Below are 72,089 nucleotides of genomic sequence, written 5' to 3'. Positions count from 1 at the left end.
GAATACCATCTGATCTAAAAATGAAACTACTTGTATTTATTTTTCAAGATATTCATTTCCATTAAATTATATGTGCCAACTGTTACTCATGTCTTGCAATTGAAATAAAGTGTTTTTGGTATATTTCTGGCTCTTATGTGTGAAGGAGTATTATTTCATTTTACTGTTTAGCATATTAAATCTGAAAAACACAGCAATATAAAATCACATAATATAACACAGTAGCTGACGAGGTAGTTCACCCCTCTTGGACTACATCTGTCCGGTCCAAGGCCCCCAAATGGGCATGTCCTTGCTCTTATTAGATGCTAAAATTGGATATACAGTGATAAGAAAGCCTAAACAGGTAAAATAAGCTATGGAAATGAGTTCAAAACACAAAAAACTGTAAATATTTGGTTTTGTTTCACCTCAAATGGTTAACCATATCCCAATACAGCTCCAACACTCCCTAGGCCCTGATGGCTCTCCAAGCTTCTCTGCTGAAAAAGCACCTAAAGATCAGGTTTGTTGACTCCAAAACCTATACCATTGGCTTTGGAATGCTCAAAATACTTGAAATAAAAAAAAATTCGCTCCAAAAGGTTCTGTCTACTGAAAGTTATGACCAACTGAAGTTTTGTCCAAGTTGGCCTAAGGAAACTCCACCAAAAGTGGATTAACTGGAGTTAACTGGCCGTTAAAATTGGCAAAAGTGCCAAATTTGGTAGTCTGCTAGACTTGACCATCGGGCTGACCGTAACCATCGGCGGAGTCTGCGTGCATGTGACCACGTGGACTGGGCGGCGGATAAGGTTGGTGGTTGCGGGTTTGTTAGCGTAATTGTTGGCGGAGACGATGACATGTGACCAGGTTGCGGGACTGCTGGTGGGTAACCGCTGTAGTCTACCCCAAAACTGAAACTGTTAACATTCAAATAACATTTTTGCCCGTTAGTTGTTAAGAACTAACACATAGCCGAGACGGTTAAGACCTTGCGCTTGCCCGCGGGAGGTCATGGGTTCGATCCCGCTCGACCTCATAAAAAATTTTGACATGCCAATTTAGGGCCATGTGGTGGCCTCTGGGCTTGCCACATGGTGGCCTCTGGTCGGTCCAACCAAACATAATATTTTGGAGAATATTCCAAGGAATATTCCTTTTTTTTTCAATTTTTCCGAAATTCAAAAATTTGCAGTTTACTGGGCATTTTTAAATGCGATAACTCCTCCATACGGTGTCACTTTTTCAAACCATTCATGGGGCTAGAATCAGGATGACGAGATCTATCCGCTCGTTCTAGTTTCAATCAATTCCGAGCAGTTCAAATTTTGAGCATTTTCTTCACTTAGAACATGATCACCTGATCAATGTTGGCCCATTAGGCCCTAGTGTTTTAACTTGGCCCTGATAGCATATGTAAGGTCCCACCTTACCAACCATCAATAGTATAGAGAAGTAAAGGTCACATTGAATACTGTTACTCAATTTTTATTTTTATTTTATTTTTGTTTTACTCATAATATGACTAACTTAGCTATCATGTAATCATGTTCCTCCAACTATTTCAATGTAAGAATATAACATACGAAGTCAGGAATAACATTCCCTTAAGACCAATTCCAAAACACATTTCCTCTCAAGTTTAAAAGATCATAACATGTGCTCTTTTCATACTTACACATGAGCTCTAAGTAAGAGTGGAAATAAATTATACCATAATTCCATGTGTGAACATTAAGCTAGATCAACCTATTTGATTTCCTAGATTATGCTAAATAAGCTTCATTTAGTGACTCTTGATATCATAACCACAAAAGTAGTATAATTCTTTTACAAATATCACATATAAGTTAATAAGCATTAACCTACCTATACCATGGTTATTGAGGGAAGAATATGTCTCTCTTCATCAATAAATCTAAAAAATATGATATGCTTATGAAATAGAATCACAAATATATTGACCCAACAACATTTCCATATTCATCAATTAAAATTCCCAATCCCAATTATTAAGGCAATGTTGTAATCATGAGAATTATATAATGAATGTTGAAACAAAAGAAACTATTGTTACTAATTCAGAAGCATGTTATTCTTAAAAAAGTGTCATGTAAAATAATAAATCTGCATAAATTGGGCACAATAGTTGTTTTCTACGGTCATTGAAGCACAAGAATGCACCCATGAACACATGCAGCTTAGACAAAACTTATTATGCTCACTTGCACAAAACCCTACAGAAAGTCACTATAAAAATTGTTTCCAACAACCCTCTTTTTTTATGAAATATTTAGATAATAAAAGTAACAACAATCCTATTCTCTATTCACACTTCAGCAAATTACTAAATTAACTTTCACATTCATTCCAAAAACTTGCAGGCATAAAACACTACATCCATCAAGTAGTCTATTCGTAAATTTCAAGTTAATAAAAACTACGGTAAGTAGGACTTTTACTCTAACAATTTATATGCACAAAAACTAAAACCATTCACGTCTTTTGATAAACACTTCGTATGATGGTAAGTAGGACTTTTACTCTAACAATTTATATGCACAAAAACTACAACCATTCATGTCTTTCAACAAATGCTTTGCAAACATGCAATTTACAGCCATTGAGGCATTTTGAGAAAAACTTTGCACGCATGCAATCTACAACCATTGAGGCATTTTTCCAAACACTTGGAAACAGTGAATTTGAGATTCTTCTTCAACCTATTCAACTCAGAAAATTCAGAAATTGAAACTTCAAATGTTGGCATCATAAAACACGGACTAAACAATCTTAATTTTTCATCAAAAACTTGAAAGCATACACATATAATTAACAACAACAATCTGTGAAATCACCCATATTTTCGTTATGGGTTCTACAAATGGGAGGTTAAATGGCCAATGGCACGGATACCCCGTGATGTTGAGTGGAAAAGTAACAGAATATTCCAAAGATGTGATTTATTAAAACAACAACAACAAAAACATTCCTACTATCTCATTTGTCACTTTGTCAAACACTTAGTGTGCAAAATTCATCTACAGCTATACATGGAGAAAAAAAAACTCAATTTTATGATAATATGGTATTGTAGTCAACTCATGGCAACTTGCAATGGAAAAAAATTCATTATAACAAAGAACTTAAAACTTTGGCAACACATATTGTTTTAATCCCCCTGCATACAACTAACATTCATTATTGGTTAGCTCATAAATAAATCTGTGAATATCTCATAAATATTCACAAGAAGCAATTTTCAATGAATTTTAAACTTCTACAACACTTTCAAATTAATAATAAACTAAAATTTCAAGAATTCTTATGAACATACCTGGTAGTGTATTTATACAATTCCAAAAAGATGGGAATATGCTCTAGCTCCAATGAGATTGTTCTCCTACTCCAATATCCTTACCAACTCATTGTGAACCATCTAGTTTTCCACCCAACCATATCCAAGGAGAAATTCTCCCCCTGGAACCCTCGAGCTGTAAGACCTCACAAACAGTACCAAAATATAGTAGTAGAGAGATACCCAAGGCGACTTGAGGAAGATGAGTTTCACTTCCTCCCAATACCACTCATGGTCATCTCCAGTAGGTAGAGCTACATAGTAATTTAGATTAGGAATTTCAAAATCATTTCAAAAGCAATTGGCTACTCTCCAAGTCTCTCACTGTCATAATATTTTTCAAATCTCTCCAACTCTTGGTATTGTAATGCACCTCCCTCCCCTTAAGTTATAATACATGAGACACATACATAGGAGGAGCAAACAATTCTTGTCATAAAGGAGGAGTAATATGCATGTATTGTATTCCATTTAGAGGAGTGTAAGTCATGCCATTAAGGAGAGGTATGCATGCCTTAGTTAAGGATAGTGTAACTTATGCATTAAAGAAAGCGTAAGAGGAATATTTTATGACATGTCTTTAATGAGTTGAAGAGGAATATGCCATCCTTTGATGATTGCATAAAATAAAGTGTAATGTATTATTAAAAGAGAGAGATTTACATAGAGCCATGATAGTAATCAAGGAGAGAGGTGTGAAGTGATTAAGGAGATGAAGGTGACCTGTAATTCTCTTTTAATAATAATATCATAGTCTCATAAAACATAATAATATTATTAATAATATTAATAATATTAAGGATTAATTTGATATTGAATGATTATGATTGATTAATGATAATTTAAGTGATTTTCCTTCAACTATACTTGATTGCCAATTTATGTAAGGTGATTTACTATTTTTCGAAAGTCATGCTTGAGATGCTAGACATGACTTTCTATTTTTAGAAAGTCACTCTAGGATTGTTAGAAAATTGGTTTTATTAAGGAAATTCATCCCTGAGCTTCACATCAGTGGTATTTTTCTTCCGGAGAATAGGGATTCCATACGCCTATTTCATGCATCTTCATGCCTTAGTAGATTAAGGACTTCATGCCCTGATCTACTCTAAAGATCCAAGATTCCACACCTTGATATTTTTAAATATTCAATACTTCACGCCCTAGAAACATTTTATTATAGATACAAGACTCCACGGCTTTATATTTCATGGATTTAGGACTCCATGCCCTAATTCCATAGCTTCTCATCTACTCTGCTTTGAAACTCCATGCTTCAACTTAAGGTACTGATTGTGAGCTCATACCCATCTGATGGTTCATTGGGAAGGCCTTGTTCCAAGACCTGCACACATAACAATCTCATAGATCAAAGGATTAAATGACTTACATAATTAACTTATTCACATTTTACCAGAGATTGTGCACGACTTCCACAACCATTTTGGTTCTAGAGAAATGACTTCCGAAGCCATTTAAAATTTTAACATCCTTGCTTGAAAATAACTATGTACCTGCCACATCTTTCTCATTACAAGATTAAACATATATAATCATATAAGTCATGTATCATCCATAAATCATAATTAACCATATGTTCCACATAACTATGATCATCCATGGATCTATGTGTCTTAATCCTGAATCAACATCCATGTCATACACATATTGCCAAACTAAGATACCAAAAGAGAAAACATCGATAATATGTTCTTAACCAAAATCAATTATTATACACACAACCATAGATATTATCCTAAGCACACAAACACTAGGTGACCCAAACTAGGTCTATAGCATATAAGCATGTATATAAGTTTCTCACACATAATATTATATCATTATATAAAAATTACCCTCTCTAAGTGTCATCAAAGCTATCTCACCAAGAAGGGACACTACATTGATATTGTTGTGGTTGAAGCCACGGGGTATTTTCTGCCATGTCTCACTGTGTGAATGCCCAATGGAATGTAGGATTATGTTTTTGTGCATGTATGTTATCATCATTTATTATAATTTCAATGTGTCTCAAATATATAAAGGAATTAGTTTCCTATATCTTAGCATGGTTGGAAGGGAATTGTAGTTGAAAAACTTGGAAAGGCAGTTTATGTTTTAAGGAAGGTAGCTTGTAATGGCAGGAACAATTGGGCCTAGAATTGGGTTAGTTCGAAGTGGGGCATAGTTAAACATTTATAACATTATAGAGTGAGGCGAGTACCACACATTATTAAATTATTAACTTAGCGTAGACATATGGAGGATTGGTTGTTTGAGGCATACAAGTGTTGGGGGGGTAGTCCGCTATCTGAATGTGGGCCACATGTCAGACTAGCTTGAAGGTCCAAAGGTCTGGACTAGTCAGAGGGTGCAGGAGGGTTTGGGTATTATGGTGTGCATTCACAACATTTCACTTCGACTCTATACCTTGGGTGAATAAACATAAAAGTATTATAATTTAATCCAACATGGAAATGCTATGTTGGAACCAGATAGATGTCACATGGGTGCCACGTGTTAGAATCTGACCTACGTGATAGGGTTTTTTCTCATAAAAAGTATAATTAGCCATATCTTTTGATCTAGTGATTATTTTTTGATGAAATTTATATTAAGTATTGGGGTTTTCGCACTACATTATATTAGATATCATTTTGGGATTCAACTGCGTTAAGTAAGTCATTCATCTATGACCATTTCCATTTCTACAAAATTTATATTGTCAGGAAACTCTTATCAATTTAAGATCGATGGTGAAGCCCAAGGTTAATTCTATTAACTCTGGGAAAGGAAGAAATTTTGTAGCCCCATTTCGATAATGTGACCATGGCGTTGGGGTTAAGAGAGGGTAACACCTCTCGCTAGGATGGTTGAGGCTAAGGTGGTGGGAGAGACTGCTACAGAGTGGTATTAGAGTAGAGGGTTCAATAGTGGACCTTTGGAGATAAATTTAGGGGCTCTAGCACCATTAAATTTTGTTAGAGAATGATATCAGAGCACATGGTTCAATAATTGGACTAGAATAGGCTTAAAAATGAGTAGAATGGGCCTATAAGGAATAATTAAAGAGATTTATTACAAAGTGTAATAGCTAAATTTGAATGTTTTTATTTTCTACTTTTGACATTTGATTTATGGATTGCATGTTGATTGCAATGATGTCCTAATATGTTATATTATTTGACAAAAATAGTAACTTCAAACTTGCTGTTTTGGATAGTCTCACCAGAGCCATGTGCATATTTATATTTTTATCAAGGTGTGGCTAACATTTATATGTGTATGAAAACACATAAGAGGACACCAAGTAATAACAAAATAGCAAAGGTGTGAGTAGTGGAATGGTGTAGTACAACATGGACTGATCACAATATGGGAATGATGAAGAGTCAGTGGAGAAGAGAGGGGATGCAAGCTCTCCTAACTAGTTGGATACATTATTAAGTTTAAGGGTTGAGATAAGGACTTACAAGGATGACAATGAAAAAAATTTCAAGGCTTTGGGGAAAAAAGCTAAAGTGAATGTAGTCATACTACAAAGACTATCATCTTTGTAGAGATAGAAGTAGCATGAACTCAATGCTAGTTACAAGTATAGGAAAGGATCACCAAGATTGTGGAAACAAGAAGAAAGGACTCATGATGGAAAATGAATCTAATCGAGGAAAAGGTATAGGCAGTCAATTGAAGACATGGTGAGGGGTGGAACTCCTTTTAGTACCTAAAAATGGAGGATAAGCAGTTATTGGAAGCTTTCTAGTGTTTCTGCAAGAAGGCACTTTGAAAAAATAAGGAAAGGAAAGGACTTGATGTTTAAAGAATTTAAAAAGGAAAAATAGAAAAGAAGGTTGAGGATGTGGAAGTATTATTTCTTGGAATAAAGAAGTGGTTTAGAAATTAGGATCCATAATTAATCTAAAAATATGAAGGCAAGTGTGGCCATATTCAACCTAAAATTCAAGGCAGATATGTTGTGGGAATATTTAATGCATTTAAATAATATCATAAAGGTAGAGGTGTCTTCAAGAAAATTTGAGAGGTACTTTAGGGAAAATTACTTGTTAAATAGGTATTATGACCTCAAGGCAAAATAATTTTCCCTAGCATAGGTTCCCTACCTCAAGGATGAAAAAGAAAAGATACGAAGGTTTGACAATGGATTTCCACTAGTATTCATGAACAAGATATAGTTTTATGAACCACGAACTAGAGAGGATTCTATTAAGAAAATGAAGTACTACTATGAGAAATCCAAACTATGTCTAAGTATAGGACTGAATGTAGAGAAAAAGGTAATGAGCCTCAGTATTGTAGCAATAATGTTGCAACTCCCAAGGCTAAAAACTTTAATTATCAACTCGGGGTTCATACAAATGTAAGAGGTATCGACACGATATGTGCAACATACAATGTGTCCTTTCTTTGATGTTATGATGTAGTGGAGTGCGTGTAATGAAATCAAATCGTAAACTAATTGCAGAAAATGAAATCCTCGAAATGGAAACCTTAACCTATTGCAAGAAATAAAATACAAGGAAAGAAACCTCTTCTAATTTCATAAAGTAAAGATCATGAAATAATTGTCAACCATTACATTTTAAAGAGTTTAGATCCATTAACAGAGTTCGTTGGATGTGGCAATAAAGAAAATCATCATTGTATTATCAAATTGACTAATTTGTCCATTAACCCAAATCACTGAAATGTTTTGCATGGGTAAAGAGGCAACTCCTAAGTGGTCCTTAGTCTTCCCTAATAATTTATTTAGAGCCTATGGTTATTTATTCAATCCTAAGGGATAATAAAAAATCTTCCTGAGTGAATCTGGACAAGTATATACATGTTGGAAGGCTGCTACAGGGTTTCCTGTAGTTTACTACATGAAACAACATATTTGCGATAGGGAGTTATAATTGACTGAATGACAAACCAAACCAAATCCATATTTGATGCGACGATTTTTTTTTTTTTTTACTAGTATGTCTTAGGTCTCCATTCCAAGTGAAATTAAAAAAAAAAAACCTCTGTTAACATATGCTAAAAAATAGAAGAAAATTACTAGTCTAAAATCTAGAAATTTGAGAACAGGTGAGGTAGTAAATCTATCAAATGCATACCCTAATCAACTGCAAATGAAATTGAGTAATTTTTTTATTAACTAGATTTTTTTTTTTGATCTAATTCAAGTGGAATCAACTTGTTTGAATCTCGTTAGCATGCTCTAAAAAATAGAAAAAAATCACTGTTATTTGCCACAAGGGACTTCCAAAAATCTAGATTTGGGAATAACCAAGCTAATCCAAGTAGCTCATTGATTACTATGAACTTACAAAGTTGTTACAATTATGAAATGATGCTTTTGATCCTACAAAATAACTTACTCCAACCATTTTACCCACTCCTACAACAAGAAATCATTAATACGTAATGTGGAAATAGAAAAAAGACAAGAACAAGAGATGGGCGTGAATAATAAGTGAAAAGAAGAAAAGTAAATGGTACAAAAGGGCTTTGAGGCTCCTAGGATGGCCAAGCCTATTGAAACTCAGAGTTCTATGAAAAATACCAAGGTTTAGAAGCCAAACATTATTGGAAATAATACTTAGAGCGAGGGGGGTGAATCAGTATTTACAACAATGATCTTTCATTTCCCAATCAAATTTATATATGGTACTTCAGTGAACCAAACTTGCGTGTGAACACAGCTGTGATTAAATAAACCAAAGTATACCTAGAGAGCTTATGATTTAGTTAATTCATCATGTGTTGATCTTTAATCAGTGCATCAATACTTTATTATACAGTAACATAATAAACCATCACACATCAGAAACACACATGAACACCAAGATTTAAGGTGGAAACCCAATGCGAGAGAAAAACCACATGCTCCTATCGTCTTTGTCTTCTTTTTAATATAAAGAAAATCTATTTACAATCTTGTACTAGTTCAGACTCATACCAGTACACAGGAACCCATCTGTAGAAGGCTACAACATTCTCTCGTTCTGTAACTTCGACTGGAAGGGAGCTACAACCCCCTAACTCCTGTACTAGCTGATATGTTTACTAGTACATAGGCGATGACCTACAAAAAGCTACGAACTTATCTCTTCCTCCAGGGACCATGTTTCATAAATTTTCAGACTGGATGCTCCTGATACACAACAACACAATATGAAGGCCTTGTTTCATCAAATTTTCACGCTAGACCCATCAAAAACAATGAAGATCAAACTCTAGAATAACTACATAAACAAACAATCAATCAATATGAACAGTCAGATCACTGACACCAAAAAACTGTGTTGAAACCAGAAACCTACATCATCATTCAGAACCAAATGTAACCCCAAGAATCGTACATCAGAATTCATACACTACTTTAATGAACCCAACGTACGTGTATACGCTACTTCCTTTAACCAAATTTGTGTATACCTCCAAAACTATTGGAACAGAAAAATTCTGAATCAAATCTGTACCAACCAGTAATATTCTGAACATATACTATCAAATTATAGATATATAGACATTCAGCAACAAAGATCACCCTTCTCACTTAATCAATCAATCCATCAGACTCAATCTCTTTATGCATTCAGTTCTACTTTTAGATCTTGGAAGACATCATTGACAAAAAATAGTGTAGCAGCAGCACTAATCAGATAGATTAGCCATTTCTGAATAAGAGACTTTTCTTTTGTATACCCTACTTGGAAGCTTTGAGCCAGCGTATATACACGGCTTCACCAAGGTGAACCAACATATATATCTGCAAATACTAACTTAAAACTTGGTTGTTATTCCAAATTTCAGACATACCTAGATCATGACATTTAAAGAATAAAACATGTGTAAACAATCAAATATAGTCCAACAAATATCATATCATTCAATGATAAGTCATTTCAAGTCTCATGATTCTGATCCAACATTGAATTCAAGGTGTACACAATATTTCAGATTATATCATAATCATAGCCCCTGCAACATAAAATATACTTCAAATAGAAGTATTCCTGAGAAACCCTTTCACTTGCACACATGGCCCTTTGATCTTCTCCTCCTTATATAGTTTTTGGCCTTTCTCAATACCTCAGATCAAAACAACATTAGGAACCTGTGGTATTCTTCGATGGGATCAAATAGTTGTTACTACGCTCAATATTGTGGACTAATACCATGGTATTGACCCTTGGTATTCTTTAATCTTGAATTTCTTTGATTTTCCAACCCATACATGCTTTTCTTCTTGTGAAAGTACGTGCATATGTATACGATCTTTTTGTTCTATTAACCTGCATGTATATGTTGCTTTGACAATGTTACCCTACGTATACATCTTAAACTACCTTACAACATCATTTTCCTTCAACTTCTTGATTTTGATCACTACACCTTTGTTCGAACTTCCTTTTCTTTTGTACCATTGCCCAGTTACCTCTGGATTGACCTGCTACAATGTGAGTTTCCCTTTATCGAATCTAAAATGACCTGTGAGTGAGTTGCCATCAAGGACAACACTTGTATAATAAGGCCAACAATCTCCCCCTTTGGACTTGATGGCAGCCATATTGTTGTTGATTACTTCAAGTTATAGAACATGTTTCAGATATCAACCAACACCAAAATACTCTCCCCCTCTGAAATTAAGTTCAAAGTGTGGACCAAGATATGTTTCCCCTTTATGATACACTATGTTGTCCATTCTCCCCTGAGTACATGCAAAGTTTGCAGAGATATTTTTTCAAAAGAATAACATGACTTTGTAACTCAACCATATCGGTATGACCTTCCTATCACCGATGACTCATACATACATCAATCACCCAACCAACTGGGGATACACCAAATTTGACTCATCCACCCAACCAAGTGGGGATATACCAATTTCTTATACATGAATGCAATATATCAATTATTACATCATCATTCCCATGCAAAGTGGGGATACAAATTACATCATATGTCCAATAGGACTCATTCAAAAATAAACTATGATAGAAGGAGAGATATGACACCCTAGATATTTACATGACCTATGCAAAAATTGATATGAATATCTGAAACCATAGCTGAAATCAGCAACCATAATGCCAACAATGTAGAATGTTTGTGAAGGCTAATGCTCCCCCTAAACCTGTACTATCTGTGCATTGTCAACAAATCATTCATCAAGGAATCTTCATTAGTTAGATAAAAATCAATGAACAAAGCATATCAACAAACTGTAATCATCAATATCTGACGGAGCACCCATGATAGAGTTTAACCGACTATTTTTCTATCAGAAAAACATATACATTCCTGCAGCCATAGAAACTTGCATATATATGTGACCATCCTTTATGAAACCCGTGTATAGGAACCTTCTTCTGAAAACTGGATTTAATAGCAGGATGATGCAAAAACTACTCCCAGCTTTCGTCTAAGATATTCAAATGTTTCTCTGGGAAGTAGTTTGGTACATATATCATCAGCCTGTTCTTTGGAGGGAACATACTCCAATTTAACCTTTTGTTGAAGCACTTGTTCTTGTAGAAAATGTTACTTAATGGGTATGTTCTTGGTCTTGGAGTGCATGACTGTATTTTTTGAAATATTGATGGCACTTGTATTATCACATAAAATAGAGATGGGCAGAGAACATGTGATTTGAATGTCTTGCAATGTTTGCATCATCCAGAGTAGTTGTGTGCAACAAGATGCAACAACCACATATTTTGCTTCATCTATAAATAAGGCAATCAAAATTTATTTCTTGTTGAACCAAGATACTATCCATGATCCCATATAGAATGCACCTCCACTAGTGCCTTTTTCGATCATCAACATTTCCTATCCAATCTGCATTTGTAAATGTATAAAGTGTAATATTTGTATCTTTCAGGTACCATTGACCAAGATCTTGAGTTCCTTGAAGATATTTGAATATTCTTTTTATAGCCTGAAGATATGATTCCTTTGGATTTGCTTGGAACCCTCCAACAATTCCTATTGCATTCATGATATCAGGTGTGGTACCTGTTAGATAGAGTAGACCTCCAATCATAGATCTATATGCTGGTTGAATCACAATAGGTGATTCGTCATTAGAACTGAGACTACTTCCTATTACCATTAGAGTACATACTGGTTTAGAATCTTCCATTCATTACTCCTTCAGAATATGCTCAATATATTTAGTTTGTGAAAGAAAAATACCATCTTTTGTTTATTGTACTTGTAGACAAAGAAAATAAGTAAGTTCACCAAGGACATTTTGAATTTTTGCTACATAACCGAAGCAAAATTTTGACTCATAGATTGTTCATTACTACCAAATATGATATCGTCAACATAAAAGACAATAATTAGTAGTTTATCATTCTCAATCTTGGTGTATAATTTTTTGTCTGCAAATCCTTTTGTGAACCCTTTTTGTTCTAGATATTTGTCAAGGCAATAATACCAAGCCCTTGGAGCCCGTTTCAGTCCGTAGAGAGCCTGTTTGAGGTTGCATACAAGCTTTTCATCATTTTATAGAATGAATCCTTTTGGTTGTTCAATATAAACTTCTTCTTCTAATTCTCCATTAAGAAATGTAGATTTTACATCCATTTGATACACTTTGAATTTCTGAAAACTTGAAAGCGCAAGAAAAATTCTTATGGCTTCAAGTCTGGCAATAGGTGCAAATGTTTCTTCAAAGTCTACACCTTCTTGTTGAGCATACCCTTTACAGAAAAGTCTTGCTTTGTTTCTAATGACCTCTCCATTTTCATTCAACTTATTTTTGAATATCAATTTTGTTCTTATAACATTTTTATCAAGAGGTCTAGGAACTAGTTCCCAAGGATCATTCTTTTCAATTTGGTCAAGTTATTCATTCATTTTCTTAATTGAACATTCATCTTTGCTAGCTTCGTTAACACTTTGTGGTTCTATGGAGGATAGTAAAGCTAGATAACTAGAATTTCCTACAAGATTTCTTCTTGTCTGTACTCCATACCCTTTTTCTTCTAGAATTTGAAATTCTGGATGATTCTTTTGAACATACCTGGATGGAGTCTTTTCCCTGTAATTTGTATCTTCTTCTGATGTTTCATTGGTTTCTTCCTCTATATCATTTTGATTTGATACGAGAAAGCATTCACTGTCTTCCTCATTGTCATCATCCTTTGTTGACTTTCTCTATTCCAGATTTTTGCATGCTTCATCAATTACTACAACAATGCATTCAACAATTTTATGAAGTCTCTTGTTATAACATTTTTATCCTTTACTTTTAGATGAATAACCAAGAATAATTCCTTCGTCTGCTCTGGGTTCAAACCTACCAAGTTTTTCATCACTCTTTTTGACGAAACATTTTCTTCCAAAAAGTCTAAGTGTTTTATAGTAGGAGGCTTACCATACCAAATTTCATATGGAGTTTGATCACTATTTACCTGAACATTAGCTTTGTTGAGAATAGTCATGGCAGTAAATGCAGCTTCACCCTAGAAGGTGGCAGGAGTTCCAGATTCATCAAGCATAGCTCGAGCCATTTGTTGAACTGTTCTGTTCATTCTTTCCACTACACCATTTTTTTGAGGAGTTCTGGCAATAGAGAACTACCTTTTTATTCCATGTTGTTCACAAAAATAAAAAAAATCATCTGATATGAATTCTCCCCCTCGATCAAATCTGAGACATTTTATTTTTCGATCTGATTCATTTTCAACTAAAGATTTGAAGGCTTTAAACTTTTCAAATGCTTCATCTTTATGCTTTAGTAGACCTATCCAACACATTCTAGAAAAATCATCAAGGAATAAAATAAAGTATTCTTCTCCACGAGGTGATTTTTTCCTTGTTGGTCCACACAAATCAGTATGGACAAGTTCAAGAGGCTTACTTGGTGATCCTTCTTTTTCATTAAAATGAACTCTGGTTTCCTTACTGACTTGAAATGGTTTGAAAATGGTATTTTCTGGGATGTTGATATCTGGAAGATCATGAATCGCCTTGAGCCTGCATGTTTTTCTTATTTGAGAAAATCTTAGATGCCCCAATCTTCTGTGCCATAACCATTTTTCATCTGTTTTTCTTCGATAGCATTGTTTTTCTCCTAATTTCAGTATGTATAGATTTCTTCGAGTTCTTGTACCTTTGATTACAGTATTTCCTGTATCAAGCTCATGAACCACACATCCGTTTGATCCAAACACAACTTCATTTCCTTGGTCACACATTTGGCTAGCACTCAAAAAGTTGTGTTTTAAACCATCAACATACATGGCATTTGTAGCTTTTACCTTTTCTTTCCAATGAATAGAACCTTTACCTTTAATGACAATTGGTGTGTCATTTTGAAAGGAGACATTCTTTTCCTTTTCTAAAACATTATATGAATGAAATTTCTCTTTATCACCTGTCATGTGTTTAGAGAATCCATTGTCAATGTACCACTGATTTTCTTGTCCTTCTGCAAACATAGCTATGCCACATCCCTCTGATTGAAATTCATTCTTTCTCCATACCCTGCCATTTGATGATGTTTTCTCCTTTTGAAGTGTTGGCTGAAATTTGCTCCCGCATTCAGATTCTTCATGACCAAAGCTATTACAAAGTGAACATTCAATTTCATCTTCAAGGGGAGAAAAGCTATTATAAGATTTTTTTTTTTATTCTTGTTATGCTACTTTGATTTCGTTTTTCTCTAGCCATGATAGTTTTGTAAGCAATGCATTGAGCAACCTTATGCCCAAATTTATGGCATCAAAACCATTTTCCATTAAATAAGTTTTTGTGATCATAGAATCTTTTCGTATTGTTTACCTCTTGGTTGATTCTTCTATTGATGTTCATCCTTGGAGTAAATTGAGAATGATTTACCTAATGAGTACTTTGAGGCTTTTTTTGATGATTGACATATTGTTCACTAGTCTTTGATAAATCAAGATAACTTCTGGTGGAGGCTGACAAATTTTTTGATTGGGATGATTCTTCGGTATATGCAAGATCAATATTTATAAGAGGAGAACATTGAACCTTGATTATTTAATTTAAATTTTTTGATCCTTTAGCAAATATAAGATTATGATATTTTGCCTTCTCAAGTTCTTTTCTTAGACCCACAACTTCACATTCTACTTTTTCATTGTACTTTTCTCTTTCAGTGAGTTGATGTGTCAACGTGTCCTTAATCATATTATTTTCTTCTAAACAGATGTTGATTTTAGTGATTTCTTCAAGAAAGTCTTCCTCTTCTAAGGCATCCAAAAAACCATCATTGTCATCATCCATGAGAAGTTTATAATCCTTTTCATTTTCATCTTCATCATTATTAGATAATTTGTCACTATCTTCATGAGTATAGTAAATTCTATTAACAACCTGTTTTCTGTTGCCTTTTATAGATTCATTTCCTTTTTTATGACTATCTTTATGAGGACATTTTACAACATAATGGCCAACTCTACCACAAGCAAGGCATTTTAATGGTAGCTTTCTTTGTATATTCTGGAACCCTGTTGAAGCTTCTTGACAAAGTTTACCTCATCTTCTTCTTATGAAATATATCCTAATTCATTGTGCTCTTCCTTTTCTTTTCCCTTTGCAGAAGCTTTGAAAGTGGTTTCTCTCATATCTCATGGACCTCCTTTTCTCATTTCAAAGGCAATTATAATTCCATAAAGTTCAACAACAGTAATAGATTGAAGATCCTACTTTTCTTCTATGGCAGATACTTTTGACTCAAATTTAGAAGACAAAGATCTCAAAATTTTCTCTACTAATGTAGCCTCCTTTATCTCTTCACCTAGATTCTTCATACAATTAACAATCTCATCTACACATAAAAAGTAACTAGCAATACTTTCATTACTATGAAGCTTAAGAGTTTCATACTGAATTCTGAGAGTTTGGAGCTTAGCACATTTTACCTCAGAGTCTCCTTCATAGATCTGAATGATTTTGTGCCATATCTCTTTGGCTATCTTGAGCTTTATGACTTTGATGAATTGTAATTCTCAGAGACTTCCCAATAAGGTATTGATTTCTTTGGCATTGGTTTCTTATAACTTCTTACTTGCTGTATTTGTAAGTATTTCTATTGGAAATGGTATCCTCCTTCCACCATTTCCCAAACATCGGCTCCAAGCGACTGAAGATAGGCTATGATTCTTATTTTCCAGTATACCAAGTTGTTCCCATTGAAGATTGGTGGTATGATAGATCCCATCCCTTCGTGATTGTCCATCTTGAAAGATATCGCTTCAAGCAATCAAGCTTCTTCTAAAGGACTTGCTTTGATACCAATTGTTGGAAATAATACCAAGACAGGGGTGCTGAATCAGTATTTACAACAATGATATTTCATTTCCCAATCATATTTATATACGCTACTTCAATGAAGTGAACTTGCATGTGCACGCAACAATGATTAAAGAAACCAACGTATACCTAGAGAACTTATGATTTAGTCAATTCATCATGTGTTGATTTTTAATCAGTGCATTAGTACTTTATTATGCAGTAACATAATAAACCATCACACATAAGAAACACACATGAACACCAAGATTTAAGGTGGAAACCCAATGCGGGAGAAAAAACACCTATTTTTATTGACTCTGTCTTCTTTTTAATATAAATAAAATCTATTTACAATCTTTTACTGTTGCAGACGCATACTAGCACGTAGGAACCCACCTGCAGAAGGCTACAACCTTCTGTCGTTCTCTAGATTCAACTAGAAGGGAGACATAACGCGCTAGCCCTTGTACTAGACGATATGTTTAGTAGTACATAGGCACTGGCCTACAGAAGGCTACGACCTTCCCTCTTCCTCCAGGGACCATGTTTCATAAATTTTCAGACTGGATGCTCATGGTACACAACAACACAATATGAAGGCCTTGTTTCATCAAATTTTCACACTGGACCCATCAGAAACTTTGAAGCTCAAACTCTATAATAACTGCATCAACCAACAATCAGTCAATTTGAATAGTCAGATCACTATCACCAAAACACTATGCTAAACCCAGAAACCTACATCATCATTCATAAGAAGCTACAACCTCAAGAATCATACATCAGAATGCATATGCTAATTTAATTAACCCAACCTACATGTATGAGCTACTTCCTTTAACCAAACCTATGTATACCTCCAAATCTACTGAAACATAAAACTACTGAATCAAATCTGTACCAACCAATAATATTCTGAACATCTACTATCAAACTACAAAGATCTAGACAATCAGAAACAAAGATCATAGTTCTCACTTAATCAAGCAATCAATCAAACTCAATCTCTTTATGCATTCAGTTCTACTTTCAGATCTAGGAAGACATCATTGACAGACAATAGTATACCAACAGACTAATCAGACAGATCAGTCATTTCTTAATAACATACTTTTCTTTTGTATACGCTACTTGGAAGCTTTGAACCAACGTGTATACATTCCTTCACCAATGCGAACCAACATATATGTCTCCAAAGACTAACTTAAAACATCGTTGATCTTCCATATTTCAAACATACCCAGGTCATGACATTTAAAGAATAAGACATGTGTAAGTAATTAGATCTAGCCCAACCAATATCAGATCATTAAATGATAAGTCATTTCAGGTCTCATGATCCTGATCCAACATTGAATTCAAGGTGCACACAATATTTTAGATTATATCATAATCATAGCCCCTGAAACATAAAATGTACTTCAGATAGAAGTATTCTTGAGAAACCCTTTCACTTGCACACATGGTCCTTTGATCTTCTCCTCCTTATATAGTTTTTGGCCTTTCTCAATAACTCGAACCAAAAAAACACTTAGAACTTGTGGTATTCTTGGACGAGAAGAAATAGTTTTTAATCGACTCAATATTGTGGGCTAATACCATGGTATTGACCCTTGGTATTTTTTAATCTTGAATTTCCTTGATTTTCCAACCCATGCGTGTTTTTCTTCTTATGAAAGTGCGTGCATGGATATATGCTCCTTTTTTTCTGTTAACCTACATGTATACATTGCTTTGAAAAATCTAACCTACTTATACAACTTAAACTATCTTACAACATCCTTTTCCTCCAACTTCTTAATTCTGATCAGTAGTACTTTGTTCCAACTTCATGTTCTTCTATACCATTGTCCTGTTACCTCTGAATTGACCTATTACAATGTGAGTTTCCCTTTATCGAATCTAAACTAACCTATGAGTGAGCTTCCACCAAGGACAATAGTTGTGTCATAATGCTAACAATGACACCAATCTTCATTATTTCCATCAATACAATTACATCTCCGCAAGAAATGACAATGAAGCTGCAAAAATACCAGTTCTCTCCATAAGAAGACTAAGAAAAATAAACCCCTAGAGGAAAATTTGACTTGGTACTTACAAAAAATGATTAGGAATCATTCCCCATGAAAGGGGGAATATTTCCCCACCAAAATCCCTTGATTAGTGGATCTGTTTCCCAATACTAGCAATCTGCATTAAATGGCAGGGAACACATTCCTAGATTTTCTCAATCATTGGAGCAATACAATCTGTGCCATAATTCTAAAATATCTTATTGATTTATTATTTAATATTGGTCCTCATGTAGTAGGGAGCAAGTCCCTAAATTATCTCCTCCTCCAAATCTTCATAATCTTCCCAATATTCTCACAATATTCCACAAAAATAAATAATATTAGGAACAAATATGAAATTATCCATAAACCTTCCTAATGAACATATTAAAGTTAAAAGTACATTATCTAATGCAACAGAGAGGTTTAATGTGTTTAAGGATGGTCACATGAGCCTTAATTTATGTCTAGTTTAGAGGCCCATCCAAAGGAAAGCCCAATTTCAAACGAGATGGGAAGGAACCAACAAGATAGTAGCCCAGAGGAAAGAATGTGAATTTAGCTCCATTAACAAGTGTGAATTTCAGCAAAGATTCACTATTACTGGTAAATACTGATTCTATTATGGTATGGTAGAGGAAGCGAAGGGTTTTAGAGGAGAGCCTCTAAAATGTTAGATTTATAGAGGAAATCACAAAAAGAGAGGTTCTCCTTAATGAGCGAAGGATGGTTCAAGAATGTATAATGTGCAGAAAGTAGAGAGAGTGAGAGATATGGCTCAAAACATGCCAAGAATTTAAGCCACATTGGACAATAGGAAGGCTAACCATGAAGCCTCGATAATTGAAATGGGAGGTATTATTAACAACCAGGTTGTCTTAATTTTAGTAGACTAAGGTTTAAAATTTAGTTATGGAGCCCTCAGGTCACCGAGAAATGTACCTTATGAAGAAAAACACATGAGAATCATGGCTAGTCCAACTGGACACAAGAACCATGAAGTGAGTGGAGTATGAGGTAAGATCATGCGAATCATTCTAAGTGGCATGCCTGCTACCGTGGATTCAAATTTATTTCCTTTAGATACATACAATTTCCTCATTGGGATGGATTGGTCGGAGAAGCTCCAAACTAAGGTTGATTTCTATAGCAAGTTTATCGAACACTTCAATAACATCAGGGAAATGATAAAATTTCAAGTGAAATTGAAACTAATGTTAGTCAATCTAGTAACAATTCTACAACTAAAATGATGTAGCTAAAAATGGTGCATACTAATTTTTGTCCAAGTAACCAACGAGCCTAAAGGTAACCAAAATAGTTTAAAGGAGAATCCAGCTTTAAAAAAATTTGAATATTTATTCCCCAAGGATATTTCAAGACTACCACCACACAAAGAAGTTGATTTATCTATATAATTAGTTCCTAGAATAGCACACACATCTAAATCCCCTTATGAAATGAGCATGCAGAGTTGATAGAGATAAATCTATAACTAAAATAGATTTTATAAAAGTGACACATTAGGTCGAGTGTATCACCTTAGGGATCACTATTGCTATTAGTAAGAAAGAATGATGGAAAACTAATACTATGCATAGAGTAAAAACAACTTAACAAATCCAAAATTTGGAATAGATATCCGTTTGATTAGTTGCATGGAGCAGTAGTATTTTCAAATATTTATTTAAGATCTAAGTAATATCAAGTATGCATTAAGGATGAGGATATCTAAAAAACAAAATTTAGGGCCAAGTACAGGCACTACTAGTTTTTGGTTGTGTCTTTTGGGCTTAAAAATTCTCCCACTTCCTTCATGTGTTTGATGAACTATGTGCTTAGTCTATATCTAGACAATGTTTTATTAGTCTTCATTGATGTCATATTGGTTTATTCAAAAAACAAAGAGGAGCACAAAGAGCATCGAGAAACAATGCTACAACTGCTAAGAGAGCATAAGATTTATGGAAAGCTTAGAAAGTGTGAGTTCTTTCAATCCCATATTTACTACATGGGACATATAGTCACAAAGGAGGGTGTGGCAGTTGACCCAGAAAATGTTAAGTAAATTATGGAATAGCCAACTCCAAAAAATGTAGCCAAAGTCAAATCATTTATGGGGTTTACAAGGTACAACATAAGGTTCATTAGGAATTTCTCTAATATTGGTTACCCAATCACGACATTGTAAAGAAAAGGAATTAAATTTCAATGGACAACCAAATGTGCTTCAAGTACTAAGTAGCTGAAACATAGCACCAATGCTAAGGATCACAGATCCAGAAAAATACTTCATGGTGTGCACAGATTCTTGCAAAGAACAACTAGGAGGATTCCTTATACAATACAGACAAGTAGTTTTCTATGAGTCTGGGAAGTTGAATGAGCATGAACATAATTTCGTCACCCATGATATTGAATTAGCGGTAATTGTTCATGCATTAAACATGTGGAGACATTACCTTCTTGGGAGGAAATTTACATTGATGATAGCTGATGGAGGGTTGAAGTACCTATTTGACAAGCATAAGTTGAATGCCAAGTAGGAAATATGGTCAACATTAATTAGTGAGTTCGATTTTGAAATTAATTACATCAAAGGTAATCAAAACAAGGTAGTTAGTGCACTCAGTAGGAGGTTGCAGGTGTGCAACCTAGTAGATATGAGTTCTTGTGAAATCAACATTTAGGGGAAGAATAAAGAGATAGAGTAGTAATATGAATAATATCAACAAGTAAAAAAATACTTCCAGCAAGAGCTTGAAGGAAAATTAAGTAGGAATTACTCTCTCACAAATGATGGACTGCTAATGTTAAGGGAAAGGTGGTATGTACCTTTTGTGGGTGACTTGAAGAAGCTAATTTTGGGTGAGTTTCATAAAATACCACACTTTGGTCATTCAAGTTATCAAAAGATGCTAAAAACCATGAAAAGGTAATATTATTAGCTAGGAATGAAAAGGGATGTGGTTGAATTGTATAAAATGTCGAGAAGTAAAGGTGGAATGAATACATCCAACATGACTACTACAACCAATTCCTATTATGGATCGAAAATGGGAGGTTATATCCATAGATTTTATCATAGGTTTTCCAAATACAGCTAACCGCCACGATGTGATTATGGTCATGGTGGACAAGCTAAGCAAGATGACTCACTTCATGGCTTTCAATTCTACCCATACAACAAGTGATATTTCCCAAGTTTTCATAAAAGAGATGGTGAGGTTACATGGAGTACCTAGCAAAATTATCTTAGGTAAGGATGCAACTTTTACTTCTAAATTCAGAAAGGAGCTAATTTTTGGTTTGGGAACAAAATTGACTTTTTTTATAGCCTACCATCCTCAAATAGATCAGAAAATCAAGAGGATAAATAGAGTGTTGGAGGACATGCACATAATGTATGTTGTTCACTAGCCAAGGAAATGGGAAGTGTTTCTTCCACTGGATTAGTTTTCTTAGAAAAATGGGTACCAAGAGTCATTAAATATGACTCCATTTAAGGCTCTCTATGGTAGGAAGTTAAATACTCCTACCAGCTCATGTGAACTAGTGAATAGTGTCCAAATTGGGCCTCATATGATAAAATGATGAAACATGAAATCACACCCATTAGGTAAAATTTAAAGAAATCCCAGGACAAGTAGAACAACTATGCTGATAAGAATAGGGTGCATATGCAATTTGAAGTAGTGGAACATTTCTACCTATGTATTAGACCTAATAAAATATCATTAAAAATTTGGTCTTGTGCCAAGATGACATCGAATTTTTGTGGGTCATTTCAAATTTGAGAGAGAGTATGGAAAATGGAATATAGATTGGCCTTACAAACTAGAGTAAAGATTCATGATGTTTTCCATGTTTCTTTACTAAAATATATGTACATGATGCTAATCATGTGATTGATTAGTTTGTGTTATAGCTCGAACTAGTGGGACAGCTCCATACAAAACTTTTGTGCATTCTAGATCAGAGGCAAATCATGCTCCAGAATCAAGTAATCTAGTAGGTCAGGGTGCAACAAAGACACTTTCGATCGAAGGAAGCCACATGGGAGATGGCTGAGCAAATGAGGGTGTCATACCAAATTTTTTTTTTTTCATGAAACAAATGTGAATATGATTTTAAATAAATGTAAAAGGTTCTTTATATAAAGCCCAAAGTGAAATTTATGCTTGGTATAGGTCATGGTTATAATTGTGTTTGGATGTAGAACACCAAGGATGGTGTTCCTGTTGGGTAGCAGAGGGCCGACGTAATAGTTTTGGGGATCAAAGTCCGCAATTTTGGGAAAGGTATGGTAAGGACTCCGTGAAGTGTGCAGAGCACGAATTGTAAATGAGTCAATGTTACAGGGAAAAGTGTCTATTTAGAACTGCTCTATCCCACTAAGGTGTGACAGCTGCCTTAGAAACAAACAGAGAAAAACTACTTTTGTATTTCCTTTATGAACTATAGATAGAGAGGAATAGAAAGAACCAACCTGTGTCTTGCGCTAATCCTTTGATCCAATCCCTCTCTTCTTTGATAGTCTCCAGCTACTTGCTCCCTTACTTGCCCAGCTTCACAAAGTACCTATAAGATCACAGAAGAAGAACACTATGCAAAGACATGGATCTATATTCATAAACAACTTAGGATCAGATTTAAGTTAACCATACAAATGTAACAAGCATCAATGATACAAAAGCATGGAGGAAAGACTCAAATAGTTTTTATTGATAAACAAGAAAAGATCCAGGAGGAGTTACGACCGGTGGTTCCTGACCCAGCATCAACCTCCCAGCAAAGAAGCCCCTCTTCACCTCAAACAAAGCATAGATCACCCAATACTCTGATGTTTGTCTCAAAAAAACCAATAGCAATTCCTTACAATATGCAAAATTCTAGCCTCCGGATCTCTGGGATGAGGGATCCATATATAGCTATCTATAAGGAGGATGAGTCAGCTTGTGATTTGATTAGTGTCTTCTCTCTGTCAGTTTTTGCTTCCACTTGGATACTGAAGGCCTCTTACTCATCCTTGGTCGAATTCAGTGAGGCAAGTGTCACATGAGAAGATTCTGGAAGCTTCCATTGTCTCTCCACCTCGCGGAATGACACTACCATTTGTCATTTCTCACTCATCGCACCCCACAGAAGGGACTTTTGAAATGCAACGCACCCTCACAGTGTATTTAGGTGCAATGCAACGCACCTAGCCAGTGGAGCAGCTGAAATGATTCTGTTTTGACTCATTCTGAGCAGTTTCTGGTGGAGAACTTATGGGAGAAGCTGTAATCTGTTGACCTTGTTCCTTTAGGGGTTAGAACAACACTTTTAGGGACTTAGGAGCCCTTGGTTTATGGACATTTCATGCTTGGAGTTGTAGGGCACAAAAATGTCTATAACAGTTGCCCCTTAGAGTATGAGGCCGTTAACCGTTTGGTATCGGGTGAAATGCTTTATTATGAGGATCCGAAGTTCTTTCAATGCTGGGAGGAGACCTGTAATAAGATACAATACAATACATTATCTTCATACTATTTTCATGATCTAGCTGAGGTGGGCATTCCCATGCTCAGCTTTATAAATTCATTCTCATGTACATAGGACAGACAATCGTCTGAGGGTAGACTGATGATTCTGATAGAGCCATCATCCTTTTGGTAGGATGATTATCTGTGCTGCAATGCTGTACATTTGATGTCTTTATTTCCCTGAATATATATATCGTAGCCCAGATGGATGAAACTAGATCCGGGGTCTTCAATCTCGTCCGTTCTTTACTCGAAGTACAAGTCGATCCATGTCAGAAATGTTTTGAAGTCGAACATGGAAAGACATCGCTTGATTACCAGTCAATGATGTAAACTGTTAACAAGCGCGAGAGGAATCACTGATAATGATAATGATCCTCAAGGTACTGCAGTACAATTCACGTGGTGTGAATAAAGGACTTGGCATCGAACACCACGCAAAATCTTTCGGTCGAAGGTCATTGATGTAAACCTGTCGCCGGAAGTGAGAAACTTGCCATTGAGGCATGCAAGCTTCAAAGTATTGAATGGGGTGTTCCTAGATCAACTTCTTTGATAATGAGCTGATGTCGACAAGAAGTGATCCATCACAGGAGGGCCTTAATGAATCCCACATCAATGACATGGAACGGAGCAAATTATTTTGATGGAGGTGAAAACAATCTGATGATATAATGTCTAGGGTGGCGGTCATGAAAGAATGGAGTATAATGTATGGTAGTGGGTGAGACACAGGTGACTTCTCTGGATGACTTCTCTTGAACATATCAGTGACACTGATGTGATGGCTTGGTAGCATTAACCCCAAATGTGGATGGTATGGCGTGACCATGGCGATGTGACCGGTGAATGAAACAACCCAACCCGACTCAGACACGCAGTGGAAGTGTCATGTTCAAGAGCGACTTGCTACCAACAAAGTTTTCTTTGAGTTTTCTTCCCAATTTTTCCCCAGTCATTGCTGACCAGTACCTCTTTATTTTTGTCAAGCTTAAGGAGGATAACATATGCTTGTTCTATAATTTGCCCTTCGGGCAAACCCATCGCTATGTTTTGACGAGCCTAGCGATACTGAAACTCGTTCTCGTCTAAAGACAAGTTTGTCGCTATTAATCCTTTTAACGAGTTTAAAGACAAAGATAAATCGGTCCTTTTCAATTTTAGAGAGTCTGAAAAGGAACGTAAAGGTAACTCCAAAATTCCTTTTTCATCATCTAATCCCTTAAGTCCGAAAAAGTATAAAAAAATACAGAAGGAATGAATTTTCGATAGTTTTAATGAGCCGAACAAAACAAGCGCTCGATCTTTTTGTGTAATAATCCCTCAAGTCCAAAAAGATTAAAATCTAGATGAGGGATGGCACTTCCTGTCCCTTTAACGAGTTGGAAGGCCAAGGACTCGGCAATCTTTTCATATTTTACGAGTCAGTTGAAAAGAGCTTAAAGGAGACTCGTCTTTTGAGGAACGAGTGATAAAACGGGTAGCAGCTGATTCTAGGTAAGGTTTGGAATTTTCCAATCACGGCAGTGTCACAAGGATGGCTAGTGAAATCACTCTTCGCAGTTGTTCCTCAAAATGGGTAAACAATCAAATGGAGGTGAATGATCGGCCAATGAAAAAGTGGAGGTGACGGTGCAAACACGACCAAGGCTTTAACGGCTGAAGTACTACATTCACAATGGTTATTTACCGGGGAATAGTTCATCTTTTAACGAGCTTAAACGTGGGTGGAAAAATTTGCTCATGTCTTATGTTTATTTTTTAACGAGCTTGAACTATGTGCTAAAACTGCTCGATGCGGGTTTATTTTTAACAAGCTTAAACCTTGCGGTAACATTGCTCGAGGCAGATTTATTTTTTAACGAGCTTGAACCCTGTAGTAACACTACTCGTGGCGAGTTTGCATGCCCCTAGCATAATAATGCAAATCAAGGTGCATGCCCCTTAAGCTTCATTGCATTCAACTCGGTGGTTGGAATGAAGGTTTACCTTTGAGATTTGGAAAGGGGATTTGTTTCATTTTCTAATGAGGTTGACACAGTAAAAGAACCATCCTCAAGACTCCTTGTTTCATTTTTTAACGAGGTCGACACGAGATAAGAACCATCCTCTAAATCCACCGTATTTACAGTATTTGATAGAAAATCAAAAACTAAAGGATGATAAAGGTCATCAGGAGTATCTTCTCCACAATCCGGAAGAAGGGAATGATGGTGGTAATCATCCCATGGTGCCCCTTCAATTACCATTGATTGAACAATTCCTTCGTCGGTGTCATGCACTCTCGACCAAGGATCTGAAGAGGTGCCATATTCCTTAGACCTATCTATCCAAACACTCGATGAGCGTTAATTTGGGGTTGCCCCCCAAGCCAAGAAAATTGATTGCTACAATATTTCTAAAATGGCGATGATCCATGCTGACAAAATTTTTAGGAATCTTCCGAATCCATTAGATATAGAAGATTTCATATTCCATTTCCGCCAAATTACTCGGAGGCGGTAGGGAAAAAGTACCCATTAAGGCAGGGTCTTTTAGGAGGCCTACTCCAATATTTTGAAGGGAATGATTGCTCCCATGGATCATTAGAATGCTTCCCGTAACTTGCAAACTATTGGGGAGAAATGTTTGTTGGTCGACGATTGTAATTCCTCCTTGGAAGGGAAATGGAATCTTTCTCAAGTAGGTCAACACAACTGCAGCCATGGCATATATCCAGGGCCTTCCCAGTAGGATGTTGTAATCAAGGTTTCCGTCGATTACTTCAACATCAATTTCTATTGTTTTGCCCCCCAGTTCAACTTGCAAGTTACTTAAAATCCCATATGGAGTGTATGATCGTCCATCAAATGCTTTTAACATTGTTGACGATCGCGACAAGGGTGGTGAGCCTAAATTTTTCCAGCAACTCATCGACATAATACATGTAGATGCCCCCTCATCAATAATTGTTCAATGAACAGTTTTGTTGAGGGCTTTCACTTGAATAAGGAAAGCTAGTTGAGCTGGTAACTGAGGGTCATATCCTTTATGATCAAAGGCCACAAGATTGGAATCCATTGGGTCAATCCCACCTATTGCTGATAATAAAGCTTTCTCTTGGGATAGGCAATTTTGCGGTACCTCAAGTGTCGACATAGCGGATGGCGATTGGGCCAGGTCCTCTATTATATTATAATTCTGTGCTATTTTTGCACGAGGATTAAATGTCGATTTGTGTACTACTCCCTTTGGCGACTTTATCATTTGTTCAGGAATGATGGGTGGCACAACTTTGGTCAAAGTTGTTGTCGAACTACTAGGTTGTTCATTAGCCTTATTATTCGATAGCTGTGGATTCTCGTAATCTTTATTCCTTATCAAAGCATCATTTTGCTGCTTTGAGATAGACAACATAAGCACTTGGGATTGGGAAGCATTTTGATTAGCAACCAGTTTGGTTCCCGGGTTTGGAAATGGATCAGTCAATACTGCTGAGGTCTTTGAACTCTTAAAGAGTTTCTTAACTTCAGCTTTATGTGGACAATCTCTCGTCCGATGATCCTCATCGCATATATAACACCCCGTAGGGGGTTTCCTTTACCCAGAAGGGTTTGCAGAAGGTTTTCCAGGAGATGACTCATCCTGCTTCTTTTTTCTCCCTTTCTTTTTCTTCTTGCCCCCTGGTTGCTTCGGTTGTTTGCCCTTGTCGGTCAACACGGTATTTAGTTCCGAGGCAAGAAGTTCCTCATTTGCATTTTGACTAGGAATCTTACAGGCCTTTTTGGATGTAGCCTTTGTCGATTTCGTGTCTCTCGCGCCAATCACGCCATCGCCAGCATGAGAGTCATTGTTTGATTTAGGAGGAGGAGGAACTGAGAATTCTGGTCTAGGGGCATCAGGTATTTTATCGTAGAGCGTGCCGGACTGAGTGTAAATCAAGTCCAAATATTGCGCACGAGCGATAACTTGCTCTTCTGTGACGACTCCCCCTTTTGCCACATCTTCCGTGATGGAAGGCAATAATGACTTAATAAACCATTTAGCTAATACCTGACTGGGAACATACGTTTTCACCATTCTACGACGACGTCGCCATTCGTGTATATGATCAGATATGTGAGTGGCCGTCGTCTGTTTGAAGTTGTTAAGGAGTTCCGTTCCCATTTCGTACCTTATCGGTAATTCAAAATGGGTTAAAAAGGTTGTGGCTAGGGTACTGAAGTTGTCGAATTAAGCTCTAGGCAATTCGATGTACCATTTTTGCCGCTGGACCAGTTAACGTCCTCTAAAAAAGGCAAAGTCTTATCGAATCATCATTCAGGGTGTTTGATGAACACCACAGATGAAAGGTCATCACATGATTCGACAGATCTTCACCCGGATTTCCATTAAATTTAGGAATATCTGACGGAAGTTTATGCGGAATCGCTGGCCACCAAGGGGCATAAGCAATTGGATCATTCATCAACCGGTTTAGATCTGGTAATTCTAGAGTTGCTACAAAGGGAAACTTTTGATTCAGGTTAGGCGAAGCATACCCAGGATAAGATGGAATAGCTTGAGCAGTGGGTCTTTGCATACCAGCATAATGTATTTGATGCTGGCAACTTTGACAAGGTTGATGGGCATAACCATTATAATATGGTTGTTGATAACCGTTTTGGAAATGCAGTTGCCCATTACTTACAAAGACTTGTTGCTCAGGTCCTTGATATGATTGTTGGAATTGCGGTTGTTGGGATTGAACCAGCCCTGGTTGTTGGACCATTTGCTGTTGTCTAATACTGGATGATTGACCAAGATGAGGAGTCATAGTACTTGTTTGAGCCTGAGTCGCTCCAGATAGGGAGGCACTAACCTGAGGTTGTGATTGAGTCGTTGAGACAAGAGATTGTTGTATTGCAACCTGAGAAACTTGGGGTTGACATACAACAGGTAGTGCTTGTACTTGCGACGCAGTCACCATAGCAGGTATTGTGGGAATATTCGACACAGGGTGGACTGGTTGCATTGAATATACAACCCTTGGTTGCTGAGGCAGTATTGGTACCCAACCGCTGGATGTAATTCCAGTTTGACCTGAACTTTGTTGTAAACTCCCATATGGTTGTTCTCCGGGAGGGAACAATCAAAAGGCATACTGCCCTCGATATGGTGGAAATCCAGTACTTAAACGGTAAATTGGCCTTTGAAGACACATTGGATCAGTTTGTTGAGTTTCAACATAAGAAATACCAGATGATAATCCGAATGAAGAAATAGGAACAGACCATGTCATCGAAACAGTCCCTGATTGGACTCCGGCTTGTTGTTGATAACTTGCCGGGACAGATGGTATACCGGCGAACATTGTTGGAGTAGCAGCAGGAGGTTCTACTGCTGCTGTGTCGAATGACACAGTCCTAGATGTTGACGGTCGTTCAGACATATCTAGTCTATACAAAAGATTTTCTAGCGATTCTACAAGAACTTTGCGATGAAGGGAGACTAACTTCTAAGACCAACGAGGGAACAGTGACGTTATTCCGATTAAAATAAATTTTAGACACTTTAACACAACTTGTTTTTTCAATTTTTAAGAGTCGAGAAAAAACAAAAGATGACTCTAGTCGCCTTTGATTTTTAATGAGCCTGAAGTGACAAGTGCTCAGATGGACCTTTTCCATTAAGGAGTTTGAAAAGGAACGAAAGGGACTACTCTAGAAATCTAGGTAGAGGGAGTACCAAACCAATTGCAAAACTGCAGAATACTTTTTACGGTACAGCAGTCAATCCTCCCGAATGCTATGTTCAGTGCATTGCGATCGATAGGGCGGCAGACACGGCTTCCTAAGGATAAAGGATTTAAGCCTATAGGGGTCTCCCAAAATATACTCGACGGTACGTGGGAGCACAAGTCCGTACTGGCACTTATCGTCTCAAAGTGGAGGAATCACCCAACTATCAGTGAGGACAACAGTTACCAGGCTTTACGACGCCGGAATACGTCTCTAGCATAGACCTCTAAATGTTGTGCATTAAGTTCCAAAGCGTTGTTAGATTCATTGAATTTATTTTAAGTTGATCTTGTTTATGAAGTTTTCCTTTCGGGTTCACCACGAGATGTAGATGTAATTCCTAAAATGCAATCTAAAGATGATAAACAAACTTTTATCTCTTTTGTGCAATGAAAATCCTAGCTACCAAGGGAAAAGAAAGACACAATCTTTTCGCAAAGAGCAAAGAGCACACCGTAAATGCACTTTCCTAAATCAAGCCAAACAGACTATCTATATGCAAATGCACATGCATGTATTTATTTTTCGACTTTCTTAGTATTGATGCTAAAAAGAAAGTTGATGTACAAATCTGAATTTCTTTTCAAGCGACAAATATAAACAAGCTCTTTTTCGAAATCAAAAAACAGAGATGATTACGACACCTTACGATTTTGAAATGAACACTTGTTCTTGACACTAGAAAATCACAAATTCAGACCAAAAGCAATAGTAACAGCATAATCGACCATCAGCAGCAACTAAACTTTCTCCTATGATCGAAATCGACACTTACGATAGATTCAAATCAAAGGACGACAGTACGACTATTCTACTTTTGCAATGGAAAACTATAAACGATTCAACAAACACATAAAAACATCTACAGTTCTTTTGTACAAAGGAGGTGGAATAATAGTAAGGAAAAGAGGTTTCAAATAGACATATACTGATCACAGGCAGTAAAATTCAGAGATAGAACTGGAAAGAATGAAGCACAAGAACCACAGATGCACAGGGCTAGTCTGATCAGCGCACCTGTAACACAGAGAATCTGAAATGCAGCGCAGGTTGCCCTTTCGGGAAGTGCGTTGAAATTCAGGATCTCTTAACAGTACTTGCACTGGGCCAGAAACGAGAATCTATCCGGGTTCCAGGCCACAGTTTGCAGTTCAGCCTTTGGTTTTTGGCCGAGTAAGAGTAATCAGTAATTCAACAATCAGGGGTAGATCTAAGGAGGATCTAAGAGCTATCACAAGGGAAATCAGATAGTTTGTGAATCAGTTGTTGAAATCATAAACAGATCTAGTGAATGGATTGAAGCAGCAGATGTCTAATTTGCATTTGTTATGGAAAATGCAGTTCGAATGCCACTTATAAGTTTATGAAACAAACAAACAAAGAATGATAAACAAACAAACTAATTAGCTCCCTAGTGGAGTCGCCATTTTGTTATAGGGAAAAGTGTCTATTTAGAACTGCTCTATCCCACTAAGGTGTGACAGCTGCCTTAGAAACAAACAGAGAAAAACTACTTTTGTATTTCCTTTATGAACTATAGATAGAGAGGAATAGAAAGAACCAACGTGTGTCTTGCGCTAATCCTTTGATCCAATCCCTCTCTTCTTTGATAGTCTCCAGCTGTTGGAAATAATACTGAGAGTTCTTTTAATAAATCTTCCTTATTTATTCTTTGAATTATTTTTGCATGTCAGTACCATAAAATAATGAGCATGAACAAAGAAAATAGATAGTCACACCAAAGAACATAAGATGTAAGGTGGAAACCCAATGTGGGTGAAAACCACCTGCTGCAATATGTCTCTATCTTTTTTCAAATTAGAAACTCCTTTTACAATGGTTTTGTACTGGTGCAGTCCTTTACCAGTACGCAGGCTGCAACCTGCAGAGAGCTACAACTCTCTCTCGTTTTCCAGTCTCTCCTGGAAGGGAGCTACAACCCCCTACTTCTTTTCTTTCAAGGACCACTTTTCATAAATTTTCAAACTGGATCCAATAACATCAAAAACCCATCAACTACACTTGCATCATCAATCTCTGATTTCACCAAAGCCAACCCGCATACAGATCTGCAAATATTTCCTTATAACTTTGCAGTTGTTACATCAGACATAACCAGATCATAACATGTGTAAAATAAAACATACATCAATAATTCAGACCCAGATTATTAAATTTATAGATCAAGCGTATGCCACATATCACAGATCAAAATCATATAGAGATACCACTATTCCAGCCTTAAGATTTTGACCCATCAATAGAACTTATCCTTCTCCTTACGCTCAGGTTCCTTCTTCATTCAGATCCAGATCTGCACCAAAACCCAATCACAATATTCCAGATCTAGCACTTTATCAAATATTCGATAATTCCGAAGATGCTGTGCCAAATGATCTCCTTCCTCTTTTATAGTCTTAGGCCTTTCACAATACCACAAGCCAAAATTATAGGATCAAAAACTGTCAGACTAATACCATGAACCAACCATGAAATTGCGTGAGATCAACACTTTTGACGAGGTACCATGGTCCAAAACCATAGGTTCAAATACCAAGGACTAACTACCATGGACCAAAGGTAAGTTCTCCAACATATACGTGCTTTTCCTGGCATGAAAGTGCGTACCATGGTCCAAAACCATAGGTTCAAATACCAAGGACTAACTACCATGAACCAAAAGTACATTCTCCAACATATACACGCTTTTCCTCATAGGTTCAAATACCAAGGACTAACTACCATGGACCAAAGGTAAGTTCTCCAACATATACACACTTTTCCTCATAGGTTCAAATACCAAGGACTAACTACCATGGACCAAAGGTAAGTTCTCCAACATATACGCGCTTTTCCTTGCATGAAAGTCCGTGAACTTTTTCTCTACATGCAATAAACTTTTCTCTGCATAAAAGTGCGTGAACTTTTCTCTACATGAAATAAACTTTTCTCTGCATAAAAGTGTGTGAACTTTTCTCTACATGAAATAAACTTTTCTCTGCATATAAGTGCGTGAACTTTTCTCTACACTATAATTTATTATCTGAGATGAGTGGGTTGCCATCAAGTACAACATATGTATCATAATGCCAACAATCTCCCCCTTTGGACTTGATGGTAACAACAACCAATCACTCTCCCCCTTTGACATCAAGGGCAAAGGGTTATGCTCCCCCTAAGAACATGCTCCCCCTGACTATAAACCAGATCTGCAAAGAAGAACCATAATCCATGACCATGAAAGAGATAGAGACATATTGCAGCAATATTCAGACCAGCATCCATGATCTCCTTCTGTACATCCTCCATAATGCCAACAATGCATGATATGCTCCCCATGAACCTGTGGCATTCGATCTTTGACCAATCCGCAACTCAGCACATGTATGCATATACTTCAGATGAACCTTGCGTACAACCAACAATCAGAAGAGATTCAACAACAAGATGATGCATCAACAACCCCCAACTTTTGCCTGAGGTATTCAAAGGTCTCCCTAGGCAATGGTTTGGTGAGTATATCAGCAACCTGTTCCTTAGAAGGAACATACTCCAACTTGACCTTTTGTTCAAGCACTTGTTCCCAGAGAAAGTGATACTTGATTGGTATGTGCTTGGTTTTTGAATGCATGACTGGGTTCTTTGAAATGCTGATTGCAATTGTATTATCACATAAGATGGAGATGGGTGGTGTACAAGTGATTTGAAAATCCTGCAAGGTCTGCATCATCCAAAGGAGTTGAGTGCAGCAAGATGCAGCAACAACATATTCTGCTTCAGCTGTAGACAAGGCAATCGAACTCTGTTTCTTGCTAAACCAAGATACTAATCTGGAACCCATAAAGAATGCACCACCACTTGTGCTTTTCCTGTCATCCATGCTTCCGACCCAATCTGCATCTGTATAAGCATGAAGTGTGAGATCTGTATCTCTAGGATACCATAAGCCATAGTTTTGAGTCCCTTGAAGATATTTGAAGATTCTCTTTACTGCCTGAAGATGAGTTTCCTTTGGATTTGCCTGAAATCTTCCAACTATTCCCACTGCATGCATGATGTCTGGTCGGGTACCTGTCAAATAAAGTAGACTTCCAATCATAGATCTATAAGTTGGTTGATGCACTGCTGCTGATTCATCATTTGCACTATGGTTACATCCTGTGACCATGGGTGTACATACTGGTTTTGCTTCTTCCATACCATATTTCTTCAAAATCTGCTTGAGATACTTGGTTTGAGACAAGAAGATCCCTCCTTCATTTTGTTGGATTTGCAAACCAAGAAAATATGTTAGTTCTCCCAACAAGGACATTGTCACATTTCGAATTCTTTCTGCATCACCAAGGCAAAGCTTTGACTCATAGCTTCTTCATTGCTGCCAAAGATAATGTCATCTACATACACAACAAGTATCATAAATTTTTCATTTTCAACTTTTATATAAAGATTGTTGTCTGCTGATCCTTTTGAAAAACCTTGTTGATGAAGATATTTGTCCAAACGATAGTACCAAGCCCTTGGAGCTTGTTTGAGGCCATAGAGAGCCTTTTTCAATCTGCATACAAGATTTGGATCATTTCCAAGAATGAAACCATCTGGTTGCTCAATGTATACTTCTTCTTCCATATCTCCATTCAGAAAGGTTGATTTCACGTCCATTTGAAATACTTTGAAGTTTTGAAAGCTTGAGAGAGCAAGGAACATTCGGATGGCATCAAGTCTTGCAACAGGAGCAAAAGTTTCTTCAAAATCTATTCCTTCTTGCTGTGCATACCCTTTACAAACAAGTCTGGCCTTGTTTCTAATTACTTCTCCATTTTCATTCAATTTATTTTTGAAGACCCATTTTGTTCCTATAACATTCTTATCCTTTGGTCTAGGAACCAGCTCCCAAGTGTTATTCTGTTCGATCTGCTCAAGTTCTTCATCCATTGCTTTGACCCAACATTCATCTTTGCATGCCTCTTTCACATTTTGTGGTTCAATGGAAGAGAGTAATGCCAAATAGCTTGAAGCTTCTGCAATTGTTCTTCTTGTTTGTACACCTGCTTCTTTCTGTCCCAAAATCTGAGATTCTGGATGATTCTTCTGAACATATCTAGATGGAGTATTCTTTTCTATCCTTATCTGCTCCTCTGGTTCTTCTTGAGGTTCTTCTTCTTCATCATTCTATCTTTGAGGATGGCCTTCATCTTCTTCGATATCTTCATGATTTACTTGCCTAGGAATGTATCCCTTCTCATCAACCACTACATCAATGTTGTCAACAATTCTTCCAAGTCTTTTATTATAGCACTTGTATGCTTTGTTGTGTGGAGAATAACCAAGAAGGATGCCTTCATCTGCTCTAGGTTCAAGTTTGCCAAGTTGTTCATCAGTACTTTTAATATAGCATTTGCTCCCAAAGATTTTGAAGTGCTTTACCGAAGGAGTCTCACCATACCAGAGCTCATGAGGGGTTTGAGTGCTGTTCACTCGGACATTTGTTTTGTTGAGAATAATAACCACAGCATGTGCTGCTTCACCCCAGAAAGTTGCGGGAGTTCCAGATTCATCAAGCATAGCACGAGCCATTTGTTAGACAGTTCTGTTCATTCTTTCCACCACTCCATTTTGCTGAGGAGTTCTAGCTATAGAGAATTCTCTTCTTATCCCATGTTCTTCACAGGAATCGAAAAATTCATTTGAGGTAAACTCCCCACCTCTGTCGCATCTAAGACACTTAATTTTGTATCCTGATTCATTTTCAACCAACGCTTTAAAGGATTTGAATTTTTTGAATGCTTCATATTTGTGCTTCATAAGTCCTAACCAGACAAACCTGGGGAAATCGTCAATGAATAATATCAAGTATTCTTCTCCTCGAGGTTTCGTTTTCCTGAATGGACCACATGTATCTGTATGTACTAGCTCAAGAGGCATGCTAGCTGATCCTTCCTTTTTCGAAAAGGTAGTTCTAGTTTGCTTTCCAAACTGACATGATTTGCATATGGTGTTGTCTGGAACTTTGATATCTGGAAGACCACGAACTGCCTGATATTTGCATGCTTTCCTTATTTGTGAAAAGCTTAGATGCCCCAACCTCCGGTGCCATAACCAGTGCTCATCATCCTTGCTCAGATAGCATTGTTGTTTTCCTTCTTCAAATATGTATAGATTATTTGGAGTTCTTTTACCTTTGATCATTGTTTTACCTGTATCAAGATCACGAACAAGACATCCATTTGATCTGAATATCACCTCGCTTCTTTGATCACACATATGGCTGACACTTAGAAGATTATGTTTCAATCCATCAACATACAAAACATTTCCGGCTTTGACCTTTTCTTTTAACTGAGCAGTGCCTTTTCCTTTTATAGTTGCAGGAGTATCATTTCCATAAGAAACTTTCTTTCCTTTTTCTAGAGCAGAATATGATTCAAGTTTTTCTTTATCACCTGTCATATGCTTCGAACATCCACTGTCAATGTACCATAGATTTTCCTGTCCCTCTGCATAAAATTCTATCCCACATCTTTCTGTTTGTGGTTCCTTTATTCTCCATGTTTTGGTGCTTGAGGCTTGTTCCTTTGTCTACTGAAACCTGCTCCTGCATTCAGAATCTTCATGACCAAAGTTATTGCAAATAGAACATTCAACTTCATTTTCAAGAACCGAAAAGTTGTTATAGGTCCTTTTTGTAATCCCGGTCATACTTCTTTGTTTTTGAGCTTCTCTAGTCATGATCGTTTTATATGCAACACATTGAGCTGCTTTGTGACCAAAGTTATGGCAAGAAAAGCATTGTCCATTGAAGAAATTTCTGCGGTTATCAAATCTTCCGGCCAAACGATTGTAATTTCTATTGTCATTCATTCTTGAAGCAAATTGAGAGGATTTTACCTGTGGCTGGTTGTAGCTTTTGTTCATCCTTAAGATAGATTGCCCCTGATTTGCCTGATAGCCTTTGTTTGTAATTGGTCCCTGCTTTACTTGGTGATCTCCATTGTGCTTTTGCTCATTCCTTCTTGCTGCATCAAGATAACTCTTTGAGGTGGATGCTTGAGAAGTTTCTCCATTATAGCCCAGACCTGTCTTGTTTAGAGGAGAGCGGTGTACATTGATGATCTCATCCAGAGTTTCAGATCCTTTGACAAACTTAAGATTAATAGCCTTTGTTTTCTCAATCTCTTTTCTAAGACCAACAATTTTGCCTTCTAACTTTTCAAGATATTTTTCTTTTTCATCAATTTGAAGTTGTAGAGTATCAATGATCCTATTCTTTTCTTCTATACATGTCTTGAGTCTAGAAATTTCTTCATAAAAGCTATCCACATCTATAGCATCCATGTAATCATCATCTTCAAATGCCATTAAGAGTTTATAGTCATTACCTCGTTCATCTTCGTCACTATTTGATAGACCATCACTATCTTCATGAGTGTAGTAGCTTTTCTTATTTGCAATCTGTTTCTTGTTCCATCTAGCAGGTTCCTTTCCTTTGTCCTTATGAGGACATTTTGCAGCATAATGACCTACTCTTCCACAAGCAAAGCATTTAAAAGGTAACTTACCTCTGAACCTTCCAATTCCCCTTTGAAGATTTCTGACAAAATTTGATTCTTCTTCTTCTTCTTCTGGCATGTGACTTGCTTCATAATAGTCTCCTTTGCCTGAAGCCTTGAAAGCAGCTTCTCTTCTATCTGATGGACCTCCCTTTCTCATTTCATAAGCAGTTAGAATTCCGTGTAGCTGAGACATAGTAAGAATTCGTAGATTTTCCTTTTCCTCTATTGTAGACACTTTAGATTCAAACTTGGGGGACAATGATCTTAGAACTTTTTCAACCACAATAGCCTCTTTTATTTCTTCACCCAAGTTTTTCATGCAATTAACAATCTCATCTACCCGAAGGAAATAGTTAGCCACACTTTCATCATTATACATTCTGAGATTCTCATACTGAATCCTGAGGGTTTGAAGTTTAGCACGCTTTACCTGTTCATCTCCTTCATAGCTCAAGACAATCTTGTCCCATATTTCTTTTGCAGATTTATATTGCATAACCTTCACGAATTCTGTTTGAGATAAGCATCCCAGCAGAGTATTGACTGCTTTAGCATTTGTTTCATAGTTCTTCTTTTCGGCCGTATCTGTAGGAGTAGCTGAAGGAAAAGTGTAGCCTGTATCTATGATATCCCAAACTTCTGTACCAAGAGATTGAAGATAGGCAGTAACTCTTACCTTCCAATAATTGAAGTTTGTCCCATCAAAAATTGGTGGCCTGATTGATGCTTCCCTCTCGTAGTTGCTCATGATGAATGATCTTCCTTCAAGCGATCAAGCTTCTCTGAAGGACCTGCTCTGATACCAATTGTTGGAAATAATACTGAGAGGGGGGGTGAATTAGTATTATCAAGTTCTTTTAATAAATCTTCCTTATTTATTCTTTGAATTATTTTTGCATGTCAGTACCATAAAATAATGAGCATGAACAAAGAAAACAGATAGTCACACCAAAGAACATAAGATGTAAGGTGGAAACCCAATGTGGGTGAAAACCACCTGCTGCAATATGTCTCTATCTTCTTTCAAATTAGAAACTCCTTTTACAATGGTTTTGTACTGGTGCAGTCCTTTACCAGTACGTAGGCTGCAACCTGCAGAGAGCTACAACTCTCTCTCGTTTTCCAATCTCTCCTGGAAGGGAGCTACAACCCCCTACTTCTTTTCTTTCAAGGACCACTTTTCATAAATTTTCAAACTGGATCCAAGAACATCAAAAACCCATCAACTACACTTGCATCATCAATCTCTGATTTCACCAAAGCCAACCCGCATACAGATCTGCAAATATTTCCTTATAACTTTGCAGTTGTTACATCAGACATACCCAGATCATAACATGTGTAAAATAAAACATACATAAATAATTCAGACCCAGATTATTAGATTTATAGATCAAGCGTATGCCACATATCACAGATCAAAATCATATAGAGATACCACTATTCCAGCCTTAAGATTTTGACCCATCAATAGAACTTATCCTTCTCCTTACGCTCAGGGTCCTTCTTCATTCAGATCCAGATCTGCACCAAAACCCAATCACAATATTCTAGATCTAGCACTTTATCAGATATTCGATAATTCCGAAGATGCCGTGCCAAATGATCTCCTTCCTCTTTTATAGTCTTAGGCCTTTCACAATACCACGGGCCAAAACCATAGGATCACAAAAAACTGTTGGACTAATACCATGAACCAACCATGAAAGTACATGAGATCAACACTTTTGGATGCAATACCACGGGCCAAAACCATAGGATCAAAAACTGTCGGACTAATACCATGAACCAACCATGAAATTGCGTGAGATCAACACTTTTGACGAGGTACCATGGTCCAAAACCATAGGTTCAAATACCAAGGACTAACTATCATGGACCAAAGGTAAGTTCTCCAACATATACGCGCTTTTCCTCATAGGTTCAAATACCAAGGACTAACTACCATGGACCAAAGGTAAGTTCTCCAACATATACACGCTTTTCCTCATAGGTTCAAATACCAAGGACTAACTACCATGGACCAAAGGTAAGTTCTCCAACATATACGCGCTTTTCCTTGCATGAAAGTGCGTGAACTTTTTCTCTACATGCAATAAACTTTTCTCTGCATAAAAGTGTGTGAACTTTTCTCTACATGAAATAAACTTTTCTCTGCATAAAAGTGCGTGAACTTTTCTCTACATGAAATAAACTTTTCTCTGCATATAAGTGCGTGAACTTTTCTCTACACTATAATTTATTATCTGAGATGAGTGGGTTGCCATCAAGTACAACATATGTATCATAATGCCAACACCAGCTGCCTGCTCCCTTACTTGCCCAGCTTCACAAAGTACCTGTAAGATCACAGAAGAAGAACACTATGCAAAGACATGGATCTATATTCATAAACAACTTAGGATCAGATTTAAGTTAACCATACAAATGTAACAAGCATCAATGATACAAAAGCATGGAGGAAAGACTCAAATAGTTTTTATTGATAAACAAGAAAAGATCCAGGAGGAGTTACAACCGGTGGTTCCTGACCCAGCATCAACCTCCCAGCAAAGAAGCCCCTCTTCACCTCAAACAAAGCATAGATCACCAAATACTCTGATGTTTGTCTCAAGAAAACCAACAGCGATTCCTTACAATATGCAAAATTCCAGCCTCCGGATCTCTGGGATGACGGATCCATATATAGATATCTGTAAGGAGGATGAGTCAGCTTGTGATTTGATTAGTGTCTTCTCTCTGTCAGTTCTTGCTTCCACTTGGAGACTGAAGGCCTCTTACTCATCCTTAGTCGAATTCAGTGAGGCAAGTGTCACAGGAGAAGATTCTGGAAGCTTCCATTGTCTCTCCACCTCGCGGAATGACACTGCCATTTGTCATTTCTCGCTCATCGCACCCCACAGAAGGGACTTTTGAAATGCAACGCACCCTCACAGTGTATTTAGGTGCAATGCAACACACCTAGCCAGTGGAGCAGCTGAAATGATCCTGTTTTGACTTATTTTGAGCAGTTTCTAGTGGAGAACTTATGGGAGAAGATGTAATCTGTTGACCTTGTTCCTTTAGGGGTTAGAACAACACTTTTATGGACTTAGGAGCCCTTGGCTTAAGGACATTTCATGCTTGGAGTTGTAGGGCACAAAAATGTCTATAACAGTCAAGTCAAAGGGTTGTCCACCTAAAAATAATATAAAATAATAGAAAGTGAGTCAGCCTACCCATGGTCCGCGGACCATGGGAATGTATAAGTAGAGCAAGGCTCTAAGGGTAGAAAGTAGCTTTTGGTATGTAGTTTTGGTTCTAGAATGTAATGAGTTTCTGAGGAACGAAGTCTTGAAGTGTCTGTAAGTCCGAGTCAAGGGTGTTGGTAGGTAGATAGAGGCTCTGCAACTGTGTGTGCAGAGGCATAGTAGAGTCTGCAGCTGGGTGCATGGACCCCTACAGCTAAGTGCCCAAGGCAGATCTGGATGTATTGGTGGAAGAATTGAATAAAGATAAGTTGATTCTGAAATTCTGTGTTAAATATAAGTCATTGTGGATTTGGATAATTTATGGTTGATATAACTGTTTGATCTATGTGCGTATGCTTATGTTATGAGTTTATGCAAATCTATATCTATTTTGGGTGTGCGAACTGTTTATTTATGTTAAATGTTTGCTTAAAGACCATAAAAAGTAGATCTAATCTATAAAAGTGCATTAATAAGTATTAAGGATTTTCGTGGGTCTAGATCTACGCCGAGTAGAGTGGCGCGAAGCCACAGAACAGTGTGTGAACCTTCCAAATCACATCAACACATCCCAAGGGTGCGAAAACCTAGTTCCAGCACCCTCCCCTACTACCTTAAGTGAGACCTCAGTCTGCGCTCCGCAGACTGTTGCTGAAAGGGCCGATAGCTGCGGGATTTGTTTCGCTAAATAACTCTTCTAAACTTGGGTCAGGCCGCTGTAAGCCAACAGATGGTTCCATTGCCTGGACTTGGATCTGCCTAAGAGCTTGAAGATTGGCTGGATTAGAAGCTTCACGAGTTCGTGGTTCAGGAAAAACAAAACCCGCAGATATCGGAGGAAGGGTAGTTGGATTGTTACATATACACAGATATCCATGAAATCTTCTTCGTAACATTCCCGATAGAGTTGTACGAGTGGATCGTAAGGTTAGCCAAAAGTGTGGGACGGTACAGACTAGATCAACCTATTGTGTGGTCTCTAGAATTGGTGCATAGGCTAGAAGCATCCGAGGATAAAATCGCACACACAGTAGATCACTGGTTGGATCGGGTAATAGGATGGTTTATTACTGAGTTCACAATAGACACAACTGTGAGTTATAGTGAATCATAAACGTGCTTTCTCCAAGGATCCCAAGGTAAGTATATTAAATCATTGAACACTTGGATTAAGATGTTGTTGTGTGAAAAACAGATTATGCACATTTATTGATGTCTAGCGTAACGCAGAGTGGAAGAGGCTACTAAGGAACCAAAGGATTAGAGAACAGTTCACTAATCTCTATTTCACGGGAAAGCGAGGAGGAGCTCACGAACTTCTCTCCAAGAAGTGTGGTCCATTTGATGAAGAAATGCTTTCTATTGATACCACCTCCATCTACGCCATCACCTACTTCATCGACGCCACCACCGAATGTTAGGATGGTGAGTGCAGTCAAGTTTCCAACATTTAAGGGTGCAGGAAATGAGGAACCAAGTCAGTTCTAGTTTGTGGTAAGGGCTGTATGGGAAGCCCAAGGCATAACAGATGATAACATCAAAAAGGATACCCTGGTTAGCGCTTTGTAGGACCACGTGTTGACGTGGTATATAAAGTACTAAAGCGATCATACAAATGTGGGAATAACGGCGATCCAAGACTCCTCAGACAAAGAATTTGGTTGACCAAAATCAGAGACACAGTCGGTCATTGGGTTGAAAGAGATAGTGATTCTACCGGGTGAAACCCCATGGGATCTAGATCAAAGATTAAAGAGAAAAATCTGCGAGGCTAACATGACATTGACGGATGCACAACACTACGCATGGTTTGTGGCACCCTTGACACCACATCTAAGGATAGTGCTATCACAACAAAAGATCTCAACCTAAGCCGAAGCATTAGAAACTGCGATGAGATTGCACGGAACCCCAATACAAGATCTGGGGTTGGGAGTTTAGCAAATCCATGCACAACTACAAAGCCTAAGCTTTGAAATGCAAAGCTTGAAGAAAGAAAGGGCGACTCAATCAGAGGCGCATACAAAGGTAGGATACATTAAATTCAAAAGTCAAGCACACGACAAGGACTATTGCCCTGTCTTCGCGAACTATCTAGCGGGGGGGCTGATGTCACTAAAACTGGAGGTACAAGAAGGGCCAAGTGTGGCACCCGCGCTTTGGTGCATGATTTGTGAAGTGGGTGGAAAGCATGCAATGGAAAACTACCACCTATTACAGAAGTATACCCAGACCCCACAACAGTTGTATTGCAACTTTTGTAGATGAGTGGGTCATGTTGAGCGAACATGTCAGAGCTACGACTTAATGATGGAAAGGACCCCAGCTTATCAAGCGTACACTGAAGCATGAGGGTTTGACCCAGATGTAGGGCCACGTAGGGGATTTCAAGGATGCGGCCGAGGAAGAGGAATGGGGCCTGGGCGAGGGCATGGACAGTTGATCTGTTATAACTGCGGAGGGCCAAGACACTACGCTCGCGACTGTACTAACCCGACGAGGATATCTTTCCCATACTGTGAGCAATTCGACCATGAAATGGTATATTGGCCAACATTAATTGCGTAGGTGCATGAAAAGGGAGTATTACAGCCCACTCCAACTCAAAATGTCCAAATGATGAGATCGAAACCACGCAAAGAAGACCTCAGCAAAAATATGGTATTGAGGAGTGGCACACCCACGGGAGGAGATGCGCGAAAAGAGTTTACATAAGATGTGAAGGATCATGATACCCCTGCAAGGGAACCCAAATTTGAAATGGAACAAGGGATGAAGTCAACTAGGGAAGCTCCGAAGAGCTTCATGAAAGTCTCTACTCCAGGCAGGAGGGACCCAATTGTGTTGAGGATGGATCCCTCTATGCTTACTACCTTTTTAGAGACATGTATGAAGCTATTGCACGACAGTACAGCCGTTAAGGGACTATAAGAGTTGATCACTAAGTGTGCAGGGTCGGACGAGCCACGCTTAGTCTAGAATCTGGGAAGACTTGCTCTGTGTACTAGATGGGAGATGCGTACGATAGCACAAATCAGTGAGTACGAGATGGACTAGGTCATTCTGGATTTAGGGTCGGGTGCGAATGTGCTACCTAAGCAAATGTGGGAACACATGGGTAGGCTTGCACTACAGTGGTCTCCTATTCAACTAAGGATGGCCAACCAACAAAAGATCCTACCGATGGGTTGACTGCAAGGGGTGACAGTGGACATTGAAGGCATAAGTACACAGACTGAATTCGAGGTAATAGAAATTGTGGATGACACAAATCCCTACCCTATGTTGCTTGGAATTGATTTGGCCACAGACATGAATGGGGTCATCAACTTGAAAAGGCGGAAAATGATGTTCGAAAAGAAGTCACTATGGGTAATTGTCCAGCTGGACTTGGCTGAAGGAGAGAGCTACACTGAGCTGGTGGACAATGAGGACAATGACGATGAACTGGACTGCATATACCAGATAACTGTGTAAGATCAGGGTCAGGTGAATCCCTCAATGGACGGAAGACTCTCATGGCAGCATGATAGTTCGTGCACATCAGATACATATGAGAAGATGGAAAGATGGCAGAATAGGTTGCAGCAGGTCACCACACTCAACTGTAATATGATGATTAGATCATTGCGGCGCATAACCATTGAAGGAAGGCAATTGTCAGCAGATAGCGGCGCAACCAGTGAGGGGTAGTTCGTCAACCCTGGCACTTTAATTGTTGCCCAAAAGAAATATGGTGTGTCGGATGAAGCACCACACGCACAGAGGAAGCTGAGAAGGAGAAGACGGTTCCATGTATGAATTGGAGGACGTGCGCACTGGAGCAAGGCAGTCATCCATTTACAACAAAGGGCACGGCCGTATGTTGTGCGACCATTTCACCAACTGAATATACACATAGCAAGGGTCTGCTAGGCCAATACGACCATACCCAAAGTAGGGTATGCCAAGGGAACTCTATCCACGACTGGACGGGCCATTTCCCCCATGGTCCGACCTACACCTGAAGACTTACATGATGGGATTTGACAGTTATGGGAAGCCATTCGGCATGACAAAATGAGACTTTGCGAGTTAGTGGAAATGGGGGCCATACTATGAAAGAAAAGTGAGAAGCTAGATGAAGAAATTAATAAAATCAAATTAGAACTCACCCACGCGGACCGTGCACCAGAGTTATTGAAGGCACTGGACCTAGCCGGCTCTCCTACACTATTAGGACAAGTCGCAACCCTGCTAGCATGGTTGCGCCTGCACCCTAGGGCACACAGAAACACAGACCACGATACACCATCAAACTCAAAGGAATGTGAATGGTGCTCGTAGCCCGGGCTAGTAGGAAAGTGGAAGGCTCACACGATGGGTGTGACCACTTGACTCTCTGTAGAAGGCCCAGTCCTAGCACTCCATGCAATTGGAAGAGGGCATGGGACTATAAAATAGGATGCAGAAAAGCTGCGCAAGGACGGTCAAATGCATAGGATGCACCCACGCACCAAAGGCTGCGCTGCCGCAAGGAGCGGATTGGAGGCGACCGTTGCAGGTATTGTTCATGACAAGATGTACCATTTAAGACATGGAGGAGTGAGTAATTAAGGCATAAGGATAACCACCAAATTTGCATTAATGAGCCACGAGGGGGGCGAACGGCCGACTTTGAATTTGAAATCATATATATCAAGCAAGCAAAGGGGCATACCACAAAGTTTGATCTTGCAAAGAATAGGACACCCTGGGTTCCAGCCAAAAGGAGCAAGATGAATGACAAAGTACTAAAGGAAAGCCCGTGGTTTTAGGCACTACCAAATGAATACCGAGAGTCATTCCTCAGGTCAATAAACCCTACCACAGAGGGTCCATAGAATCCCATGCCGCAGGCAGCTGAACTCCCTAAATCACCCAGGACACTGCAAACCAAAAAGGACCCCCAGATACCAGGACCATTGAAGTGGTCGCCGCGAAATCTACACTTTGGCAAGCTCACAATGGAAGAAGAGGGAAAAACTATTACCATTGAAAGTGATGAGGAGGACGAGGGATCCCCAACATATGTTGAAGAAATAAACCTCGACGAGGAAACTGTCCAGCCAGTGCGCCATCCCAAGAATGTTCCTCTAAGCAAAGGGAAGGCTAAGGTCCCTACCAATCTAGATGATGTTGACAATATAATCACCACCCCATCTCTTCCAAAAGGGGTTCCAGTTGAAAGCACGATGACTGGCCATATTGTGATGATGAAATTTGAAGATTGGGACCTTGCAGATACAACAAAATTTCCCCATTTGGTGACTAGCGAATTGATGGAGCAGAGCGCATAAGGGATGGTTATGACACTTCAACCAAAGGAATGGCTACGAAAGGTGGAGAATGTCGGGTTGCTCTGTCTCCTGTCCATTCCCCACTTTCTCCGGCCCCCTATTACAATCTTGGTCATCAGACAGTTGCTGTGTCTGGTACATGACAGATACTTATGGCTTGGCAATCCCATCCAAATCATGACAGAACTCATACATAGGATCTCACTACTTCCCTGCGAAGGAAGAGACCCCAGGGAAATCTTCAATAAGAGCGGTGATGTGACGATGACCAAAACACTAAAAAAGAAATATAAGTTGGAGAAAGGGCGACAATGCTACATAATTGATAGTTTCTTGGACAAAGCAGTCTGCATTTCTACCCAATTGTTGGCAAGGAAAGTGATGCAGAAATGCTGCAGAACCGAGGTTCCAGCGATCGTCATTGGGCTAGCGGAGGTGTTATAGACATATTTGAGCACTGCAACCCCAAACTCATATGTCCATAAACTAAGGGCTCCTTAAATCCCTAAAAGTGTTGTTTCACTCCCTAAAGGATCATGGTCAACTGATTACATCATTTCCCAGAAGTTCCACCTGAAAAACTACTTAAAACCGGTCAAAACTGGACCATACAGACTACTCCATGGGTAAGGTGTGATGCATACTGGCTGCCTAACTGGCCAGGTGTGATGCATACACAAATGGCCTTTTTTGGGGTGTGATGAGTGAGAATAGACATATGGCAGAGACAATTTGCAAGGTGGATGATCATGGAATCTTCTAGAAACTTCTCCTGTGACACTTACCTCTCTGAATTCACCTAGGGATGAGTAAGAGATCATGAAATCTCCAAGTGGAACCAAGAACTATCAGTGGAATGACACTAATCAAAAACCTAGAGCTGACTCACACCCTTGCAAGACATCTATAAATGGATCCCTCATCTGAGAGATCTAGAGGCTGGAATTTTGTATTTTGTAAGGAAGTGTTTTTGTTTGCTGAGAAGAGACATTGCATTGTTGGGTGATTTGCTTGTTCATGAGGTGAAGAGGGCTTCTACAACTGGGAGGATGATGCTGGATCAGACAGCTGGGTTGTAATCCTCTCTTACATTAGTATTAATAAAGTTATTTGAGCTTTCCTCCATATGATCTTGTATTTGTGAATCTTATTATTTATGAATGCAATTGTATGGTCAATGTGTTTCTGATTCCACATTGTTTATGATGTTTAGATAGAGATGCTTTGATAGTTTGCTATTACTTTGACTCTACAGATACTCTTTGAAGTGGGACAAGTAGGAGAGGAGTGGAAAATTCTATCAAGGAAAAGAGAAATCAAGCTAGGATCAAAGCGAAAGATCCAGGTTGGTCCTCTATTCTTCTCTTCCATCTATCACACTTAAAGGAACTCTTGAAAAGCTTTAATTGTTTGTTTCTAAGATAGCTACCCATCTTAGTGGGACTAGCAATTTGAATCCATACTAGTTTTCCCTGAAACAAAATGGCGACTACACTGGGGAATGAATAATTTGTTTTGTTTGTTTATTGTTTGCTTTATAAACTACAGACGGAGCCTGAAGTTAGCCAAATAGCCTTCGAAACGCCTTTGCTATGCAATTGCGAAGTAGATAAACAATGCTTCAGTCAATCTCCATGTTGGTTTATGGACTGAACCTCTAAATTACAAAGCATCCTAAGTGCCCTTGTGGTAGCTCAGAACCTCATTAGATCCTACCCTTATGCTTTGTGTTTACTGTCCATCATTACTCAGCCTAAATCACTGAACTTATTTGCCAGTTTTGAGCAAAAACCAAGCTCAGTTTTGCTCCTTGGGCCATCGCACTGTCTGTAACTATGCAACCTGGATGCATCGCACCTCCTGTGTGTTGCAGGTGAGATGCATCCTTGTTTCCCTGTGTTACAGGTGTGATGATTGAGTAAACTATGTTTTCTTCTATGAAATTTGGTTTTTTCTCTTTGTTTTCAGCTTTATTCAGTAGTTTTATTATTCATGATCAGTACCTTCTTGCTATAACCATCTTCCTTCACATTATTTCAACCTCCATCAATTAGGAATTGTAAATGTTTTTGTGTATTTTTCAATCATTTGCAATCTTCCTTTGTCAAAAGTAGCCTAATCAAACTATCGTTTTTTATGCAAGTGTCATAATTTTCATTTTGAATCAAAAGAAGAGTGTCGTAAAGTCTTCCTCTTCTAGATATTTGATTGTAATTTTGTCATTGTACTTGATTTGAAATTATTAGTATTTGAAGTGTCGAAAATAGTTTTCAATTCGAAATCGAAAAGTTTCGTCTTAGTCTTCCTTTCATTTTGAAAAGAAAATTGTTAGTATTGTCACTTTGAAAGAAAATAGTTTAGATCTGTACTTAGCTTTCCTTTTTGTCATTCACACATTAAGAAAGCGGAAAACAAATACATGAATGTCCATCTGCATTTTGACTACTTGCAAAATTTGATTTAGCAAAGTGCATTTAGTGTGTGCTCTATGCTCTATACTGAAAGAAAAATCATTATCTTCTTTCCTTTGTAGCTAGGATTTTCATTGCTAAAAGAACATAAATGATTGTTTATCATTTTAGATTGCATATTTAGGAATTTCACATCTACATCATGCGGTGAACCTTGAAATACAAGCTTCTAAGCAAGATCAACTCTAAAATAAACCTCAATGAACATAAAAACGCTTTGGAATCTGATGCAACACATCTAGAAGTCTATGCTAGAGACATGTTCCGGCATCGTAAAACCTAGTAACTATCATTTTCATCGAAGGTTGGGTGATTCCTCCTCTTTGATATGAAAAGTGCCAGTATGGACTTGTGCTCCCTGTACCGTCGAGTATATATTTCGAGACCACAATAGGCTGATATCCTTTATCCTTAGGAAGCCATGTCTACCACCCTATCGATCGTAATGCACTAAACACAGCATTCGGGAAGATTGACTGTCGTACATAAGTCCTTGGTAATTTCTCTATCATTTATCACCAAGGTGTATTTTGCAGTTTTACAATCAATTTGGTAAACCCTTTGTCTAGACTTCTAGAGCTGTCACTTTCGTTCCTTTTTTACTCCTTAAAAGAAAAGATCCATCTGAGCACTTGTCACTTCAGGCTCATTAAAAATCGAAGGTGACTAGAGTCACCTTTAGCTTTTTCTCGACTCTTAAAAATTGAAAAAGCAAGTTGCGTCCAAGTGTCTTTAAAATTTATTTTAAACGGAATAACATCCTTGTTCCTACGTTGATCTGAGGTTGAGATAATGGAGTCTACCAATCAAGGAATCCCCCTTGGAGGGAATCCTAGTCCTTTCTCCTCTTGGGTAGATATTGGTTCTCCATTTATGGCTACATTTTCCATTCCAGTAATCACAATCGGCCTGTCAGTATGGCTTTTATCGACCTCTGTCATTCAAATCATGCAATTCCCCAACAATCTAATCAGCAACTAGATGATACTAAAGTTACCCCTTCACCTTCTACTTCGTTTGTTTCTCCTTCCCCTTCTTCCTCTTTGCTTGGTGAAACTAGTGACACTAAAAACCAAGTAACTGAGAAGAAAAAGAAAGGGAAGGAGAAGAAGAAGAAGCCAGCTAAACAAGGGAACACCAAAGCATCGTCTGGTGAAAATCCACACACTAAAGTTTCCAAACCAAAAACTCCATATGCAATTTACAAGGAGAACCATTACCATCAAGATTTCCCTTACATCCCGTGGATCTTGAGAGAATGGTCTCCCCGGTTGCACCATTTGGTTTCATCAACCCTTGACAATCAGGTTGACAGCACACCATCAACTAGTGAAAACAAAGTCAATCGATAGAAAGGAAAAGCTAGAGCTCCATGTAGGTTATGTGAGGGTGATCATACTCTTCACCGTTGTCCTTTTCTGGATGAGGCCAAAAGAATTTTGGATAACCGCCCTGCTCCACCATTGTAGCTTCCACCTGGATACAAGAAACTCTTGGCAAGTCCTTCACTAGTAGAAAACATGATTGACATAACTCAATTGTCGATCAAATCACCTATCATTGAAAGTGAACCTTCTGAGTACATACTGGATCAAAGTCAACTGGTCGAGATTGCAGTCGACCCAATCTTGCCTTCAAAAAATCCACCTTCAGATGATATAGTTTCCAGAGAGGATTAGAACGACACCGTTCAAATTCTTTTTGTCGATGTAGAGTCTAATGAACTTGGGGGCAATCCGCCCATTCCTTCACCATAGGAAGAGACCCCCCTAATTCATGAAACTTATCCAGAAATTTATCTAGTACCTCCTTCGAGCAATCTGGTTGTTTTCTTTGACTGGAATCAACTAGCGAAACCTCACCTTCCATCTAATGTACCATTCTGAATCATAGTACAGGTTTACAAAATGATCGTGTCTGGCACAATCATAGATGAAGGGGCTTCGGTGAGTATCCTTTCCTCAACTGCTTGGAAAGCGCTTAGTTCACCATCGCTTTTGCCTGAAAAATAAAAATTTTTGGGCTTCAACAAAGGAACCAGTTGACCATTATGGAGCCTTCCAAAGTTGCCTATAACTTTGAGAAAGAAAACCGTTTATGTGAACATGATGGTAGTCCAAGGTCTACTAGATTACAATCTACTCCTTGGACGTGATTATATATATAGCATGGAAGCCATTGTCTCCACATTCTTTTGAGTGATGTGTTTTCCACATGAAGGCAGACTGGTACAACTTGTCAACCAGCTTTCATTTCCTGGTTCAAACACAGCTATAAATCAACCAACATCCCTAAATGGTCTCTTCGCATCAACAATGTCTCTTCCATCTTCATCCCATCCACCTAATTACCACGAGTAGCTCAGTGAGTGTGATGAATATTAGGGGGCATACACCTTAGTCTAGTTCGGCAGGTGAACCCAGAGGAAAAGAGAGATTTTCTTGAAAGGTCATAATACTTGGACCGAATAACATTCTCGTATGGGTTATGTGATCAGTTTGACGCGATTATTTCCTTTGTATGATTGTGAATCTTATATCATTCATCTTCATATCTTATGTGATTGGGGCTTACAGCAATCACCTTCATCCATTTCGATGGGCAAAGAAAAGGAAGAGTTTTTGTCGGTTGACAGAAACAATCCTGCCTAACCGCAGGAACTTCCATTTGGTAGCCTAGAAATTCTCCTTTTACTGAAAAACCTATGGGCATGCAAATCTTTGCATGCAAGTGAAAAGTGACCTTTGATTTTCTTAGTTTGTAGGTTCTTAACCCTTTAACCTCATAGCTCGGTCATTTCTAGCTTACATAAAAAGGTCATGAGCACATGTTATAGTAGTGATCAAGCTCATTAAAAAATAAATCTACCAAGAGACATTATCAAAAGACTGGTAAGAGCAATGTTCCCACAAGGTTCAAGCTCGTTAAAAAATCAACCCGAACTGAGCACATGTTGGCACAAGGTTCAAGCTCATTAAAATAAACCTGTCTATGGTAAATAACCTTTTGTGATCTCTTTCCTATCTGCCCTTTCAAACTCTAGTTGTGTTTCTTCCGTCACCTCCATTTCATTCGGCCGACCATATGCTTCCACTTGATTGTTTACCCTTTTGAGGAACATCTGTGATGAGTGATTCTGATTGCCACCCTCTTCACACTGCCATGTTTTGAGAAGTTCCAAACTTACTTGGAACCAGCTGCTACCCAGAAATATCACTCATTCCTCGAAAGCGAGCCTCTTTTAAACTCTTTTTAGACTCGTTAAATATAAAAAGATCATCGAGCTATTAGCCTTCCCAGCTTTTTAAAGTAAGGGGAACACTATCCCTCTGATATATTTTAAACTTTTTGGACTTGAGGGATTATTAAACAAAAAGATCAAGCGCTTGTGTCTGTCGGCTCATTAAAAATATCGAAAAGTCATCCCTTTCGTATTATTTTACACTTTTTCGGACTTAAGGGATTATGCCACGAAAAAAGACTATTGGAGTGTCCCTTTCATCTATTTTTAGACTCTCTAAACAAGAAAAGGACCGAGTTATCTTTGTCGTTAAACTTGTTAAAACAATAGCGACAAACTTGTCCACCCAGACAAGAATGAGTCTCACTGACGCTAGGCTCGCTAAACACAAAGCGATAGGTTTGCCCAAAGGGAAAATTATAGACCAAGCATATGTTATCCTCCTCAAACTTGTCAAAAATAAAGAGGTACTGGTCAGCAATGACTAGGGAAAAATGGGAAGAAAACTTGAAGAGCTCTGCTGGTAGCAAGTCGCTCTTAAACATGACACTTTCACTCCATCACCGTGATTGAGTTGGGTTGGGTTTCCGTTCACCGTCGCCATTGGTCCACCATGCCATCCATGGGGTTAAAGCTACCAGTCCATATCATTGTCGCTAATATGTTCAAGAGAATTCATTCAGAGAATTCACCATCCAGCAAACGCCTCATCCACTACATTACATCCACGCTTCATTTTTCATGACCGCCATTCTTGAACCTCATATCATCAGATCGTTTTCACCTCCACAAAAATCATTTGCTCCGTTTCACATCGTAGATGTGGGATACATCAAGGCTCTCCTATGACAGGTCACTTGTTGTTGACATCAGCGCATTATCCAAGAAGTTGACTTAGAGACAACCCTTTCAGTACTTTGAAGCTTACATGCCTCAATGGCAGGTTTCTCACTTCCGGCGACAGGTTTAATTCAATGACCTTCAATCGAAAGACTTTGCATGGTGTTCGACATCAGCTCACACCACATGAATTGTACTGCAGTACCTTGAGGGTCATCATCATTATCAATGATTCCTCTCGTGTCTGTTAACAGCTTACATCATTGGCTGGTAATCAGGTGATGTCTTTCCATGTTCGACTTCAGAACATCTTTTCACATGTATCAACTTGTACATCGGGTGAAGATTGCACAAGTTTTGAACACCTCGGATCTAGTTTCATCCATATGGGTTGTGATATATTCAGGAAAATAAAGATATCAATTGTACACGGATGCTACACAGATAGTCAGCTAGCTAGTGAAGATGACTCTTCATGCGAAGAATCACAAGTCTGCAACAACAGATGATTGTCTATCGTATGTACATGAAAATGAATTTATAAAGCTAAGCATGGGAATGCCCACCTCAGCTAGATCATGAAAATAATATGATGATGATGTATTGTATTGTATCTTATACAGGTCACCTTCTAGTTCGAATACCTCAAATGCTCATAAATAAAGCATTTCAATTGACATCAAAAGATTTACAACCTCATGCTTTAGGGGGCAGCTGTTATAGACATATTTTGGCACTACAACCCCAAACTAATATGTCCATAAAATAAGGGCTCCTTAAGTCCCTAAAAGTGTTGTTTCACACCCTAAAGGATCATGGTAAACTGATTACATCATTTCCCAGAAGTTCCACCTGAACAACTACTTAGAACTGGCCAAAACTAGACCATACAGACTGCTCCATGGGCAAGGTGCGATGCATACTGACTGCCTAACTGGCTAGGTGTGATGCATACTCAAATGGCCCTTTGTGGGTGCGATGAGAGAGAATAGACAAATGGCAGAGACAGTTTGCAAGGTGGATGATCATGGAATCTTCCAGAAACTTCTCCTATGACACTTGCCTCTCTGAATTTGCCCAGGGATGAGTAAGAGATCATGAAATCTCCAAGTGCAACCAAGAACTATCAGTGGAATGACACTAGTCAAAAACCAAGAGTTGACTCACACCCTTGCAAGACATCTATAAATGGATCCCTCATCTGAGAGATCTAGAGGCTGGAATTTTGTATTTTGTAATGAAGTGTTGTTGGTTTGCTGAGAAGAGACATTGCACTGTTGGGTGATTTGCTTGTTCATGAGGTGAAGAGGGCTTATACAACTAGGAGGATGATGCTGGATTAGACAACTGGGTTGTAATCCTCTCTTACATTACTATTAATAAATTTCTTTGAGTTTTCCTCCATATGATCTTGTATTTTTGAATCTTATTGTTTATGAATGCAATTGTATGGTCAATGTGTTTCTGATTCCGCATTTTTTATGACGTTTAGATAGAGATGCTTCGATAGTTTGCTGTTACTTTGACTCTACAGGTACTCTTTGAATTGGGACAAGTAGGAGAGGAGTGGCAAATTCTATCAAGGAAAAGAGAAATGAAGCTAGGATAAAAGCAAAAGATCCAGGTTGGTCCTCTATTCTTCTCTTCCATCTACCACAGTTAAAGGAACTCTCAAAAAGCTTTCATTATTTGTTTCTAAGATAACTACCCATCTTAGTGGGACTAGCAGTTCGAATCATCACTAGTTTTCCTTGAAACAGGAGGAATGCACAGCTGGAGAATGGTTCAATTGGGCACAGTTCCTTTGTGCAGAATTCCTGACCAACTGTAGGGAGGTCCAAGAGGAGGGAAAGACCTTCCACTATGCAAGGATATTTTTGTCCATTGTGCCAGTTACCATTGACCTACCTAAAGACAGTCAGTTTCCCTCCTTAGACCAAGATTGGCCAGAGGCCACCAGATTTGCGTCGCTTTGGGCGACCAGAGATACTGAAAGAATCCTGGGCATCAAGATTTTTTGGATATTGATGGAGGTAGACATTCGACACTGGCTCACCTAGAAACCCCGGTTGTCCATCAAAATCTATGACAATGTGAAACATATAGCTGAGTTTAAAGCAGACATGCACTTTGTCTACATCCGAGCGCGCAAGGACCCTGACCAAACATGGACTACACTTCCTTTCATTGCCATTGACGAAGCTATCGATGCAGTATTGGATACTTGGCCACCAGAATGGCGTGAACCCGATGTGGTGGGGCACGATGAGGCCGCCATCAGGAAACAAAAGGCTGAAGTGAAGCGCGCCGCATAGCAGAAGTGGAACAAACAACATGCTGCAGAAGTTTGAGCGGCCTGGGAAGTGGCACCAACTGGAGCGGCTGTGACAGAAAAAAGCTTTCATAAGGTGCCCACAGAGCCGGCCATGGAGAGAGGGACAGAAGGAACACCATCAACCACCATGGGTGCACCCTTAAAATGGCCACTGCCAATAAAACGGATGAAGCCACAAAAGAAGGCCAAGGCGTCTAAATGGGATGGAGAACTGACCACCTTGACTGAGGGTGACCTAGGTGACATAGGGGACACCGTTCACAAAGCCACTCAGGATGCAATCGATGAGGCCCTTTCAGAACAACAGATTAGATGGGAACCACCACTACTCATGGGGTTACAGGTATGTCAGCCATTGAGCAGCTGTTGAAGGCCCAACTGGCTCATACTATCGTGATTCCAGTAGGAGCATTGATAATAGAAAATGAGGAGGACAGAGCTGTGGTAGGATGGCTTACGGGGCTGGGACTCAATTTGGTTGCCCTCCCACGTGAAAGCTTGTACCAGCTCCAGGACAGTGCCACGATGGAGCTCTGCGCCAGGGAGAGGTGCACAGAATAGGTACTTAGCGAACAGAGAATTAATATAGAATAGTTGAGCCTCCAATAGGATGAAGCCATCGCACAGAGTCAACAAGTGGAGCAACAGGTAAAGGAAGCATGTTTGCATGCCCCTGAGTTGGATATTGTAGCCGATTTACCTATTGGCATACGAATCCACAAGCTGGATAGTGGGTTCCATGAAGCAAAGGAGGAGGTTGCGAAGATTCAATTGGAGCTCAGTTTGCAGATTGTAGAGCTGATGCTATAGGCACAACCTTTGATGCCACCAAAGGCCACCGAGTAGCACAAAAGCATCATTAGCTCCGGCCGAGAAAAGATCACACGTTCCATGAAGGAATGCACTGACTTGTTGGCCCAGTTGCTTATTATGCTCACTTCACTCTAGGAAGATCCTACCCTACAACGACTGGAAACCAAGGCAAGAGAGCTCCAGCAAGCCTACTATATTGTTAGAAGGACTGTGCAAATGATTGTGGTTGCACAGCGCTTGTCCAGGATGAAGGAGGCCCAGGCCCTAAAAATACAAGTTGATGCTACCTACCAGAAAGAAGCAGTGGTTAAAGAACAACTCCAGCCATGGATTGATGAGGAATTCACTGTTTCTACCACCATCGAGTGAGACATGGCACACATGCAGGTAGAATATGCACCTGGGGCAGAAGCTACGGCAGAGACTGACGTGTCGGTGGCACGGATTGCACGAGTATAGCAGATGGCGGATGAGTTTGCCGCAAGTACCAGTGAAGCACAAAAATTACTTTCTGACCTCTGTGCAAAGATTTTCACACCAGATGAGTGACTTGAGATGAGTCATGATGATTGTGTTGGGGCACTGTTTGGTAGCAGAGGGCCCACGTAATAGTTCTGGGGCTCAAAGCCCATAATTTTTGGAAAGGTATGGTAAGGACTTCGCGAAGTGCGTGGAGTGTGAATTGTAAATGAGTCAAGTCAAAGGGTTGTCCACCTAAAAATAATGTAAAATAATAGGAAGTGAGTCGGCCTGCCCATGGTTCGCGGACCATGGGCATGTATAAATAGAGAAAGGCTCTAAGAGTAGAAAGTAGCTTTTGGTATGTACTTTTGGATCTAGAATGTAATGGGTTTTTGAGGAATGAAGTCTCGAAGTGTCTATAAGTCCGATTCAAGGGTGTTGGTAGGTAGATAGAGGCTCTACAGCTGTGTGCACAGAGGCCTAGTAGAGTCTGCAACTGGGTGCACGGACCCCTGTAGCTGAGTGCGCAGGGCGGATCTTGATGTCTTGGTGGAAGAATTGAATAAAGATAAGTTGATTTTGAAATTTTGTGTTAAATATAAATTATTGTGGATCTGGCTAATTTATAGTTGATATAACTATTTGATCTATGCGTGTATGCTTATGTTACGAGTTTATGAAAATCTATATATTTTCTAGGTGTGCGAACTGGTTATTTCTGTTAGATGTTTTCTTAAAGACCATAAAAAGTAGATCTACTCTATAACTATGCATTAATAAGTATTAAGGATTTTCCTGGGTCTGGATCTACGCAGAGCAGAGTGGCGCGAAGCCACAAAATGGTGTGCAAACCTTCCAGACCACATCAAGACATCCCAAGGGTGCACAAACCTAGTTCTAGCACCCTCCCCTGCTACGTCGGGTGAGACCTCAGTCTGCACTCCACAGACTATTGCCAAAAGGGTCGGTAACTGCGGGATTTGTTTGGCTAAATAACTCTTCCGAACCTGGGTCACACCCCTATAAGCCAACAGTTCCTCTAAGGGAGTGGGGTTTATGGCAACCCTTTTGTTAATCCATATTGTAAATATTTTATCGACTTAAAGTCTTGTAATTAAATGCGGAAATGTAAAAGGAGGGGACATGGATTCAAAGCCTTCCTGAGGGTATTTGTTGGTAATTGGGGAATGGAAGCTTGTTCATTTAATGGCCACCATATCCTTGACTAGTTTATTTAATATTTATGACCAAATATTTAATATTCGATTTGGTAGAAAGGAGGAAGATTATTGGCTTCCTTATTGGGGAAAAAGCCTATACTTCTTTGTCATGTATTGTGTATTGTGTGTGCTCTATCAACATGCAAGGATGGATTTAGCATGGAAAAACAAGACTTGAGAGTCTTGGAGAAAAGAGGCCACAAAAGATTGAGATGGGATCTTGAGTTTAGACTACTACATTTTGGGAAAAATCATGGTTGACTTGAAGGAAACACAGTCTCGAGCTTGGGTTGTGGGTGTTGGTGTGTCAAGATAGGCATATTAGGTTGCATCAACAGATTGCGAGAGCCACTGAAGATTTTAAGGATGGAAATCTATTTCAAATTTTAGAAACTGTGGCAAACCTTACTAGTCTCAAACACAAAAACTATAAAATGTTTGCTGATATTCTTGTAAAAATATTCAAATTTTTTATGATATTTTATAGTCTTTACAAAATTTTGGTGAATTTTAAGGTAAAATAATTTTATACTATAAAATTTGGGTGAAGGGTTTTCAGAAAAAATTAGAAATTGGCGAATTCTTTTTGGAAAAAACATGGAAAATTAGCCCACCTATGAATATTAGCCCGTAAAATTTTCCTCGGCCATAGATAAAGAGGCAACATGTTGGGACACAAATGTGGAATGAATCGATAGGGTTCAGAGACCTGAGTTTGGGCTATGGGTACACATAGTGAAGCATGGGCAATGAAAAAAAATTAGGTGGAGGCATAGAGTGCTTTGGATTCCTGCTAAAGGGTGGAGACTTTGTACTCTCTATATTCTTGGTTTATAGAGGGTAACTCTATGCTTCCTTGGTTGAATGTGGGCTTCACAGTTAGATAATAGTGTGATATGGATTCTCGATATAGGGTGGAGACCCTAGACGTGGTAATCCATGCTTTAAGCAAGTGGAGACAAGGTGATCTATAGATTCTCGACAATAGTTGACTTGCACTTTCTAATATCCTTGAGAACTTCTCCTTAGAATCTGAATTAAGCTCAAAGGCGAGAAATAATTGCAGTGTAGTCAGCATGTGATTGGCTGGAGAGTTGAGGTCCCACTCTCAGTTTCTAGTTGGTTATTGTACAAGATACATTTCTTAATTATGTCATTTTACATTTTAATGCAATGTGAATGTTTAATGTTGTTTTTATATAGAAGGCTCTCATAATTCGGGGTGTGTATTCTTGCATGTCTTGTTGAGATGTATGCATGTTTATTCTCAAGGTATGGTGACTTGAGGATCCCTATTTAGTTTCTAACCTCTTAATATATATCTCATTGATTTTCTGATGTGATTTTTATGGTGTTTGAAATTACATGGTTTGTTTATTATACCTCACCAAGGAATCTCATTATTTAAGAAGTGGTTGTTTAAATGGTTGAGTATGCATGAGGGATTTGCAAGGTTTATAGACTTGTAATCTTCTTACAGATGGAGTAGTAAAAGAAAGTTATTTTTGTATGGTTAAAATAGCAAGGATTGGTATTACTGTGGCTAAAGCCACAAAGTGTTGATTGCTAGGTCTAGCTATGTGAATGCCTAGGGGAAGGAGAGATTATGCTTATGGGATGTATGTGATCATAGTTGTTCTTCTTTTGAATCTGCCTTGTCTATCTTAAGGAATTAATTTCTTATGTTTTAGGTCTTGTTCGAAGGGAAGGGTTGCTAAAAAACATAGAAAACTATTTTACGTTTTAAAGTAGGTAGCCTATAATGGTTGTTTGCAGTTGAACGAGAACCAAATTGGGTAGGATGCACAGGTATGATATATATATATATATATATATCTGTGTGTGTGTGTGTGTGTGTGTATAGATATATATATATATATATATATATATATATATATATATATATATATATATATATATATATATATATATATATATATATATATATATATATATATATATATATATATTCTGTGTGTGTGTGTATGTATAGATATATATATATATATATATATATATATATATATATATATATATATATATATATATATATATATTCTGTGTGTGTGTTTGTGTGTGGTGGGAATGGTCAAGCCCGAACATAGGTTAGTTCGAAACAAGTCCCAATCAAGCATTTCTAATGTTACAAAGTGGGGCAATACCTACATGTTATTAAATTATTAACTTTGCATGGAAATCTAGAGGACCGATAGTTTGAAGCGCACAAGCGTGCAGGGGTAGTATGTGACCATACTAGCCTAGAGGTTCAAAGGTCTGGACTAGTCTGTAGGACTGAGGATTATGTTGTGTAGGTCATGGCATTGGGTCAAAAATCTTCACCTTGGGTGAATACACATAAAATGCTTATCGTTAATCCAACGTGGCAATGCGATGTGGGCACCACGTGGATGACACATGGGTGCAACATAGAACGCTCTTGCTTACATTATAGGGTTTCTTTTAATTGAAAATTTTAATTGGACTTAACCTTCAAACCGATTATCGGTTGTCGATGGAATGTCTATCACTCTGAAGCTATTATTGAGCTGAACTTGATGGTGGAGTCCAAGGTTAATTATGTTAACTTTGGGAGAAGAAGAAATTATGTATCCCCATTTCCATGACATGACCATGGAGTTTAGGTTAAGAAAAAGTAGGACCTCCCATTAATTTGGTTGAGGCCGAGGTGGTTGGAGGGAACATTACATGTTAATAGCTCGAGAGAGAAGGAGCGAAAACATGAAGACCAGTGAGATTTTGTATCAAAGTGATGAGAAGTTGAGACAAAGAGAGAACAAGAGTGGCAGAAGGATAATGATTTTGAGGATCACAAACAATATTAAATATGACAATAGGGGATGAGGGGTGAATAAGGGATGATATGGTCTTCTAGAATTCTAGATAGAAAGATTAAGATGATATAATATCCAATGAACCTCAGGAAACTTAGCCAATATATGTGTCATAGAAGGAGGTTGATCTTGATTGTTGATTGTTGAGTTTTTATGTAGTTTGTTCCATAAATGTCTCAAAACATCCATCATTAATGTTGAAATATTCCCACTAAAGTCAAAAAAAATTTCCTGAGTAAGGTGGATAAATATATTTAAAAGTGTGAGGTGGTTAAATATATTTAAAAATAAATAAATAATATGACGAGCCTTACCATTTTCTTCCACCCTATCAGATAAGTGGTTTTCTCACCATTCCTTAAGCTACAAAGGCAACAATATCACCGATCACTATGAAAAACATTCTCAATTAACATAAAAACAACTACAATTACAATATCAAAATAATTTAATAATAATTATTAAAACATTCAATAATATCTTTTTGAATAAGAAATTAATGAAACACCAAAAAAAACTAAGTTCTAATAGTTATTAACATAATTATGTAAATGTATAGTTAATTTATACTCGATAATAATTATTAAAACATTCAATAATATTTTTTTGAATAGTAAATTGATGACACACCAAAAAAAATTAAGTTATAATAATTATCTAAATGTATACCAGTTTACTACAGGGGCTTCAAACGTGAAGCTTGGTCTCATTGATTCTCTTCTTTGTGATCAATACACAAACATTTTGCAATTAGTTGCAGGGGCTTCAGACGCGAAGCTTGCTCTCGTTGAGTCTCTTCTCTATGATCAATACACAAACCTTTGGACTTTCACACTCTAGTGTCCTTCACATGGCCTCCTACCTTTAACAGACTGGTGTTCCTCAAAACTCGGCGAACCTCCGGTGAACCTCAAGCGAACCTCTTGTCTCACAGATACTACCTCAACAAACATTTTTAACACATGCATAAATGAAAAAATGTACTCAAGCAGAATGTATTATGCTCAAAAAATTGATACTCATATATTTATGCAAAAGTTTCTTTACAAATTTAGAGAGAAATTTTGAAGCTCTTTTCCAGAGATAGACTGTTTAGGCATTTATCAGATGTTGTGACTTGTCAAGCAAGAAGCTATTTGAAGGCTTCCTGGACTTTATAGACTCTATCTTAGAACTTGAATTCTTACGAAAAAATATAGACTTCAAAAACCTAAGAATCTGGCAACTTTAGGTTCTCACCAGAGCTCTCACTCTGATGCGCAGGATTCTCAGATCCAACTCTAAAGAGATGGAAGCAAGAACTTCCTCCTCAGACTCAAAAACTCAAAAACATAACCAAAATCACACTCACACTCTGAATGCCCAGAATGAGCCTTACTCCTTCCTTATATAGGAAAATGAGTGGACAAACATCCGATAGTCAGGCATACAGATTCAATATTATCTTTCATCAGTTGAAGAGATGTGGCTCAAAGCTCACCAAAAGTCAGAGAAGTGCTCTGAGTCTCATGACTGAAGAATCTTTGTACTAAGTTACACTGTGGAATATTTGAACAAATCCCACGGAAAACATTGTACTGTAAATAACTTTTACATAGTGGATGCTTTTAAACAGAAAATCCCACGAGAAAACTGGTCACATTCAGTCTTGTGACTAGACATCATTATTACACTATGGAAGCTTTAAGACAAGCCCACAAGAACCATTAGTCCCCCAAGGGTGTGGCCCCTGGAAATTTGATCTAAGAATATCTACAAGAATCCCAAGCCTTTGTATAAATTCTTCATACAATAATAGGATTTCTTAAGATGATTTGGTGTTTAATCTTAGTCATGACTAACCATTCATGGTGTCTTTTCATAAAATAACCAAGAACTTGACTGTCTTGATAATTTTGACATCTCCAACAGTTTTACATGGAGAATGCCAACATTTAGTTAAAAATCCACAAATGTCACATTCATATTGAAAGTCATGCTGGAAGAAAACAGGATCCATAGCAGACTTGTTGAGGCCGAAATCGTTCCACCATTGTTGAAGCCATTCACCTTGCCGTTGTCTTCGTGTGGTCCCTTTGGAACCAAATTTTACTCTTGTGTAGTGAGTTTCATTTTTTCCATTTACATTCATGATGTCCCACGATAATGTTTTGTAGTCTGAAAAGTTGTAAATGGTATCAAAGAAGATAATCCTTGGATTACCTTGTGGCCACATTTCTAGCATGTCGTACCATCTCGACCATCTGGTCCAATTTATGGCAAGATAATTATGGAAGATTCTCCTCTATTTGCTTCCTTCTATCCAGATCATAGTTATATCTCTAAAATTTTGGCTTAGGGATTCTTCAGCAAAATGTGAGGCAATCATACTCCTCTGATAATCCATGTCATGTATCCACTTGCTACCTTTTGGGTAGACTTTCCTTTTAGGTACTAAGTGCTGAATATCTGAATGAGGTTGCGAATTTTCATCAAGCACTTTTGTGTTTCTTAGCTGCCATGTTGGTTTCCATTTGGAATATTATTCTTCCCAGTTCTGTGTTTCAGAAATACTTCTTAGAGTCTCTATATGTTGGGAAGGGTCCCATTCTATTACTATCACCATGGTAGTGTCTTTTTGATTCAAATATTCTCTGCTTACGAAGTCAGGCAGATAATTCTTTTCACCTTCGATGTGTTCACCTTCAAAGTCAAAATTTGCAAATAGAGCCTGCCACCCTGCAAACTTAGCTTCTCATGCTTTCTTTATAGCTTTACTAAGGACTTTATTTAGTCTAGAGGCATCTTTTCTTAAGAGAAAATTTTTGTGTATCAGGTGGATATCAAATTTATCAATGCAGTTCCATGCTGCTTTGACCTCTTTTTCTATAGTAGAATAGATTTTCTCAGGTGGGCTCCAAGTCCCTATGACAAACTGAAGTATTTTTTCTTTTCCTTCTTTCTTTTGCTTCAAAATTCCTCCTCACCCTTCATTTCTAGCATATGTTTCAACAATTTTGGAAGAATCTTCATCAGTGATATGAAGAATAGGAAGAGTTTTTACCTTCATTTTAATTCTTCTGACAACTTCAGTGTGGGCCTCAAACCAAAGTCCATGATGTTTTTGCAGTCTTCTGTTGAGTAATAATCTCTATTTGGTGCAATATTTGTAAAATCTACTTATATAGTTTAAACATCCCAATAATATCTGTAATTGAGTTTTGTCAGTGAATATCTGGAAAGCAAATTCCATAGCATACTTTTCCAGGGTGATCTGCCCATTTTTAATTGTATGGCCAAGAAACTTGATACTTGTCTGAAATAATTCAATCTTTTTCTTGCTAAGAACCAATCCATTGGTCTTGACAAGTTGTACAAATTTCTGGATATGTTTAAAGTGATCATGGATGTTTTTAGAAAATATAAGTATATCATCAATGTATACTAGTAACCAATCAAAATATAGCTTGAAAATATTATCCATAACCTTCTGCAATTTGGAGGGGGCATGATTTAGTGCCAAAGGCATGACATTCCATTCATACTGTCTTGCTGGGACATTGAAAGTAGTCTTAAACTTATCATCTTCATTAATTGCCACCTACCAAAATCCTGATTTGTTATCAAATTTAGAAAATACTTTAGCCCCTATTATTATTGCTAAAAGATTTCCTTTGTGAGGAATGGGGTAAGTATCATCTGAGAGGACAATATTTAGAGGTTTATATTTTATGACCAGCCTTGGGATACCTCTTAACTATTATGAATGTTTATTAACATAAAAACCATAGCAATTCCAATGACTGCTTGATTCTCTAACCAATCTTCTTTCCAAGAGGCTTTCTATCTCTTTTTGACAGAGATCTTTATATTTTTTGTTTGTAGGGATTGCTCTGCTCTTTTAAGGTTTCCCTTCATACTTATCCTTGTACGGAAATTCTACAAAGTGTTTTTTTCTATGCCAAAACGTATTTGTTTCTTCAGCACAACATTCTTTTTCTATCTGTGATCTCAGAGTTGAGATCCTCTATTTAATTATAGAAGTCTAAAGATAGTCTCCTATCTTTATGGTGGTCTTTAGCTCCTTGAGCTATTCAATTTTATTTTTTTCCTTTTCGATCTCCTTCATTGCTTGTACCATAGTAGACGCTCTACGAGTAGAGATAAAGGGTAACTTGATTATTTTTAATTTTCCATCTGAGATTGGTACAGATATAAAATAACAAACCTTGCCATTTTTCAATCTAGCTGATCCATGTGGCTCCATAGCTGCTAAAAACACATTCCCAAAAATACCGTCAACAGGAATGTCTGCAACAACAAATTTTAACTTGATGCAATGCTCTTTAAAGAAAATAGAGGCCTCAGGGACCTCATAAAATAGATCTTTGTTTCCTAACCCAATCACTTGCCTAAAGGATTTTACCTAGTACTTTACAGGTATTATTTTTGAATTTAGAATATTGACATCTGCCCCAGAGTGAATAAGTGTTCTTAGGGAAAACATTTCACCATTTATACAAATATCTAGGATAACATGATGTTGCTGATACTGGATAGCCATTACTCTCGTGTTGCTGAATCCTATAGTATCGTCCTTTTTTCCTTCAAATATTTCAATATTTGGGTTAGTGTAGTATTCATCATATGCATCCTCAGTTTTCTTCCCTTTTTCTAACTCAGAGACCTATGCTTTCAGAGAGAAAATATCTTTTTTGAGATGATGAATCTCTTGGTTGACTTCTCCTAATGTGAGGGCTCTGGTCTTAGATTTATATTGGCTTCTTTGGAAATATCTTGTCTTTCTTTCAAATTAGGCATCAATGAATAATGCCTTTGGTTCAGTTTTAGAGGCAGTCTTGCTACTCCTCCTTTGATTTTTGTGCATTGTGCTTAGAAAAGTTTCTAGTAACTTTTCCTTCATTTCTCCTTCTCCCAATCTTCTAATTTTGGTAAGTAGCTTTGTTTCTACATCGTCCATGGTTTGTGCCATGAGAACCTTCTCCTTTGGGTGAGAAACATGGTCTTCATTAGATGAGATTTTTGATTCAATGTTTGATTCAAACTGACAGTTGTCTAAATCAGTGCAGTCACATTCATTCATGTGCATGTTTAATTCTTCATCAGATCATTCTGAAGAAGAAATTTCAAAGGATTCAGATGTTGAATAGAGTTGTCGTTGTTGTATCTGTTCTCTAAATGAGATGTTTGGACAGTTTTCATATTTGTGATTCTTAGAACCACGTTTATAACATAGGGTTGGCACCATGCCTTATATTTTTACTGTCCTTTTATTCTTTGCAACTTCAAAGGATTTATTTCCTATGTTTCTCTTAGATTCTTCTGATAAAGGACAACGATTGGAGGTATGTCGAAGTTGGCCACGAATCCAAAAAATCAATTTATTCCATTGATATTTCATATGTGTCTATAGATGAATATCCTTGGGTTCATAGTAATGTGTTTTTGGCACACACCTATAGTATCCTTTCTTGGTCCCTTTTCTTTTCCTCTGTGGATATTTTCTGTATTCTTGTCTTTTTTCTTTCTTGGCCTTCTTTTTAGCTTTTCTTCTTTTTACTATGGGGTCATCTATAGCAAGACCATACTTGTTACAGATGGATTTGCTGTCTGGTAATCTTGACATCTTTTGCAGAGATTTATTAACTTTCATACTAGTGCATAAATTTACCAGAACTTTTGTTATGATGTTGTATATTTCTCCCCAAGTAAAGGATTCAAAAGGCAACTGAAAAGCATCTTGTTGTCTTAGATAATCTACAAATTTTGAAGGCAATGCTGCTAAGTAGATTTGTTTCCACAAGATATTTTTTCTATCTTTAACCTCATATATTCTCTGAATCTAGTCTCTATGAAAATATTCATAATGAGACATTTTATTACATTTAATATTCATGAGAATTATCTCATGCTTATTGGCAAGTTCAAGTTCTCCTCCACACCAATGTTCTAAAATGAATGAAGTTAGTGCCCCAATCATATTTCTTTGTGGATCTCCATCAGAATTATGAATGATATCTCCTGCTTCATCTTTCAAGATTTCATTTTCCATTTTTTCCACTATTGGTGGTGATGACTCTGTTTCCCACCATCTCAACAAAGTTCCAGTAAAGCACTGAACAATAGATTTACAAGCTTCTATTTCATTTTTTCCCCTTAGGCACATGAGCTTGTATTCTATAAACATAAGATCTATCATTTGTCGAATCTGAGCAACACTCAGATTGTCAATATTCCATTCTTTGTGTGATTCAGGATGGAAGTTATGTGTTTCTAGAAGTTTCCCTTTTCCACTGAGATCAGGTGTTGGATACCTGGTATATTGACTTTGGAGAGGCTCATAGATAGGGAACAGATGTGGTTCTGAGCTTTTAGGTTCCTCTACTTCTTTAAATAGTGAGGAGATAGTCATTGGCTAAGATTTTTCTTCGACCATTTCTTTAGGGAGGAGAGAATGAAATCTATCAACAAGCTTTACAGGATGCTGAATATTTATAGATCTCTTAAATAGAGAAAAAATAGGAATCGGTTTGTCTTTGGGGGCTATATGAAGTTTATCGAATTTTTCAAACAGTTCTCCAATAGATTCCTGAGCAGATTGTTTTCCCATATCTACTTTCCTTTCAACATGTTCTATCCTTGTTGAGGATTCTTTAACAAAACCTTTCAATATAGTAGTGGAATAGTTCACATCATTCAGAGTTTTGTTAAGACTATTTACAGGGACTTGTATACTGTCAAAATCTTTTTTAACTTCAATAGACTTTGCACAATTCATTTATAGCCCTTTAACTATTGTATTTGTCCAGTTTATTTGTTCACTGGCTTTTTGTATCCTACCATAAATTCCAAGGGAACTATCATCTTTTATGACCAATGGAATGGCTTTAGTATTGTTCTATGCTTCTCCTAATACAATGCCTTTGTAAGGAGGGAAGGTGGTAGGAGTTTCAATTTTACTGCCATCTATGGAAATCCAAGAATGTTTTGCTGAGGATGATTCAACATCTACCATTTGTACATCTGTATTTTCTTGCTTCCTCTTCCATTCATAAAAATACAACCAGACATTGTTCTTTTGCATGTATGTTTTCCATTCATGGGATAATATAATTTTTTCTGGGTATGGAGTGCTAAGGTCAAAACTTTCATCCTTAGGATGAGTGTATAAATCCCAATTAATCATATTTTTCATCCATTGATGATCAATTGTATGCTTCCTACACCCTTCCATAACCGAAAATAACTTGTGCATTTCTGGTTTTGACGACTTCTTATAATCAAAAGGCACACAGTTGTCGAATCTGTATTGAGGGATTATTTCATCAAGTTGTTCCAGATATCCTAGACCATAGTGAGGCATACCAGCAAGATGCATTTTTCTAAACATGTCTTTGAGTTGAGGGTCTTCATTTTCCAAAGATGGAAGCTCATGAAAACTGAGGATGCATATGATGAATACTACCCTAACCCAAATATTGAAATATTTGAACGAAAAAAGGATGATACTATAGAATCCACCGACATGAGAGTAATGGCTATCCAGTATCAGAAACATCATGTTATGCTAGGTATTTGTATAAATGGCGAAATGTTTTCCCTAAGAACACTTATTGATTCTGGGGCAGATGTAAATATTCTAAATTCAAAAATAGTACCTGCAAAGTACTAGGTAAAATCCTTTAGACAAGTGATTGGGTTAGGAAACAAAGATCTATTGTATGAAGTCCCTCAAGCCTCTATTTTCTTTAAAGAGAATTGCATCAAATTAAAATTTGTTGTTGCAGACATTCCTGTTGACTGTATTTTGGGGAATGTATTTTTAGCAATTGTGGAGCCACATGGATCAACCATATTGAAAAATGGCAAGGCTGGTTATTTTATATTTGTACCAAGCTCAAATGGAAAATTACAAACAATCAAGTTACCCTTTGTCTCTACTCCGAGAGTGTCTATTATGGTACAAGCAATGAAGAAGATCGAAAAGGTAAAAAATAAAATTGAAGAGCTCAAGGAGCTAAAGACCACCATAAAGATAGGAGAATCTCTTCAGATTTCTATAATTAAACAAAGGATCTCAACTCTAAGATAACAGATAGAAAAAGAATGTTGTGCTGAAGAACCAAATGCATTTTAGCATAGAAAACAATACTGTGTAGAATTGCCCTACAAAGATAAGTATGAAGGGAAACCCTAGAAGAGTAGGGGAATCCCTATGAACAAAGAATATAGAGATCTCTGTCAAAAAAAGATAGAAAGTCTCCTGGAAAGAAGATTGATTAGAGAATCCAACAGTCCTTGGAACTGCTATGGTTTTTATGTTAATAAACATTCATAACAGTTAAAAGGTGTTCCAAGACTGGTCATAAACTATAAAACTTTGAATATTGTCCTCTCAGATGATACTTACCCCATTCCTCACAAAGGAAATCTTTTAGCAAGAATAGTAGCGGCTAAAGTATTTCTAAATTTGATATGAAATCAGGATTTTGGTAGGTGGAAATTAACGAAGATAATAAGTTTAAGACTGCTTTCTGTGTCCCAGCAGGACACTATGAATGGAACGTCATGCCTTTCGGTCTAAAGCATGCCCCCTCCAAATTCTATAAGGTTATGGATAATATTTTCAAGCCATATTTTGATTGGTTACCAGTATACATTAATGATATACTTATATTTTCTAAAAATATCCATGATCACTTTAAACATGTCCAGAAATTTGTACAACTTGTCAAGACCAATGGATTGGTTCTTTGCAAGAAAAAGATTGCATTATTTCAAAAAAGTATCAAGTTTCTTGGCCATACAATAAAAAATGGGCAGATCACTCTGCAAAAACATGCTCTGGAATTTGCTGATAAATTTCTAGATATTATCACTGACAAAACTCAATTACAGAGATTCTTGTGATGTTTAAACTATGTAAGCAGATTTTACAAAGATTGCGCCAAAGATAGATTATTACTCAACAGAAGACTGCAAAAACATCTAGAACCTTGGTCTCAGACCCACACTGAAGCTATTATAAGAATTAAAATGAAGGTAAAAACTCTTCCTGTTCTTCATATTGTTGATGAAGATTCTTTCAAAATTATTGAAACAGATGCCAACAATGAAGGGTGGGGAGGAGTTTTGAAGCAAAAGAAAGAAGGAAAAGAACAAATAGTTTAGTTTGTCTCAGGGACTTGGAGCCCACTTGAGAAAAACTATTCTACTATAGAAAAAGAGGTCAAAGTAGCATGGAACTATATTTATAAATTTGATATCCACCTGATACACAAAAAGTTGCTCTTAAGAACAAATGCCTCTACACTAAAGAAAGTCCCTAGTAAAGCTATAAATAAAGCAGGAGAAGATATGTTTGCAAGGTGGTAGGCTCTATTTGCAAATTTCAACTTTGAAGTTGAACACATCAAAGGAAAAAGAATTTTCTGCTTGACTTCCTAAGAAGAGAATATTTAAATCGAAAAGACACTGCCATGGTGATAGTAACAGAATGGGACCCTTCCAAACATACAAACACTCTGAGAAGTATTTTTGAAACAAAGAACTGGGAAGAATACTATGCCAAATGGAAACCAACATGGCAGCTAAGAAACACAAAAGTGTTCGATGCAAGTTTTCAACATCATTCAGATATTCAACACTTAGTACCTGAAAGGAAAGTCTACCCCAAAGGTAGCAAATGGATACACGACATGGTGTATCAGAGGAGTATGATGGTTGCACATTTGGGTGAAGAATCCCTAAGAAAATTTTTTAGAGATATCACTGTGCTCTGGATAGAAGGAAGCAACCAAAGGAGAATCTTCCACAAATATCTTGCCACAAAGTGAACAAGATGGCCGGGATGGTATGGAATGCCAGAAATGTGGCCATGGGGTAATCCAAGCATTATCTTCCCAGATACCATTTACAACTTTTCAGACTATAAAACGTTGTCGTGGGACGTCATGAATGTAGATGGAAAAAACGAAACTCACTACACAAGAGTAAAATTTGGGGCCACATGGACCACACAAAAACAACAGCAAGGTGAATGGCTTCAACAATGGTGGAACGATTTCGGCCTCAACAACACTACTATGGATCCTCTTTTCTTTTAGCATGAATTTCGATATGAATGTGACACTTGTGGATTTTTAATTGAATGTTGCCATTCTCCATGTGCAACTCTTGGAAATTTCAATAATTATCAAGACAGTCAAATTGTTGGTTATTTTATGAAAAGACATCATGAATGGTTAGTCATGACTAATATTAAACACAAAATGATCTTAAGAAAGCCTATGATCGTGCGAAGAATTTATACAAAGGCTTGGGATTCTTGTAGATATTCTCAGATAAGATTTCCAAGGACCACACCCTTGGGGGAGTAATGGTTCTCGTGGGCTTTTCCTTAAAGCTTCCACAGTGTAATAATGATGTCTAGTCATAAGACTAAATGTGACCAGTTTTCTCGTGGGCTTTTCTGTTTAAAATCATCCACTATGTAAAAGTTATTTACAATACAATGTTTTCTCTGGGATTTGTTCAAATATTCCACAATGTAACTTAGTATAAAGATTCTTTAGTCACCAGACTCGGAGCACTTCTTTGACTTTTGGTGAGCTTTGAGCCACATTTCTTCGATTGACGAAAGATAGTACTGAATCTGTCTGCCTAACTCTCAGATGTTTGTCTTCTCATTTTCTTATATAAGGAAGGAGTAAGGCTCATTCTGAGAGTTTAGAGTGTGAGTGTGATTTTGGTTATGTTTTTGAGTCCGAGGAGGAAGTTCTTGCTTCCATCTCTTTAGAGTCAGATATGAGAAGCATGCGCATCAGAGTGAGAGCTCTGGTGAGAACCTAAAGTGGCCAGATTCTTAGGTTTTTGAAGTTTGTATGTTTTCGTAAGAATTCAAATTCTAAGATAGAGTCTGTGAAAGGCCAGGAAGCCTTCAGATAGCTTCTTGCTTGACAATTCGCAACATCTGATAAATGCCTAAACAATCTATCTCTAGAAAGGAGCTTTAGAATTTCTCTTTGAAATTGTGAAGAAACTTCTGTATAAATATATGAGTATCCATTTTCTAAGCATGATACATTCTACTTGAGTACTTTTTTTCATTTTTGCATGTGTTAAAACTGTCCGTTGAGGTAGTATCTATGAGAAAAGAGGTTCGCTTGAGGTTCACCAGAGGTTTACCGAGGTATGAAGGACCCCAATCCATTAAAGGCATGAGGCCGTGTGAAGGATGCTAGAGTGTGAAAGTCCAAAGGTTCATGCACAGGTTTGTGCAAAGGTTTGTGTATTGATAACAGAGAAGAGACTCAATGAGAGCAAGCTTCACATCTGAAGCCCCTATAGCAAATTGAAAAATGTTCATGTATTGATCACAGAGAAGAGACTTAATGAGATCAAGCTTCGTGTCTGAAGCCCCTGTAGCAAATTGGTATCAGATCCAGTAACGTTTGGTTCATTACAATTAGTAATCAAAATCTATAAGTCTCTAAAATGGATAATTCTAGAAGATCAGTCTCTTTCAGAGAGCTTGAAGCTGAAGAACAAGCTGAAGAAAAACCATTAAGAGATATGTTCTCTTCATCATCTAAAAGGGTTATAAATTCTGCAGAACTTGAATATTTTGAAATTCATCCTGAACCTGAGTGGTGTTTGCCTAGTATCTCCTCGTCAGAAGTATATGCTGACTTATCTATGTTCCATATTAACGTTGTAACTAGAATATCTATCAAAGAAAGTATTAGTCAGCTACAAGAGAACTCAGATTCTGTACAAACACTTTCTCT

Source organism: Pinus tabuliformis, chromosome 3_1, assembly GCF_031772625.1.
Source record: "Pinus tabuliformis cultivar Carrire ecotype Pingquan chromosome 3_1, CPIR1, whole genome shotgun sequence".
In the NCBI taxonomy this organism is placed as follows: Eukaryota; Viridiplantae; Streptophyta; class Pinopsida; order Pinales; family Pinaceae; genus Pinus; species Pinus tabuliformis.
The sequence above is the reverse complement of the archived record's forward strand: the minus strand, read 5'-3'. Positions refer to the sequence as shown.